Source organism: Sorex fumeus, unplaced genomic scaffold (genome assembly GCF_029834395.1).
Source record: "Sorex fumeus unplaced genomic scaffold, SorFum_2.1 ptg000014l, whole genome shotgun sequence".
Lineage (NCBI taxonomy): Eukaryota > Metazoa > Chordata > Mammalia > Eulipotyphla > Soricidae > Sorex > Sorex fumeus.
Window position 1 is genome coordinate 25,774,113 of NW_026606071.1, and position 71,522 is coordinate 25,845,634.

A 71,522-nucleotide genomic window follows, 5' to 3' on the forward strand; every position below is an offset into this window, starting at 1 on the left:
ATAAAATTGAAGCAGTTTTTATTTATTCTACTTTGGATGCCTCGTTTACCAAAAGCATAGCTCCTAAATGATATTCTCAGTGTGTAAATCAATTTCCCAAATTTCTTCTTTTTTTGTATGTTATTTTCAAAAACATAAGTTGGGCTATTAGAACATGAACTTAGAAATGAGTCAGAAAGAGAGGGATAGACATAGAAAGATTGCGTTCATCTGGGGAACTTAAAGTAATAAAATAGGAGACTAACACCCAAGAATAGCCGAGACAAGTACCAGGAGACTTACTCCATGTCTTGGAGGCAAGCCATACACTCTAGGGGAAATGGCAGTTCAGATAGAGAAGGGAGCACCAAATAAACGGTGTTGGGAGGATCCTCTCAGGATGGGAGATGCATGCTAAAAGTAGACTATAGACCGAACATGACTGCCACTCATTGCCTCTTTTGCAAACCACAGCACCCAAAAAGAGAGAGAGAACAAAAGGGAATGCCCTGCCACAGAGGCAGGGTGGGATGGGGGAATGGGGTGTGGGAGGAATACCTGGGATCAGTGGTGGTGGAGAATGGGCACTGGTGGAGGGATGGGTACTCGATCATTGTATAACTGAAACCCAAGCACAAAAATTTATAAGTCTACAACTGTACCTCATGGTGTTTCACTAATAAAAATTTAAAAAAGAAAGTGAACTTAACCTATTGAAGTTTATATTCAACTCATCCAGAAAACACTATTTATTTCAGTCTTTCACTTAACAGAGCCAAAAGTTGATCTGGAACTTCAAATTGATTCCTCTTGTTGGTTGGTGTAGGTGGTCACCACTTTCTACCCAGGACACCAAACCAGAAGCTCTACTACACTCTATCTCTCTCTCTCCCCCTCCCTCCTTTTCCCCTCCTCTTTCTCTTTCCCTCTCCTCCCTTTCTTCCCCTTCTCCCCCTTCCTCTCTTCTCCCCTCCTCTCTCTTTCTTCCCTCTCTCTCTCCCTCTTTCCCTTTCCTTCCCTCCCTCCTCATAGCGAGCATTTTTGTTCTTCCTGCCAAATGGTCTACAATCCTTTCCCAGCAGATAAAGTCTCCTAAGCAGTCTCGTGGCTTCCTTCAATCCTCCTTGTGTCTAAAGTGACCTCACTCAGAAAGCACCAGATCAAGTCTCCTTGTTCAACTGGTCTCTCACATACAAGTGCCCGGCACATACAAGAGACTCCACGTGCAGACAACCGAAAGCCTTAAACACACCCACCCACATCCAAACCAAAACAAAACAAAACAAAAACAAACAAAAAAACCCCCACCAAAACAACTCACCCCCACCCACCCAAATAAATAAGATCTCCTCCTCCCAGCTTGTATTTCTACCTTACGTTCTGGTAATCACCATAAGGGGCCTGTGGGGACCCAGACTTTTTGGCATCAAATCCCAGCTCCACCCCTGAGCAATCACGTGACTTTGGAAAAGTCACTTCTGCTTCACAGTTTCTTCGGTAAAATGGTGTGGGGAGATGGGAGTCAATGGACCACCTCCCTTGGAAGAATCGGGTGCATGGCCAGTGCTTGCCAGATGTTCTCATGATCAAGCCAGGACCGTGAAAAATCCCATGGCATGCTTCTTCACGTGTAAGAGAAAATCGTGTTTTCTTCGTTTGGAGTTGGCTGAAGACCAGAAACCTGGAAGTGTCTGCAGTGGTGGTTGGGGGAAAGTGACTTGATGAGCCCCGATGTATCGCGCCAGGGAGGGGACGAACTCAAGTCTCGGTTCCACTGCCCGGGAAGCGGAGGAGTGACGTGTCCTCCAGCCTCACTCTGGACGAACGGTCACAGCCCGTTACGGGATCCGGGCAGGTGGTGGGGGGCGTGGGAGGGAGGGTGAGTTTGCTGTGGTCAAACTGCAGATGGGAACGAACACTTTTTTTGGAGGGCAGGAGGGGGACACGAAGTTCCCCAAACGGTCACAACTCAGGTGTTCAAGTTGGGTGAGCCAAACAGCCAATGAGTCAGCTGTCAGACCTGGAGAAACCGAGGTAAGAAGGGAACCGGCATTTTTTAAAAGTTTTTAACTAACAGGGACTTTCTTTAGAGCCCACTGGCCGCGGCCGACTGGGACAAATGAATGCCCCCACCCCGCCGCCACTGGCCCTTCCCGCAGGACCGGAAAGCTCGCTCGGGACTGCGGCCGATGAATGGAAACCCGAGTCCCCAGCGCTCCGCGAGGTGGGCGGGGCGGGGCGGCCGGGGGCGGGCCTTTGTGAGTCACGTGCGTGGGCTGCGGGGCGGGAGCGTGGCGGGAACTCTGGGCGGGATTGGGCCCCGGCAAACCAGGTGATCTCAGGACGCCTTCCGGTTGGTGGGCGCGGGCCAGGTCGCGCTGCCTTCAGTTAGGAGGCGGCGGCGGAAGGAGGAGGAGCTCTGGCCGCGCTCTCTCCCGGCAGTGGCTGCGCTTTTCAGCGCTCGTCGGGTTCCCACCCCTTTTAAATAAGCTGGGCTGGTCACCGCCCTCGCAGAGTAGTTGACTCGGGGGAGGAGGCGGCTGCAGCGCGGCAGCGGGGGTGCGGCCGGGGCCGGGGCCGGGGCCCTGCCCGGGCCCGGCGAGCGGGGTCGGAGGGGGCGAGCCAGCGGGGCCAGAGGACTAGCGGGGGCTGCTGCCAGGACCCGGGCGCGCCATTGTTGGGGGAGGGGGCGCCTGCCCAGGGCGGCGGCGGCGGCGGCGTCGGGGCAACTGTGCAGCCCACGGCGGCGAGGAGCGGTGGTGGCGCCCCATGGGGAACACTCTGTCCTGTTGCGTGTCCCCCAATGCCAGCCCCAAGCTGGGCCGGCGCCGGGGGTCCGCGGCGCCCGACGACGCGGCAGACACCTACGGGGCGGCCCCCGGGAACGCGGCGGCGGTAGCGCGGGAGCCGGCGACCGGCGCCGGGAACGCGGTGGCGGCCGCGGCGGCAGCGCCCGAGCCGGCTGCGGCGGCCGCCGGGGACGCCGTGGTGGTGGCGCCGGAGGCGGCGGCCGTGGATCCCGGCGAGCTGGATTTGGGAGCGGGCGAGGGCCACCACCTGCAGCACATCAGCGACCGGGAGATGCCCGAAGGTAAGGGGGCGGCGGCCGGCGCGCCCTCCCTCGTCCACTCCGGAGCGCAGCCTCTGGTGGTGGCGGCCCCCCCACGCCCGGGGACTCGAGCGCCAAGATCCTGCCCGGAGTCAGATCTCCGGGATCCTGCCCGGAGTCCGATCCCCGGGGCTCGGGCGCCGGGGTCGCGCCCGGAGTCAGATCACCAGGATCCTGCCTGGAGTCAGATCACCAGGATCCTGCCCGGAGTCCAATCCCCGGGGCTCGGACGCCGGGATCCTGCCCGGAGTCAGATCACCAGGATCCTGCCCGGAGTCAAATCGCCGGGGTTCGGGCGCCAGGATCCTGCCCGGAGTCAGGTTCCCTGGGCTCGGGCCCCGGGATCCTGCCCAGAGTCGGATCCCGGTGCTTGGATCCCGGGGCTGGTGCGCCGGGATCCCGTCCGGAGTTGGATCCCACAGCTCTTGCTTCAAGACATGAGCGGAGTCGGATCCCGGGGCGCCTTCGCTGGGATCCTGCCTGGAGTCGGATTCCCGGGGCACCGGGACGGAGGTTGCTCCCCTCCCCTTCTTCCTCCCCGTGGCCGCTCAGTGTCTTGAACCTCTCGACACCCAAATCTCCCACCCTTTCCCATTCATCCCCAGCCTGACCCCGAGACCCTAAGGCGCTATTTGAACATCCCTTGGGACTTGACTTTTTTTTTTCTTTCCTTTGTTTCTTTTTTAAGATTCACTCCCTTTTCACAGTGAAACGTCAATACCCCTTTACGGAGTCTCCCTCTCCTGTGCGCTAACTTATGCATAGGTGTGTGGGCACCTGAGCGTAGGAACCAGGTATGGGCTCCGCTGTCCCACCCGTTATCTTGGTCCCTTTTCTTTAAGTAGTTGACACTCAGGACAATTGTGACGTAGATGTTTGGGGTTTCTTTAACTTCATAATAGAGACTGACATAGGAGAGTTTACGTGCTGTTTTTAACAGGCAGATGGTTTTCAGACGCCTTGAAGGAACACTGGTTTTTATTCTTTTCCAACCACAATCTGAACAGTGGAAGAAAATGGTGGGAGAGGAGGCTTTTAGAAATGGTGAAAGGATTGCTATATTACTGGCAGAGCAGCAGAGAAAGGGGGTTACTTTTTTAAATTTTATAACCTAAAGGACACCCTGTCGAAATTCCTTTAGGTAAAAATTTCTCACTTGCGGCCAAGTATTTCAGCTCCGCTGCGTGGACCATTCCACACGTTGCCCTTTCCTCAAGGAGGCTGGCGTGGATTGATACGACTATGGCCAAAAGTTTGTAGAGAAAAAAGCAGATGGAGACTTTGATTCCCTAGTGTTAAGGGTTGGGAATTAAGATGTCAGATCCTGCATAAGTATGCTTGTCTCCACTTCTTCCTCCCCCGCTTGCCAGTAGAATTCTGTTCAGTTGTAAGAACTAAGCACATTGAGGTGGAAGTTCTTCACTAAGCTCAGGTCTGTGGGTGTAACAGAGGTGGAATGTTTGATATATTTTTTTTTTTGTTCTTGAGTTTTGGAAAGGGATGAGACTAGGTAAGAATAATTTTGGATAACAAAGTGGTTCTTTAATGAAGACTGTTCTTTAAGTCAAAGACTTTGTATCATTAAAAAAAGTCAAACCCAGAATAGCTCATTTGTTTCATTTAAATGTCAAAGATTATTTCATTTATGTAGGGCAGATACCATATTGCTCTTTTATTTAAACTTACATTGGACTTGTAACTTTTCTAAGAGAATAATTAAGCTTGTGGATCCACCCATTTGATGGATATGCCTTTGTAGCTGGGAAATGCTCCTTTTCAGAATATTCAAATATTGTGAAAGAGTGAATAAACTATATGAATTGTGTCTTTAAACGCAAAGCATGTAAGTACTTGCAAAGATTTCTGCACTGCTTGGTGCTAGAAGATAAGCCTCTGGCAAATTTTTATAAATCAGATGAGTAGTGTTGGACAGGAGATCAAAATCGAACTTCTGTTTAATTTTTTTTAAAGATTTGAATTCTCTTTAAGATATACAGTTTTATATAATGAGTAGTGTTGGATGAGAGACCAAAATAGGACATCTATATAAATCTTTTAAGATATACGCTTTCATGCATGTCTTATTTGGGCACTTTCAGTTACCAATGAGAACATGTACATTCTCTTTGTATTGCTTGTAAAGAACTCGAGACTTAGAAATCTGAAATATGAGTCACATAAGTACTCAATATTAGAGACCCGCATGGAGAGAGTAGCTATGTCAGCTTCAGTTCTTGGGGTCCTTAAAAACTTATTAGAGTGCATCTTGTATTCCTAATTTTACCATATGGTAGGCCTATCTCAAGCTTAGTCTGATCTCGCAACCATTCCAAGTTTCTTGTACATAGCACACATCCTGTCTGTCCATTTATTATAGTGAATAAGGATAAAGGAGAGGAGAATACCAGCCAGGGAGATGACCAAGACTTGAGTAAATGCTTTGATGTGAGAGGTCTGGGTCTGATACTCTGCCCTGCCTGGTCTCCCAAGCACCGCCTGGGTTGACACAGAGCTCTAAGTGGGGAGTAGCCTTTGAACACCGCCAGGTGTGGTCCCAAAACAAAACCAGTAAAGGTAGAGGTAATGCAATAATAGCCCAAGTCTACTAATCAGTTAAGTGGGGTTGATATATTTTATGTTGTTTTGTTTGTTTTTTGGGCCCACATCCGACTGTGCTCAGAGCTCATTCCTGGTTCTGAACTCAGGGATCGCTCCTGACCAGTTGGGAAACCAACTGGGATGACGGGGATCAAACCTAGATCAGCCACATGCAAGGCAAGTGCCCTCCCTTCTGTGCTGTCATTCCAGCCCCAGGTTGATATGTATCAGTTTGTTCTGATGATCTCAAATTGAAGGTGAGCATGTAAGACTTTCAAAGCAGTCATGAGGGCTGATAAAGTACAAAACATTAAGCACAAAGCTATGATAAAGGAGTATTAAATCAGAAAAATTGAAAAAAATAGATGTTAGGAGAATGGAATTTGCTTTCTGTATTTTACAGTTAAATTTCAATTTGTTGTCATTTTCCCCCCCTTAAAAAGTGATCAGATAAACTTCAGTTTCATCATTTGTCTATTGTTTCCATAGAAACAAGGTCAGGATACCAAATCCAAAGTACAGTCACTTTGATAGTTTGCCCTTTATGTCTTTATTTCCATTTTATATTAGTTTCCCAGGAAACTGAGAAATACCTACTTAGATGTAAAACATTTTGACTGTTCTTCAGAGGGAAAAAAAATTGCTAAAGTGGTTGCTTAGATGTAGTCTGCTTTTTAGGGGCTGGAGGAGAATGGTTCTTAAGGTTTCAGCACATGATTTGGGAGCTCTGGGTTTGTGCACCTCTGCTGCAAGTACCCCTCAGTAACCCTCAGACCTGCTTTTTAAATGATGCACTGCTTTGATCGGGAATGTTTAAGAGTATGACGTCCTTTAACAAATTCCCAAGAACCTCTTGTTGGTTTCCAGTAGACGCAAACGCATTTTCTGGTCCCTTGTTTTTTTTTTTTTTATAATTTTTTTTTTAATGTATGTATAGTAGAACTGGAGCGATAGCACAGTAGGTAGGGCATTTATTTGCCCTGCACGTGGCTGATCCAGGTTCATTTCTCGGCAAGCTACCGAGAGTATCCCGCCCATATGGCAGAGCCTGGCAAGCTCCCCAGGGCATATTAGATATGCCAAACACAGTAACAACAGGTCTCACAATGGAGACGTTACTGGTGCCTGCTCAGGTATATTGATGAACAACAGGAGGACAGTGCTACATTGTAAAGCTGATGGTAGTATCCATAACACATAAGAAGATACTAAAGTCCTCTTACTTGGTTTACTGCTCATCAACTTCCCATACAGCCTTTTGTGTTCTGACCTTAGAAACTGTAATTTGCTGGCTAAAGTACTCTTTCAAGTGACTCTATCATTTGAAAGTACCCTTGTGCACAGGAGAGGCAGGGAAGGAAATTGCAATTCTGGATGGAAAAATCTGAGCATTCGATGTCCACACACACTCTTTCTTGATGACTGTATAAAGCATTTGTGCCAAAGATTTAAAATAATAAGGCGTTCTCTCACACTCACATCCAAAACTCTTATTTTGGGTAAATTTTTAAACTTATATACATATAAATAAACTATTTTATAAAATAGGATCACTATTTTGTAAATTTGGCAGTGATGGAGCCAGGGAAATCATGCAAAGGGCTGGAGTGTGTGTAGAAGTCCTGAATTTGATTTCCGGTATCGTATGGTTCCCCAAGCAATACTGCTATGACTCCAGAAGACAACAGCAAAAAGCAGTGAAGTGATGAAACAATGCTATTGGATCTGTGCTTGACAGCTTGAGAAGTGCTTCAGGATTTATTTCCTATCCCTTCACGCAGCACTTATTGCCTGACGTTTAATGACAGTGCAGTGTACCACCGAATGATTGGCGCATCATTCAATTACCTCCTCTATGAGTTAGGCATCTTGTATAGAAAGCCCTAACTATTTAATTATGGTGCTTTATGTTGAGGGGACAGATAAAAACTGATGTGTTTGTACTTCCATATAGAATTTAGATGGTATATTTTGTCTTATGACTTAAATCCATATTCTGTGTCATTGTTTAGAGTGCTTAACATTAAATGTCTTTATTCCAAATCAAAATTACCATTGATTTTCCACTAGAAATTAATCCTCTTTCTGGTATTTGTGGGTTTTGGTGGTAGGCTTCCTCACGTCTTTAATTATGAATACCTACCAAAGCATCACTGAAAGAGTTGAAAGCAGTGTGGATATAGATAATAAGTTAAAGACAGCATAAAAAAAATCTTAAACTTAGACTGTATGAATGAATTGGAGGTTTGGAAGAAGTAACTAGTTTAGGGTATCCTGAAATGATTTGGGGTATATTGAAGGTTATTTACATGACATTATGTGTCCTGATAAAGGACCAACAGTTGTGTATAGGAAAAAGCCCTTCTGTATTTCAGATCCAGTATTCTAGAGAGCCCCCAGGAATAACCATGTGAGAAATTAAGCATGAAATGCAGCGTATGCACAAGGTCCTGAGTTTAAGCTCTAGCCCTGTTCTCTGTAATTAAGCCCGGTGGCTCCTGTGCAACACTGGGTGTGGGCTTGTTGACCCCCCAACACTGCTGAAACCAGAGCTACATGTTATCACTGGGCTTGAGCACTAAACTGGTCTCAACTTGGATGAGTATCAGTGGGAGTGACACGGGGGCTCCCTGGACCCTGCTGGGGAGTTCCAAATGTCAGATATCGAGATGCTAGGGAGAAAGTAGAGGAGAGTGTGCTTGGGTCAGGAAGGAGGGCAGTTTTACAAGGACATGACCGACCCGAGTTCGAGTTCTCCGCCCCTCTTGGAGAGCCCGGCAAGCTACTGAGAGTATCTCGCCCGCACGGCAGAGCCTGGCAAGCTAACCGTGATGTATTCGATATGCCAAACACAGTAACAACAAAGTCTCCAATGGAGACGTTACTGGGCCCGCTCGAGCAAATCGATGAACAATGGGAGGACAGTGACAGTGATCTCCTGAGAGAGGCCTTCACGTTGTGTGAGGACAGGCATCCACTCAGATCCAACCTCCAGATGGGGATGTGCTTAGCTGTGGGCAGGGGACAAAAACTTGACAGGGCAGGTGAGTTTCAGGAAGAATATGGTAGATTCTTTTCCTTATATGCCCACTGTGCCTTTACATAAAGTAACAGATTTCAGTTTGATTGTATCAAAATCACTGGAGAAATTATATGTATGGGAATGGTATTGATTACTTTTTACTAGGGGGAGGTTTTTGGAGGGGTACAGGGAGATACCCTGTGTTACTTGGAAGCCTCTTATGGTATGATGTATGATGTTTGAAGGAACCTTGTGGTGCTAGGAACAGAACCTGGGGCTTCCATGTGCAAAACATGTGCTCTGGTCCTTTGACTTACCTCCCTAATCTAATGGGTGTGTGTGTGTGTGTGTGTGTGTGTGTGTGTGTGTGTGTGTGTGTGTGTGTGTTTGAGTTTAGGGCCTCACACATGCAAGGCAGGCACTTTGCTGCTGAGCTGCCTTCCCAGCCCTGATGTTACGATTCTTAAAAAAGAAAAATCAGATTACATTGTGAGAACAAACAAGGGTGGAAGCAAGGAGACCAGTTAAGAGGCTAATGCAGTAGTTCAGATGAGTCAGCAGTGACTTGAACAAAAAACAAGGTCCTAAAATAGAATGACTTGAAGAAATTAAGTAAATCTAAAAGCAGGTAGCAAAAATATGAATGGACAAGTCACAGAGAAAGAAAAGACGGGGGACTGGGAAGAGGGTTCAAATGGGAGAGCACGTGCATCTTGAGGCCTAGAGTTTGATCCCTGGCCCTACATGTCCTCCTCACATCCCTGCAGTGCAGTGTCTAAGCACGGTTTATAGGACCCTATTTTATTTTTGGGAAACAAAATGGTTTATTGAAAGAAATTTGTATGTGAGGGGAGAGAAAGAGAGATACGTCTTAATGAGCGAACACAAGCTTCTGGAGAATGACTTTTGGTCGAATGTCAGAGACAGTTTCGCCAAGTTGTCTTGGCCTGGAGTTCTTTGCATCCATGAAAGCTAATCTGGGTGTTGTCACAGGGAAAGCCTCACACTCTAGAGGGTCCTTTTATATTCTTAGCGGAATGCAGGTCCCTATTTTAATAAAACAAGAAGCAGATGCCCCTTAGTCATATCTTTTTGCACAATTGAAATGCAAAATAAAAGTTATGCTATACTTTCCTAAAAGGTAAAGGTAAAGGCCCTCCCGTTGATCGTCGATTTGCTCGAGCGGGCCCAGTAACGTCTCCATTGGAGACTTTGTTGTTACTGTGTCTGGCATATCGAATACTCTCGGTAGCTTGCCGGGCTCTCCGAGAGGGGCGGAGGAATTGAACTCGGGTTGGCCATGTTGGCCGCTTGTAAGGCGAACGCCCTACCCGCTGTGCTATCGCTATACTTTCCTAGTGGAAGAAAATCTAGAACATGGCATTTTTGGAGGAGGCTGTGATAAAACAGTGAAATTTAAAAATTTTTAAATAGTTCAACCTCAAGAAGATCAATTTGGCATAGCCTCACTACGCTGCATTTAATCCAGATATTCCACTTTGAGGAATCTGTCATAAAGATGCACCACAAATGTGAAGCCACATATTTGCAAAGTTTTTGCGGCATTATTTCCAATAGTAAAATACTGGAAATAGATGTCAAATAAGTGCTGGTCAGATAAACTGGCCTATTCACATAGTGGAGAATTAGGAGCTGTGAAAAGAATGCAATTTCTCTCTACTGTTATGACATCACCTCCAGTACATATCACTGACAAAAAGCAAGAGAACATGCACAACCACAACACCCAAAAGGAGAGAGAGAAAAAAAGGGAATGCCCTGCCATAGAGGCAGGGTGGGATGGAGGGATGGGGGGTGGGAGGGATACTGGGATCCGTGGTGGTGGAAAATGGGCACTGGTGGAGGGATGGGTATTTGATCATTGTATAATTGAAATCCAAGCACAAAAATTTGTAAGTCTACAACTATACCTCATGGTGTTTCACTAATAAAAATTGAAAAAAAAAAAAGACATGCAGTAGCAACCTACGTGCCGGAAGCAGGAGGAATAATACATCTTGCTTATTAAAAAGCAATTTGCAGGAATTTTTGCTTGATTGCATGACTTTATTTTTTTTTTTTCCTTTTTGGGTCACACCTGGTGCACAGAGGTTACTCCTGGCTCTGCACTCAGGAATTACCCCTGGCGGTGCTCAGGGGACTATATGGGATGCTGGGAATCAAACCCAGGTCGGCCACGTGCCAAGCAAACGCCCTACCCTCTGTGCTATTGCTCCAGCCCCTGACGTTATTTCTTTTTAGTGAATAGCCAAAGCCATATTAGCTAAAGATACTTGAATATGAGTGAACATTTCTTATGCTTTACAAGAAATGATAAGTGCTTTTTATTTTTTTAAATTTTGAGTTAATTTGTGCAAGCTTTGTTGCTTATTTTGACTTACATATGATACAGATTGGCCTTATATTTCATGTCTCACAAATAATGTCAATATTGGACGTACCTTTTTTTGGGGGGGGGCAGGTCACCCCAACAGTTCTCAGGGATCACTCCTGGAAGGGCTCACATATGGGACCATATGTGATGCTTGGGATTGAATCTCGGCCAGCTGCATGCAGGGCAAGCATCTTACCTGCTTGCTATACTGCCACCCAGCCCCATGAACATACCTCTTTTTCTCTTTTTTTTTTTTTCCACATATGAGAAAACAGGCCCTGAGTTATACATTGAGTTGTCTTAAGATTTTTAAAAAAGAGACTTGATACATCAAGAATGTGAATTCCAGATACATGGCATCCAGGAATAGAATCTGTAGAATGACTCACACATAGGCCTCTCCAAATGCTACTTTTCTGGGGTGCCAGTTCCAGTGTAGGTACTAAGGAGAAGCAGCCAGGGATGGAACCCAGGGCCACACACTTGCAGAGGATGTGATGTCACTGGAATCACTCCTTGGTTCTGGTTATGGTGTTGTAACAGGGAAAGCCTTGCACTCCACATGGTCAATTTTAACTTGGGGGCCTAACCTTAAGGTAAGGAAAGAATTCACTTTAACAAGGTTAAGTATGGCACCAGAGAGATAATACAGAGGGTAAGGTGCTTCCCTTGCGTGTAGCCAACCCCAAGCTTTATCCCTGGCACCCCATATAGTTCCCTGAGCTCTCCAGGAATGATACCTGAGCACTGCTGGGCATGGCTTCAAAATAAAAGTAGCTGTTTTGGGGAGGTTAAAACAGTACTTCAGGGCTGGAGCAATAGCACAGCGGGTAGGGCGTTTGCCTTGCATGCGGCAGACCCCGAGTTCAATTCCCAGCATCCCATATCATCCCCCGAGCACCGCCAGGAGTAATTCCTGAGTGCATGAGCCAGGAGTAACCCCTGTGTATCATTGGGTGTGACCTAAAAAGAAAAAAATAAATAAATAAACCCAGTAAATTTGAATGTCTAATGAAAAAGAAGTAACTTAAACCCAAACCCAGAAATATTCTTTTTTTATTTTTAAGTGGGCTTTCACCTCTGCTTTTTCAAGTTTTTAAAATTTATTTAAAAAAATATTTTTCTTAAGCCACCATAATTTCCAAAGTTATTCATGGTTGTAGTTTCAGGCATGCAGTGTTCCAACATCAATCCTGTTGCCAGTGCTCATTTCCTGTCACCAGTGTCCCCATGTTCCCACCCCCCTGTCTGCTTCCATGACAGGTACATTTTTAAGTTTGGTTGTTGTAGTTTGGATCTCATGCTAAGTTTTGTTGGTTTTGCGGCTCTGATACATAGATGTCTATGTATCTACACATCTTTACGCCTCCAGTGTGTAAGTTATGTGCCTCTTTTCCCAGTTGCCTCTGATTTGCCTCCTCCTATTTCTCCTCTTGATTTCTGTCCTTCACTATCCTTCTCAGTTCAGTAATCTAGGGATCAGGGTAATCTGCATATCCTCTCTTTGATATCTCGCTTTCCCTTGTCCTGTTATTCTATATCCCACAGATAACTGAGGTCATTTAGTATTTGTCATTCTTCCTTGACTTACTTTGCTTAACAAGATATCCTTCAGTATTTGTCATTCTTCCTTGACTTACTTTGCTTAACAAGATATCCTTCAATTCCATCCAAGTTGCCGCAAATTGCATGATTTCATCCTTCCTTACTGCTGCACAGTATTTCATTCCACTGATCCACTGATCTGTCCTTGGACACCTAGATCAATTCCAAGGAGTTTAGTTCACAAAACCAAGAAAACTGCTCTCTAGAAGTATTTCAGAAGTATACTTCATTATACAACCTATCATCTTAGTAACATGAGTTAAGGATTAAGACAAGAGAGACAACCACGGTAGATTAAGGCACAGAGATGGCTGGGAAGGCCAGGGTTGGGAGAATTGTCAGAGGTTAGACATGCAGAAGCTAGTCTAAAGAAAGCAGTAGATTGGGAGAGTGTGCTGTGTGTCCTTGGATGAGCAAGGCTAGCCCATCAGCTATGAACTGCCTGTCTGTAGTGAGAAATGGGCAAGGATATAAAATAGTTTGCCTGGTAGTTGTAAAACTTGAAATGTTTGTGTTCTGTGCCACCAAATGAACACAGTGGAAGAATGGAGGGTTGATAAAGCAGTTCTGAAAGTACAGTCAGCCTTTATGTAAACTAGTGAGCCAACCAGCACTTGGCTCAGAAACTGCTGACGTCTTTTCTTTAATTGGATGATATTGAAATCAATATGTCGAGATCAATTTTCTTCTGAAGTATGTGTCTTCTGTCAGATAATTTTTTGGTCATTACTTCTCCCTCTGAGACTTTGACAAGGAAAAGTCATGTATTGACAGTTACAATGACACAGTTTTAGCACTTTCAACCCTAAAGCACTTCACTTGTTCTAATGTATTTTTCACATTTTTAATGTGTGCAAATAAGAGCTTAAAATCCATAGATTAGAGGAAAGCAGTACTGATGGTCATTTGCAGATTTCCTTCTCTAAGAAATGTTTACATTGAGACTCAAGCTTAATTTGTTTCTGAAGTTGTACTTTCCTGGTGTCAACATATCATGCTGTCAAATGGCAATATAGTATTGTTAAAGTGTTGAGTCTTTAAAATGCAGTTTTCATCATAGTAAAGGAAAAAAAGCCAATGCAACAGACCCTGAGAGTCTCCCTATAAACTAAGCTGACTGAAGTGGGGTGAGGGGAGAAGGGGGTTTGGAATGGGGACAAGAAGGGACCTAGAGGTAGTAGTGGAGGAATGTTGACATTCCCATGCCAATGTGGTTCAATGACACTATAGCCCTAAAGCATTAATAAAAACACTTGTAAATTTTTAAAAAATGCTTTTAGTTATAACCCCTAATCATGCGCTTGAGTACTTCTATATAAAACATTCCCAGAGGTTTCCTGAAAAAAGTCATTTTTTGGGAACCAGACATATGTCAGCTGAAATGTAACTTGCTGACATTTCTTGTCAATGTGCAGGCATATAGGCTGAGAAGTGGCTAGAAGGCTTTGTTTGTAGTTGGCACTTTTTCAATTGTGAGGACGATAGCATCGGAGTCTGCGTCAGTGTTCCTCAAGCCTCTCCCTTTCTGACCTTGTTTCATTCCTGTGGCTTCCTTGTCCCCGCGAGTCGCGTGCTCCCCAAATACAGAATTTTCACCTGTCGTTCTCCCTTCCAGCATCTGGGCCCTGGTTGATGAATGCTGGTCCACACCATAACATAGTGGATCATAGTCTCAGACAATGGGGAAAACAGAGAAATACTGGGCCTGGAGCGATAGCACAGTGGGTAGGGCGCTTGCCTTGCACGCAGGTGACCCAGGTTCGATTCTGAGCATCTCATATGGTCCCCTGAGCACGGCCAGGGATAATTTCTGAGTGCAGAGCCAGGAGTAACTCCTGTGCATCACTGGGTGTGACCCAAAAAGAAAAAAAAAAACAACCCAGAAATACTGTGTTTGTATGTGAATGTGAGTTTACTATCTAATGGCTTCAGTAGTCTATAAAATAGTAAGATTGTCATTGTTTTTACCAAAAATTGTGTTATATAGAAAGTTCTGTGCTTTAGAATATTAATATTTTCTGAAAAACTCATACAAATTGATATTATATCCCTAGTAGATACAATACGTGCAAGTATGTATAAATTACAGGCAATTCCCCAAAGTGGAAATAACACCATTAACTGTGGAAAAATGGTCAAACTGTGGAAAAAATGAAAATTAGAATTATAGTAGGGTTTCTTCAGCTCCTATTTCGCCCAGTATCACTAGCTTGAGTAGACACTAAAGTGCTGTTACTGGCAGTATTTTACACTGATTGATTCCCCTATCAGTGTAAAAGAGAAAGCAACTTCAGCCTTCTTCATTGAGCCAGAAAAAGAGCCGATCTTTTGGTCATCATCACACTTTTTCATTTTGGTGGTGGTGGGGGCTCAATTTAGTGCCCACAGTCAGAGGTCACTCCTTCAATCATCAGCCAAGCAGGGCCAAACAGTTCCGTGCTGGGCCCAGCGGCTGTTGCTTTATCCAGGGACACAGTGGCTTAAGGGGCTGGGGAGTACACTCCGTCCCATAGGAATTGAGGTGGACTCACCAAGCCCTGAACTATCTCTGCCTTGCTCAGATCACCTCACTTTTGAAGAGATAATATATTCTTTAGGGGGCTGGGAAATATTGTAGTGCCCAATCCAAGTTCAAGTCCTGCCACTTGGATTGTCCCCCAAACATCACTGGGTGCAGCCGTGGAGGCCCCCGAGTACCAATGAGTGTGGTTTGGAGGCCCCCAGCACCTCTGGGGTGGCCTGGGATCCCCAACACGGCAGGGCCTAAGCTCCACTGTATCTTGGGTCACCTGCACTGAACTGACAGCCCGTTGGTTGAGAATCATTGGTGGGACTCTTGAAACTACTGAGCACTGCTTGGGAGGCCCCACCTCTATCTCTCTCTCTATATATACATGTGTATATATATTCCATACAAACAAACAAACACTGTCCTCCCGTTGTTCATCGATTTGCTCGAGCGGGCCCAGTAACGTCTCCATTTTGAGACTTATTGTTACTGTGTTTGGCATATTGAATACGTCACGGGGAGCTTGCCAGGCTTTGCCATGCAGGCGAGATACTCCCGGTAGCTTGCCGTGCTCTCCAAGAGGGGCGGAGGAATCGAACCCGGCTCAGCCGGACTGGCTGCACACAAGGCAAACGCCCTACCATTGTGCTATTGCTCCAGCCCATATATTCCATATATATGTATATATCCCATGCATATGTTTTTAAATCAATAGCTATACATAGGGAAAAAAATTACTGATTAAGATTAAATTTTTTTAAACCCCAGGAATAGGAGTTTGGGTATGTATCCATTATACAATATATGCTACAAAAATATTACTAATAATATAATAGCTTATAAGTTGTATATTGATTAGAGCTGTTTTTAAAAAAATACATATTTTTTTATGTAGAGTATTGCTATTCATTCAGCCATTGATTAGGCTGCTTGAATTGGGCATGAACTCCACAAAAAATATATATATATATATATATTTAAAACAATTAAATACAAGCAATGGTTGTGAGCTTATGGGTTGAAAATTTCTGTTCATGTCTAAGGAAAGCCAATATTCTATCTAACCCCGACTTTAGTGTGATTATCCTAATTACTAATTAACGAGGTCATTTCAGTTGATTTTCTTTAACAGATACTATCTCAGATTAGTTTAAAATTACATGTATTTTCTTGAAATGAGTTCCAGGAGTAAATTAAGTACTACTTAGCTGAGAAATTAAATGATCTTTTCCGAACCATCTTGGTTTGCTCTCATCTGTTGATCTGGCTTGCATCCTCGCTCCCCTCCTCATACATGTGAGGGCATCTGGCCTTGCCAGATGCGCTCAGGAGCCTCGGCAGCCGGTCTGGACCCTCAGAATATTCCAAAGGGGCATAGATGAAAAGCGGGTAAGTGGGGGCCAGGCCATGAGACTGGGGGCCACGCAGGGGAGGGGGGGGTGCAGGAAGGAAACTAGGTTGGAAGGGGACCTTTGAGTACTGCTCCCCTTTGCCCTCGCTTCACCGCTTGGGCAGCCCCGTGGTAGGAGAAAGACCTGTTGTTTACTTGGCACTTGGAGCTCATTTTGCTTTTTTCCTGTGTTGTTATTTGTTTTTATCTCAGCCTTCTTGATTTTTATATTTATATTCACAGTAGCTCACACTGGTTTGGGGGAGTTTGTGTGGCTGTGTTTTCAACCTCCTGTTTTGATTTTGGTATGAAATTTTCCTGGACTCTCACTGAAAGTTGCTGATTAAAATTTATCATGCCACAGACACTAATACATCATATGGCTACTTCTGCATATGTTTTAGGTTAAAAAATAAGGTAGGCAGTAAGTCATGCATCCTTATGGCAGCCTTTGGGGTAGAGGCAGCTGCGAAAGCCTCTGCAGAACTGAATTCATTTTTCCAGAAAGCTAACATTATCTCATTTTGCAAATATGTGAAAAAAACTTTAAAATGAGTCTTTTTACATAAAAATGTTGAATAGAAGATTCATTAATAAACTCAAATGCAGGGAATTTCCCTGAAGAACAAAGCAGTTGGTTTAGCTATGTAAATTTCTGGTGCTGGCTGTATTGTTAAAATGGATGGTTCGGATTCCTGTTGTACCAGGAAGTTCACATAAGGTTCTGTTTACTTGGGGAGAAAAAGATTCCAGGTACAGGAGTTTGCGAAATGTTAAGTTAGTCTTCACTACTAGAACAATTTTTTTTTTAAATCAGTGTACAATTTCAATTCTCCAAGAGCCAAGGATAGAGCATATTTTTATTTAACCACCCAAACATTCCCCCTACCCCCACTTTTGTATAAAATTGAACTATTATTAATTTCAGATTTGGTAAATCCTGCCTTTTCTCGACCTTGGTCAAGAATGCCTATTCTCAACCCTTATCTTTGTCCGCTTTCTTATAAGATTGGTTAAATGACTTCAAGATGGACTTTATCAAGGACTGTTGGATGATTTTCTTTTTCTTCATTATGTTTTGAGTTCATACCTGGCAGTGCTCAGGGATCACTCCTGGAGGCACCATGCCTGCTCCACCTTCTGTGCTCTCTCTCCTGCCCAACTTTCTTTTTCAAAAGTATTTTTTTGCTATTGGTTGTTTTTTTTTTTTACCACATCCAGCAGTATTCAAGGACTAGGCCTGACTCTGCATCAGGGACCTTATATACGCCAACGATTTGAACTGGGTTGGGAGGTGGGAGGGAGGGTGGGGGGGTGGGCAGTGTGTGCAAAGCAAGCACCTTAACCCCTGTATTCTCCTGTGCCCCTGAAAACATCTGTTTTCAATGAGTTGATACGTTTATTTTTTTAGTTTTCTTCCTCTTCCCCAAGTCCCTTCCCTTTATGGTTGTCCATACTGCTGTGATGATGGTGAGGGACTCACACGGCAGCTGTGCTATCTGAGAGGCCTTTGGTGCTAGAAAGACTGTCCTGAGCTCCTGCCCTTTGAGGCATCTCCCGTCTCCACCTCCCTCCACCGCCTCCCACCCCCATTCCTTTCTTTTATTTGTGATGCTTGGAGGCAGGATGGGAGGGGAGCGAGAGAGAGAGAGAGAGAGAGAGAGAGAGAGAGAGAGAGAGAGAGAGAGAGAGAGAGAGAGAGAGAGAGAGGGTCGTAGTACCTACACTTTTAGCATCAGTGTGCCTAGTGATTTGCACACGCTGGCTGAGAAGTGTGTACCCTTCAGTTGTGGCGCACAGCTAATGGGTGTGGTGCTCTCCAGATTTACCGCAGTGCTAACACATGTGCTTTGTGGAGGCTTGCAGTTCCTGGTCCTGATGTGCACACATCATTTCACTGTGCTGTTTGCTAGGGGTCTTATCCCTTGTAGTGCCTGCACACTTGGCTGAAGTGTGGCCAGAAATTGTTTGGGGGCACCAGGGATCACAAGGCAGCTGAGGTGCCAGGATGGTGCTTGGCCCATTTGGCCCACTGGCCAATAGGAAAATTGAATTTGTGGGCATATAACTTGCAAGGGAGGTGCTCTAAGCCACTGACAGGATTTTAGTCCCTCCCCCTCCCCCCAGTTCTCACCTCCCCCCACCTTCTCTCCATGGTGCCTTTTGATCCCATCTAGTGGCAGTTCAGGAAAATTCAAGTACGTATTTTGTATTGCCTGAATGGAATATTCACCTACCTTTATGCCAGGTGTGCTGGCAGCAGACTTATCTTGATCTGGGTTTTGATAAGCAGCCCTGCCCTTATTTAAGCTACAAATGAATCGTGTGATTTGGAAGAAAGAAATGAGAATTTAGCTTTGGAAGTTGAGAGCAAAATTGAAGAGATACTTTTTCCCCAAGGAAAGTTTTCCTAGAAAATTACAACATTGAGTTTTTATGCAGTTACCTTAAATCTGTTGTGATAGAGTCCTCAAGTAAACCACAATTAATTGAGTTCATTTGTTGAATGAGGCTAGAATTATGAGTCATTTGGTTGTTCAAAGTACATTTGTTAAAAATGAATTTTGGCATATTTGAATCTCAGTTGATACTTCAAAATAATTGACTATATAGCATAACTTATTTGTTGAGACCATTCCTGGTTGACTATTTCTAACTCTGATATACATAGGAGGGGGACAGCACATAATTCACCTGACAGTTGAAGAGATTACTTAAGAGACAAGTTTTTTTCTCTTTAAATCTAGGATGTTTTAAAAAACATAACTTCCTCTTCCTCTTAGAATTGTCTGTAGAATTTTTGTAACTCTGAAATCCCAGGAGAATTTTTTATTTTGTCCCCTTTATTAAAATTGGCTTTTTATTGTTAGTAGAAACTCTCCCCGTCTGTTAAAATTGATGTGTAACTATTTTTTAAATTATGTATTTTCCTGCCTAACCAAATGTTCACACCATTTCCTCTTCTTCCTTCACAGACTTAGCTTTGGAATCAAACCCTTCTGATCACCCTAGGGCAAGCACAATCTTCCTCAGCAAATCACAGACCGATGGTAAGACATATTTTTTCTCTTGAGAAAAAGCTTGACACAACTGTTTTTATTTTGTATATAATAGAAATTATTAAGAATATTAACACTCAAATTATTCTGCTTTTTCATGTATCCACTTATCTTAGTATGTGACGATACACTTTCATTTAGTTGTTACTGTTTATTAGTAACTCATGGACAGTTAAACATCTTGCCACCTTTTTTTAATTGACATTGTTGACCTCATGATTTGATGTGGTCTGTTTCTAAATATATTTCCCTTTCTGAAAAGAGCACACATCTTAAAGGTGAATGACAGGGTGTAGGTCAAAGTTAAGTTTTAAGATTTTACTAGACCTAAACTGAAAAATTATACAGGGACTGAATCCATGAAGTGGATTGCATTTTACACAATACCATATGAGAGGATCTTATATCCAAATTTATGCTACTCTGAACTTTTAAGTTATTTAAAATTTTCTCTCCTTAATATAATTCCACCCATGGGTATATCAGTGCAGACATGCCCAAGATGGGGTCCGAGGATGTCAGCCTCAGCATGTGCAGCATTGGAAGTTACCTGTGTCCTGCTTCTTCTAGGATGAGAATCAGCACTGGGGGAATTTAGCTAATTCTGCTTGCTTACTTGGCCCTCTTACATAGGGTTTAATGACCATATGTGGCAAAGCTGTTTTAGTTGATCACGACAGTATGAATATAGGTGAAGGGTCCATATTATTTGATGTCATGCAGCACAGTGAAAAGTAGAGTGCTGCTTATACTAACATTTTCAAAGTGTGTGTACTTGGTCTCGTGTCAATGATTTCTGGTTAGGTTTGCTCTATTTCTCAGTTTCTTCCAGAGCTATGGGATGCTCATAGACACTTTGGAGACAGTTAAGAAAGGCTGTCCCCTCCCTTTGCTCTCCAGTTGTAGGTAATGTGCGCCTCTGATTCCTGTCTTGAATTTTGGGTGGGGTGGGGGGATGGGGGATGGTTAGGGTGATGGGAGTGAAGATCACTGTTCACCCCAACCTTCTCTGAAACTTTGATTCTTCTGGCCTTTGTTAGAAAAAAATTATCTTGAAATATTGTAGAGACATTAATTTAGGTTAGCAAATCCAGTTTAATACTAATTTAAGGTAGGTTACTTTTTAGTTGTATAAAGACCCATTGATTTTTTTAAGTAAGTAATTTTAATAGATTGCTAATAAATGCTTCAGGATGCTTCCAGGAATACTCAGTGTCTAGCCAGTACCAGGTTCTTAAAGTTGTCAGCAGTTCAATCTTCACAACTTTAAGTAAGCTGTGTATGAATGTAGTCTCAGAAAAGTACCACTGAATAAGAGTTAGGATATGCAATGGCACCATTTGTCATCTTAATTGTTCACTTTCCTTAATTTTCACAGGACACCCCTCCCTTTTTGGTCATGTAGAGTTATTTGTACCTAATTTAAAATTTGTGTTAGGTACAAAACTTTGGAGAAGGACAGGGTTTTAACTTAGTGATAGAGTTCCTGTCTTGCATATGTGAGACCCTGAGTTTGATCCCCCAGCACAGCAAACAGTATATTTTTAATTGAGGTGAGATTGGTTTATACCTATAGAGTTTCAGAACTATAGCTTCACACCTTGACAAAATCAATATCCCACATCAGACCCTCCACCAAAGGTCTGGTCACATCCATCACTGTCCAGCTCACCTGTCCACATCTTCTACATCTCTCCTGCTATGTTGTCAGACTGTGAGAATTTTTTTTTTTTTAGATTTTACTTAATGAACCTCATTTTTATAAGGTGCTGTAATTTTGTTTGAAATTACTTTAAAAATACAGTGGAATTTTATTTCATATTGTATATTGATAATCAATACATCAGATAATTATCAAGTTTATTTTCCTATATTTGTATCATAATTGATCGGTTAATTTTTTTTTATTTTTAGTGCGAGAAAAGCGGAAGAGCAACCATTTAAACCATGTAAGTAAACAGTTGAAATATAAGAAGTCTGTAATTTGAATAATTAATGGTGCCATGATTCCTACACTAACATAATGGACCCTATACAATTATTGTGGACCTCTTTCTCCAATCTTTAAATTCTCTTCTTTTTTCCTCATTATCAAATGTAGCCAGAAAGTTTTGGACTTGCATTTTTACTTATTCTTTAAGGGGTTTGACATTTAAGTTACAGTCCAGTAATATACGTATGGTATAAGTTTCTGCCTTAATTTGCTATCTTATTTTTATTTATTTAAATATTCCCTATCAGGGTTAATCTAATTCACCCCTTTTAAAAAATATTTATTTATTTATTTGTGATAGTTAGGGGTTAATTACTGCTGGTGGTGCTCAGGAGACCATATGGGATGCTGGGGATCGAACTCCATTTGGCCGCATGCAAGGCAAACACTCTTCCCACTATACTATTGCTTCATCCCCAACTGTCCTATTTTTCAAACTAAAAGTAACAAAAAATGCAAACTAAGTAAATTTTGAATGCTATTGACTCTCTGTTGTAGTTTGGCTTCCTCGCTCAACCATCACCTTAATTTTCCCCCCCGCCCCCCGTTCCCTCAATATGTATCCTGGATTTTATTAAATGAGAATGTTTGTTATTATGACCTTGTAAACATTTACCGGTGACCCATATAATTCTGTGTCTCTTGGTGTACACCACTCCTCTTTTTTCTGGTGTACAGAAAATATTTATGAAATCTGAGCAAGTATGCACTTTTTAAGAATAATGCAGTCCCTATTTTCCTAGCCAGCATTATCTCATACAGACAAATGCAGCTCCCTGTTTGGTTTTCCTGCTTTCATAATTTTTTTTAATTTATTGATTGTATTCACCTGCCTTTCTCTAAATGCTTTCCCGTCTCACCCAAATGTTACATTTTTGTCACATGCCTATCAAAAGTATTTTATTGAAAATATTTGATTTGCAGTTGTATAGTCAAAGGTGCTTGAGTCATTGGCATGTGAGGTCAGTACACATGCATGTTAGTCTTAAGTTCTGATAGGAATGATGTGCAATTATGCTGCCATTCTTGACTATCAGGACATGACTGGTGTGCAGAAACTAATGATGAAAATTTCTGCTTGGCAGTGGCAGAAGTTAAGTCTCCTATATTCTATAGAGGGATTATGTAACGTAAAAGAAATAGAATTTAGAACCTCAAGAAATAAATGCTTATCTCTTTATTGGAAAAGAAAAAGAAAAAAAAAGAAAATATTTGCACATCTGTTACCTTATTTTCCTTGGGGATAAGCTTCCCAGGCTTTTGACATCCTACTCCAACATGGAGCTGGTTTTTCCCTAGGTCTGCTCTGTGCCTGTTTTCCTGAGCTATCTCAAGTCATCTGGAATCTCATATAGCTACCACCGAGTGTTGGATCCCCTCTGTCCTAGATTCTGTGTTTTCCTCTGCCTTGTTAGACTTCCTTTTACTGGAGCACATTTTCCTGAGAAAGGGAGCATGGCACAAGGTTTTCAAGATCAAGCTTTCTATTTGATGCATTCCTGTATAATAAAGTATAAAATTCTAAGCTGAAACTCATTTTTGCAAGTTCGTGCTCTTCAATCTGTTGACATTTGTGATAAATTATAACCAACTTTATATTTCCCCTTGCCCAGTCCTTTCTTTGGAAATCTTTTGATACCTTCCCTAACCCTGGGATTCTGAAATTTTGTGCTATGATTTTGTGTGGATGTTTCAGTCTTATTGGAGTAGAGGATCTCTCTTCCCTGTGAGATTTTTTTTTTCTTTTATGTTTTCTCTGTCCTCCTGCCCCCACACTCCCCACTATTCCTATTTTTAGCATGTTGGGCTTCTTAAGAGAGGAGGGTCCCAAACATATTTGACCTACTGACCCCTTTTCAGGAAAAAAGGTTTTCTGAAACTGCATTCCTTTACCACTGCTAAAAATCTCCATCCTTTGAGATTACCAAGTGCTCCCAGTTGCACCTGAGATCCCACCACCCCCTGGATTGTTCCAGCACCACCTGGGGGGGCAGGGTACCATCCACTTTGGGAAGCACTGCCCTGACTGAATCCTGCCTGGAATTCACAGTTTCCTCCCTTCTGTTCTTTTGTTCTGCTTCCTGGGATTTCATTGACTTTATCCTCTCTTTCGTCTTATTTTTAATTTAGAGAGGTATCATTCTTTTTTTTAATAGTATTTAATTATTTCGCTGATGTAGTTCCTCTTCTTTCTGAGGGAGTTTAAGAAATTTTTGGTTTTCATTTGCTTCAGATTTTTACCACCCGCGTCATTCCCTTTTTCCTGCTTTGATGCCACTCTCTTATTGGAGGCTTCCCTCTTGTGTGAAGGGCCCTGGCTGTCTCTTAAAAGCTGAGTGAAGCACTGTGAGTAAGCAGAATTGTTAAGTTGTTGTGCCTCATGGCAAGGATTTAGGACCACACTTCTGCTTTCTGCGTTCAGAACCTGCCTTTGGTTCTGAAGGATGCTCTGGCTTCCTTGGTCCTGTCCGAGTCACCAAGATCTGTAGATCAGCTTCTTCTGTTCTTCTGTGTCACTGTCAAAACCTTTAGAGTCTTTTCAAACATTAAAAACTACCTTCTTTTTTTTTTTATCTTCACCTTTTAAAATTATTTTTAGGGAAGTAGTTTTATTTAGGGACAATATAATCTGAGGAGGATGTGGCATTGGCTTTGAGCTCAGTCCACCCGGGTTCAATCCCTGGTAGGAGTAATTCCTAAATGAAGAACCAGGACTAATCCCTGAGCATTGCAGGGTGTGTCCTCCAAACAAACAACAAAATTCAGAAATTTGTCATGTAATGGCTCTGAGGTGTTTTTGGCCCATGTTGCATTTCTCCAGTAGAAAAGGGGTTACAAGTGAGAAAAGTATAAGAATCTCTGTTCCAGTGAGTTTTTCTTCGTAAAAATGTCTATTTTTAACATGATAATAGTCTTGGAAAGACAGAGAGGAAATACTTGCAGTCTACCATATTTACTCAAACTTAGAACCTATATTGAAAGTTTAAATATAAAAGTTTTAATTCAGTATATTAAGATTCAAATAGTATTTTTGGTTTTAATTGGTGTTTTTCCTTTTCCTACCAGACCTTGATTCAGAATTCCCTTAATGGCCAGCAAGATAGTATTGGGCTTAAGGCACTAGCCTTGCGTGCATGTGAAGCCATTTCTATCCCCAGCACTGCGGATGGTCCCTCAGACACTGCCAGGGGTCTTTCATAAGCACAGAGCCTGGAATAGCTCCAGGAAATCATTCCCTCACACCCAAAAGAATTTTGTTCAAACCATAATCTTAGCATATTGTTCCATTATTGTGCAACACAAGTAGTTTTTCATTAATGTGTAAAGTCTTTGAAACTTTTTAGTTAGTTACTATAAACTGCTAATTGTTGGGAAACAGGCAAAACTTGGCTTGTGTAAAAGAGCAGAGAAAAGCATTCTGTTAGTGAATTAAAATAAAAGTATAATAGGCAAAATAGGAAAAATCAGTGAATGGCACAGGATTTCTACCTTTGATGATGTTTGTGTTGTGACTTAAAAAGACTTTCAGGTACGATTATTTTCAAAGCTTTGTCATTGTAACTAAGTTGCTAAATAACTCCCTTTTCTCAAGATTATAAACATGCATTTAGTTTTTCATTAGTGCTGAATTAATAAAGTTAAATATTGTCTGATGTAATGACTAACTGAAATGATTTCTATTAGAACTATACAGTTGATATTGGTTTTTTAAAATTGTTTTTTGGATTAAGTATTTGCATTTCATACTTTGTTTGGTATAATTAACTGAGGCAGTGAGCCAGCAATTTCAGTTTTAATTATAGATTGCCGTCTTAAGTTTTCAAGCAAGATGAGGGAAAAGGAACCTGCTGGAAGGTGTCTGTTTGTTACCTTCTGATGAAATGAAGATTCTTGACACCAAAAAGTTTGAAATGTTGAGGGTAGGGTGGACTTAGGGAGTCCCTTTTTTTGGATCTGACCAGTAGGCTTTAAGTAGTTTATTCACTAAGGTAGTGCCCATAGTAAGACCATATCTAATTGACACTTTTTAATGCTTTAATATTTCCAAAGATTTATCCAATATACACTCAAACATTTTAAATTGAAAATGGAAGCAAATATTAATGTCCTGCCAGTTAGTCTATATTTTATAGTTTCCTTCCTAATTTTTTAGTTTTCCCATTTTATGGGCTTTTGATAGAATTGATTTTTTGGTTTAGTATATGTCATATTATACCCTAACATATTGTGTCATATTATACCCTAACATTGTAGTGACCTTAGGAGACAGCCTTTATCCATTTAGAATAAAGGTATTGAATAAAGTAATTTTTTTATGCTGAATTTTTTAAAAATTCTGGAGTAAATTAAGCATCACCTGAACTATGTAGGAGCATATCAGAGTTTTAGATAAAATTAAAATAATTTTCAACTTCAGGTATAATTTAGTTCTCTAAGTAGTATGAAACTTTTTTAAACAAGATGATGTTCTAGAATTAGTGACTTCACAGTAAAACATCTGAAACAATCAAATACCACATGGGATATTTGATAACTGGCGTCTGGATTTTACTGCTCTGGATTTCAGAAAGTATCAACTAGATTTTTCCCTACCCCATTTTATGTAGGAGACACTAATGGGAGAGTAATAGCTTGATGAAACTGTTTTATATTAATAGGAAGGAAGGCTTATCTGAATTTGTTTTTTAAAAAAACAAAAACACTAAATTTGGTATTCTTTAAAGTTGAATGTTATTATTTTGACTTTTTACAATGACTTGAATTTGTTTGTCAGACATTTACTGGGAGAGAATTATCCTACCAGAGTTAAGGCTATTTCAGCATTTGGCAATGGTTGCATTCTTGGACTTTCACAAATAAGTGGATACTTCTAAAGTGTTAAAGAGAGTGTATTCTCTAGAGGGACTCATAAAGTTCCTTGTCACCTCTCTAGTACCACGGCAAATAAAATCTCATGAATCTGTGTGTGGCAAGATTTACCTCTCCAGTGGAACTGATAAGTAATTTGTGAAACCCTTTTGTACTCATGATTTGTTCCAGCTTTTGTGCACAGCTACTGGAGTTAGGGGTCAGACCTCCCTTCCTCTCCCAGAAGCTCACTCTGTTAGGAGGGATACCCTGCGAGCAGCTTAGTATCATGTCACCAATTAGTCAGTCTGCAAGAGTGCAGAAAGGGAGGGGATTGTGCTACTGGCAAAAGCATTTTCGAGGTTGTTGAAAAGGAAGCTTGCTGAGGCAAGGAGGAAGAAAAAGGCTTTATAGGCAGAAAATGGCAGCTTGAGTGGGACAGGAAAATACCATCATGAAAGTCCAATAGCTTGTAGAATAGTATTAATAAAATGTACTATAAATGATTTGGAAGTATCCTATGTGGTCCTCACTTGATTAATAATCTTTAAACGTGAAGTGAAAGTTAAGTTTCCCAGTGTTTTAAGTCTTTTTGATATGAGAATCTTAAAATGACCCTCTGTTATCTTGAGACCTCTGCCTCCCCCGCTGGTTTCATTCTTGAGCACCCTGCCATACAGGCCTGTGGCGTGGCTAGGGTCATGTGTCTCACTCTCTTCTTAACTAGTAATGTGATTTACTGGCTTTCCTTCACTGCAACAAAATGCTCTTGTGTCAGTATCTTATGTAAAGCATCATGCTTTATTGTAATTGAATACCAAGAATAGAACATTTTATTGCTTACGTAAAAACCAGTCTTCTAAACTTAAAGTGTTATAAAGGGAGTTTATTATACCTAGGTTTGATTATAGCTGCTGTATCCAGGGCAGCATTTTATATCTCATTATACTTTGGATTTCCCGTAGAGCTGCACCTGATCTCACACAGCATTTCATGGAGCGTAAGAAAAATCTTAATGCTTTAACGTTTGACATTTTAACCAAGGAAAAAACACACTTTTATAGGTTTAACTTACTGTGACTTCTTCTATTTCCCTTCCCCTTCAGGTATCTCCAGGGCAGCTAACTAAAAAGTATAGCTCATGCTCAACAATATTTCTAGATGACAGCACAGTCAGCCAGCCTAATCTTAGAACCACAATAAAATGGTGAGTACAACTAGGTTGCCAAAGGCTGAGTGACAGACCCCTGATGCTAAAAATATCCTAGATGTACTTGGTCATTTTAGTTATTTTGATTGTCCTTTCCAGTGATCAGGGATTAGAAACTGGTGGCAACTCTATATTGATTTCAAGGACCTAAATATGAATTTTTAGTTTCCATTTTAATCTTAGAGTGCATGGTGGAAGGAAAAGCCAGTTAGCAAATAAGAAATCCCTGGAAGAGTATACCTCATTTTTGGTGCATTTCTGATATTAAGATATTATTGACCATGCTGAGGAAAGAGGTGCTTTTAGTTGAATGTATTGTATTTTGGGTGGGGGGGTGGGAATTAGAAAATTCTATGCTATAGGTCTTACACAATGACTGCTACTTGGGAAGCTACTCTTGAATGAAGGAACAGCATGTCCCCTACTGGCACCAGAATGCATCTGCACATTTTCTTTGAGATATATATATATCTTTATATATATATCTTTATAAAGATATATATATATATCTTTAATATCTTTCATTTTCATTGGATTTTGACAGATTTTCATTATGTACTCCCCCACCACCCTTCCTTACTGTTTCTGTATGAAAAGAAACTTTTCATACAGAAAAGTTCACTTCTTCCTATCCTTCAAAGATGGTGGCGAATTGATAAGATAGTTTTAAGGAACAAATTTTTGTACTTAATTTATTTCTTTATGTATGAAATGTGTTCAGCTGGGGTTTTAGTTGATAAATGTTTAAATTTTATGTAGGCATGTGTATACAGCTCCCAGAAAGGATGCCAGTTCATCGTATATAAGAAAGACATAGAGGAGAAAAGGGGAAAATGACGTTATGGAAACAGCCCTGGTAGGGCAAACATGTTCCTTAAATTCCTTAATCTACAGTTGCGAACGCACTTTCAGAATATGGTAGGGTTGGGGAGACAGCTCATGCTTTCTAGGTGGGAGCTTCAGGTTACATCCCCAAACACCACCAGGAGTGGCTCTCAGGCATTAAAAAAGGTGTGCTCTAAAAGAAACCCCAAACTAAACAGAACACCCTAAGAATGCCTTTCGGACTGATTTAAGGGAGAGAGCGGAGAAGAGAGAGAGCAAAATGCTGAGCTTCCTGATGTATTTGGACTGCCCACGGAGCATTACCAACGTCTCCTTGCAATACCGGTGTTTCCCAGTGCAGAATTTGGAAAGTGCCACTTGAACATATCAGTGTCCTTAACCCTTAATTTACTTTTTCAGTCTTAAACTTTAATCAGCTTAATTTTGTTTCTAATGTGTCACCTTTTTTTCTTTCTTAAAGAAAGACCTTTAATTAAAGACAATAACCTCTAAAAAGAGCAAACTCACCATCTTATAATGAATCATTTCTCTGTCACTTAGAACATTCATCATCCTGTTATTCGTCGATTGCCTCGAGCAGGCCCCAGTAACGTCTCTTTCATCGTAGCCCTGAGACTCTTTAGGAGAATGAGACCCATCATTGTTACTGGTATTTGGCATATTTGGTACGCCATGGGGAGTTTGCCAGACTCTGCCCTGTGGGCAGGCTACATTCGATAGCCTGCAAGTTTGTCCAAAGTAGGAATGAGATAATAAGATGTCATAAAAAGATGTCCTGATAAGATGTCGTGCGGCCACGAATGCGGCCCTGCGGTTCCAGGAGCTGGATTTTATAGTCTCTGAGTCTTGGCCGTTGATGGGATTACACGGCGCTAGGACAAAATGTGTTTTAGCCAAAACTGAGCCCCAACTCTCTGAAGTCCTTAGATTTGGCACCTTTCAAGTAATAGATACTTTTGTTTGTTTTATGAGCCAGACCCAGTGGTGCTCAGGGGCTATTCCTGGCTTTGTGCTCAAGAATCACTCTTGGTGGTGTTCGGGGGAGTATATGCAGTATCAGGGATCAAACCAGAGTTGGCTACATGTGAGACAAAAACTTTAATCCATGCACTGTCTATCCTGTCCCTGTACTTTTATTTTTAATTTGAATATTTTTATTCAGCTAAGACACTAAATCCATGGGTTAAAAAACACTATTCCACTTTGCCAGTATCCCCAATTTATTTTATATGTTTGGGGGCTGGAGAGATACTTGCCTTGTTTGTGGTTGACTTGGCACTGCATATGGTCCCCAAGCACTGCCAGAAGTGATTTGTCAGCACAGAGCCAGGAGTAAGCCCTGAGCACTGCCAGGTGTGATTCAAAAGCCAAAGGAAAAAGAGACAGATACTGTTGTTTCAGTATAAAATTCAAATGTAGTTACTTTCCAACTACATTAATCATGCTCAGACAAGTAGTTCATTCCCCCCCAACCCCCAAGTTAGCCTAATTTTTGGCAGTACAATAAATTTGACTTTGCTCGAATAGTTTTAAAAATGATTATTTGGTGCATTTACTTCTGGTGAAATAAAATGTTGCTGAAAAGATTAATAGGACAGATGGGCTTTCAGGAGTGATTGTGGAAAGTGTTTATTTTGGAGTAGTGGTCTGTTGTTCTCAGTAGGGTGGGTGGCTTATTAAAATCATCTCGGCAACTTTTTCCAAAACATCTTTGAGCACATGCATTCTGTTTGGTAAGTGGAGGAAGATGGTAGGGCATGATTTTATGTCCAGAGCATCTTGGGTATATCTGATCATAACCCTAGCTCACTCATCGCAAACTTTGCTGCACAGTGAAACCCCTTAGGGGGCTTTAAAAACAGTGCTGCGCCCCAAGTGGTCGGTCTGATACTGCTTCAGTTGTGAACATCTCAGGTGGAGATGCTACCTGTCTCTGGTAGAAACTAGCAGTTTTGACAGCCCCTTAGGTGAGGGCAGTGCACAGCCTTGCTGAGGCCGCTGAGAGAGAAAGAACTGCTCTGATTCTGGGTGGGATTTGAGCGAGTCACTCTGAAGTTCAGCATCCCTTACCTGTAAATTTGGTTGCTGAATTAAATGTTACTTAAGGGCCAGAAGTTATTTTCAGATTATAGCTTTAAATTTTATGACTTTAGATCAATTTGAAGATGAAACTGAAGCACTATAGAAGTATCCATCTTTATGCTAATAACATAAAGGCTTTATTACGTGTGCTAGTAGCCTGTAAACCTACTTATAAATTCAGATTTGCCTTCCCTCAATTATTTTGAGCTTTCTCTTAGAGTCTGAAGGTAAAGAACAGCTGCATAACTTAATCAACAGAACTCCTTTGTTGCAACATCTGTATAGTAATATCTCTGAATAATGTAGGAATTTGGTAATGTAGAGAATGAGGACTTATATCTGTTCATTAACATACCCTCTAATTTGAAAATTCCTGCCATTAGCATACTAGTGTTATTCTGATGCATTCTTTGCACTGCTTTTATTTCAGGGTAGAAATATTAGACATATTGTATATTATATTCATAGTATATCATAATAGTAGACACTTGATGTTGTGGATACTTATATTTACTATTAAATTTTCTCATACATAAAATTGATTGTGGATTACCTTTTTTGGGTATATGTAGAACACTTCTGCAATTTATTTTTGGGGAAATAATGGGAATTGGTAAGTATATGGATAGTGAAATTAAAGCTAATGAAAGAATTGAGTCTACACAGCTCTTATAAAAGCAAGCATGAAACTGTTTTCCTGTTTCAATTTGTGCATGTGTACAATTAGGTATGCTGTACAGGATGAACGGTACTGTAGGTAGAAATACAGATGACAAAGGAAATAAATAATTCATAGATTATGTTAACCAACCAAATCTTCAGATAGCATATCACCTAACATTTGGGGTCTTCTCTTTTGGCCAGAAACCAAAAAATCAAACCCAAAGCAGCACCCATGTGGACTTTGAATTATAGATTTTCAGGGCTGCTGGGAGGTCTTCCATCCCTTTCCTCTAACCCTTTTAAAAAATATCTTCAGGACGAACATGATAAAATGAATTGTTACAAACTTTTCTTTTTTCCTCCACAGTGTGACCTTAGCAATATATTACCACATAAAGAACAGGTGAGCACTTTTTAAACCTGTCTTGTTATTCTAGCTCATTAATTTGCGAGATAACCAGTTTAGTGTTAGGTATTAATGGTGCTTTTATTACAATACTGAATTGTAAATCTCTTTTTGGTTTGTTTTACAACTCGAGTTATTGAATATCCCCAACAGTATGTTTACAGAAATTATGTTGACAACTACTGTATTAGAAATTTAAATTGAGAATTTAAAAATTACCCATTATTTGCAGGAAAAGGGTTTCTTTAAGATCTGACTTAATGGAAGAAAGCTGATAATTGTATCTACTCTGTTGTCATTTGCAATCTCCTCAGTGATTACTCTGGAAATAACATGATGTCATGTCTTATGCAAGTATCTTTGGGGAAAAGGGTAATTTTAAAACCTTCAAAGATAATCCTTGATATTCTGATACTGTACCAAAAGTTTCTCCGTGAATGTCAATGGTATTTTAAGTCCTATTAATGAATTTGTAGTAAATTAATTAATAACCACTGATAGATCTTAAATACTGCATGGGTCTTGTACCAATATTTGATTTTATAATATGCATTGGTCATTTGGTTCACATTTCTTCATACATTATTAAGAACATTATTGCTATCAACACCAATCTTATTAGAAAACTTTTTTTTAAGTATCATGACGCTATAAAGCCCAGAGTAGAAGGTTGGAAAAGTGGCTGAATCACAGCGTTTTTCTCTTAACACAGTGATGCTGCAGTATGCAGAAATGCTTAGTGTCTACTTCCTATTTACCCTTTCCAAAAATCTAAAAGGAGGCTCAGGGTTTAACGACACTATTCTTTTTATTGCTTTATCCAGGACTTCTTAAGTAGAGCAGAAAGGCTTCTTACATACACACGGTGACAGTGCAGAGTAGGGAGACTAACAGTGCAGTTGAGTCCCGCTGCCTAGCTTCATGCTCCAGCCGGCAGCGAGCCCTGCATTTGCTCCTAAGAATGACCGCACATCTCAAAACAGTGCCAAAGGCAGAGCCTGTCTTTGCATTCCCGTAAGAGTAGTTTTGACCTCAGAGTTCTCCTGAGGAAGGTTCAGGAGAATTCCAGAGACCCACAGACCATCCTACTGGAAAAGTAGTGTGCTTATGTAAGTGAACAGAATGTGTTCGTGCGGGGGAGCTTTAAAACAAAGGCCCGATGGCTTTGAAAATAAAGACAATTCTGTTTTTAATACAAACTATTTAAAATTAGCATGCATGATAAGTGGTTGACAGAGAGCCAAAGGAAAAATGATTCTCCTCTTCATATTCATTAAAGCTTCTAAGGCTTTCCTGCCCACCATTACTGCTTCATAAAATATTCTTGTGTTCCACTGTGATTTTAGACAAGCGAAAATGTACTTGATTTACTGGTGGTGCCTGAGAGGGGGAGGATCATGGTTGACAAGGCAACTCTGATGACTCGTTCTAGAAACCATTTCACAAAAGTTAATGTGCTGAGTGGAAGGAGGTCAGGGAGGATAAGGCTCAAAGGACTGAAGCACGCGCCTCACATGATGGAGACCGTGTCTGCCCCCAGCAGGGTCCCCTCCAGCATCGCCGTGGTGACTGCTGAGGGTTACAGTGGGAGTAATCGTCATTAGACCAGAATGCAAAAGAAATGTTAAACTGCTTTGTTGAAAATCGGGCTTGACCCCTTCATAACCTACTCTACTTCCAGGAGATAGTACACTAAGAGAACTTTTCCTGAATTGAGAACTTTTACTGATTTTTTTAATGCATTCTTATTTTATAGAGATGCAAATAGATCCTTGGATATTTTTGATGAGAGATCACATCCACTCACAGTAAGTGTCAGTTGTATTAAAGTTGTAGTTGGTTTACTGCATGTTGATTGACTTTGAGATTAATTACTAGGAGAAAATTACTCTCTCCAGCTTGAAGTCTGAATCATCTTCCTTTAAATGATCCAATCATTTTATAAAAAGTGTTATATAAGGGATATAACAGTAAGAACGGTATTGGGTCTTGAGCTAAGCTAAAATGTAACCAAGTAGAAATTTTTTTTTTAAATTCAGATGTTAAAACCTCTATGAAAAAGAATTCAGAAAACCATATTTTCACTCAATCCTGACAGTGTTTGCACATTTTCAGGTTCTCTGTATCTACATGTGGCTGCTGATTCCTGAGGGGGACAAGCAGTGTTTTGTGGTCCAGGAAACTGAAATGGTTTTCAGAGTCAATTATAGAAAAGTGTGACACATGGTAATCAACACGATTTTGAGCCTAAAAATAATTTACATTTGGATAGAATTCTAGAAGGCAGAGAGATGGAAAGGAACATGCATAAATTTTCTGAGGTTTTTGCCTCTATTTTTCTGCCATGAGTGGTGGTTGGTATTGAATCTCTGGGGGGTTGTTCTTTGATTTCATTTTTGTGGTGCCAAGGATCAGTTAGCCATGTGTCTTCCATGAGGGATATGCACTCTGTCGCTGGGCTCCATCCCTGGCGTGAATCATTATGGTATTTTAAGATTCCCATTTATATTTAAAAGACTAAAAGATGTATCACCCAAGAAAAATTAGTTTTTAAGGGGAATGTGGGTACATGTGTGAAAACTGCTATCTTTAGAGTTCTTGTGTTTCTATTCAATGCGTATTTATAATGTTTATTCTTCTTTCAGCAAGAAAAGGTTCCAGAGGAATACTTTAAGCATGACCCTGAGCACAAATTTATTTACAGATTTGTTCGTACTCTTTTTAGTGCTGCACAGCTAACCGCTGAATGTGCAATAGTGACTTTGGTAAGATTTTCTTTTCTTAAACAACATCTTTAGAAATTCCTGCCCTTACGCAGGATATGGTTCTATTGTTCAAATAAAAGTAAGTTCCTGAGGGGCTGGAGCGATAGCACAGCGGGTAGGGCGTTTGCCTTGCACATGGCCGACCCGGGTTCGATCCCCAGCATCCCATATGGTCCCCTGAGCACCGCCAGGAGTAATTCCTGAGTGCAGAGCCAGGAGTAACCCCTGTGCATCGCTGGGTGTGACCCCCCCCCCAAAAAAAAAGTAATTTCCTGAAAGGATAACTGGAATTGCATTAAGAAAAAATTATCAAAGTGGAATTTGCATTAAGACTTCATCATTGTGGGGCAGAAGATAGTGAAGGGGTTAAGATAAGGTGCTTGCCTTGCATACATGGTCCACCCCAGGTCAGTTCCTGAGCACTGCCATGAGTGATTCTCAAGCATGGAATTGGGAGTAGGTCCTGAGTCACCACCAGGAGTAGTACAAAATCTCCAGGAAAATTTTTTTTAAAAAATCATTATGAGTTTACGTGTTGCCATTACTTTTTTTTTTTTTCATGAAAAAACAATTGCTGTTAAAGGTAGTAAGTGAGACTTTGGGTTTCTCTCTTCACATCTCAGGATATGCATGCACACACGGTGCACACACATACATGCATCCAGGTTCTGCTGTTTGGTTAGGAGGGGATGGTCACAAGCCATCTGGCCCAGGGGAGCAGAGGGCATGAGCCGAGACTGGGCCGTGCTCCCAGAGAATTTTTTTTAGCTTATAAATTTGTTGCATTTATTTCATTAGATATTACTGTATCTTTCAACTATTTTTTTCCCCTTTATTGTATTTTATTTTTTTTTAAAGTTGTAGATTTACAATTTTTTGTGCTTTGGTTTCAATTATACAATGATCAGATACCCATCCCTCCACCAGTGCCCATTTTCCACCACCATGGATAATATCCCTCCCACCCCCATCCCCCCATCCCCCCTGTCTCTGTGGCAGGGCAATCCCCTGTGTTCTCTCTCTCCTTTTGGGTGTTGTGGTCTGCAAAAGAGGCATTGAGTGGCAAACATGTTCAGTCCATAGTCTACTTTCGACATGCATCTCCCCTCCTGGGAGGATCCTCCAAACATCCTTTATTTGGTGCTCCCTTCTCTATCTGAACTGCCCTTTCCTCTAGGATACCCGGCTGGCCTCTAAGTTATGGAGTAATCCTCCTGGTGCTGATCTCAGCTATTCTTGGGTATTAATCTCATACTTTGTTACTTTATATCCCCCAGATGAATGCAATCTTTCTATGTCTATCCCTCTCTTTCTGACTCATTTCGCTTAGCATGATACTTTCCATATTGTACCACTTGTATGTAAATTTCATGACTTCATCTTTTCTAAGAGCTACATAGTACTCCATTGTGTAGATGTACCAAAGTTTCTTTAACCAGTCATCTGTTCTTGGGCACTCAGGTTTCTTCCAGTTTCTGGCTATTGTAAAGAGTGCTGCAATGAACAAACAAGTGCAGATGTCACTTCGACTATACATTTTTGCCTCTCTGGGATATATTCCCAGGAGTGGTATTGCTGGGTCAAATGGGAGCTCAATTTCTAATTTTTTGAGAATCGACCATACTGTTTTCCAGAAGGGCTGAACCAGTGGACATTCCCACCAACAGTGAAGGAGTGTCCCTTTCTCGCCACATCCACGCCAGCATCGGTTGCTTTTGTTCTTTTGAATGTGGGCTAGTCTCTGAGGTGTGAGATGGTATCTCATTGTGGTTTTGATCTGCATCTCCCTGATGATTAATGATGTAGAGCATTTTCTCATGTGCTTTTTTGCCATTCGGATTTCTTCTTTGAGAAAGTTTCTGTTCATTTCATTGCCCCATTTTTGGATGGGGTTGGATGTTTTCTTCTTGTGGAGTTTAACCAGTATTTTGTATATCCTGGATATCAACCCCTTGTCAGATGTGTATTCGGTGAATATCCTTTCCCATTCTGTAGACTGTCTTTGTATTTTGGTCACTGTTTCTTTGGAGGTGCAGAAGCTTCTTAGTTTAAGATAGTCCCATTTATCTATATCTGTTTTCACTTGCTCGGCCAGTGGTGTGGCATCTTTGAAGATACCATTAGCTTCAATGTCATGGAGGGTTTTGCCAACTTTATCTTCAATGTACCTTATGGTTTCTGGTCTGATGTTGAGGTCTTTAATCCATTTTGATCTTACTTTTGTACATGGTGTTAGGCAGAGTTCTGAGCCTATTTTTTTGCATGTAGCCATCCAGTGATGCCAACACAATTTATTAAAGAGGCTTTCCTTACTCCACTTCACATTACTTGCACCTTTATCAAAGATTAGATGAGCATATGATTGAGGAGAGATGTCAGTGTATTCAACCCTGTTCCATTGGTCTGCAGTTCTGCCTTTGTTCCAGTACCATGCTGTTTTAATTATTACTGCTTTGTAGTACAGTTTGAAGTTAGGGAGGTTGATTCCTCCCATTTTCCTTTTCCCAAGAATTGCTTTAGCTATTCGTGGGGGCTTATTGTTCCATATAAATTTCAGGAGTGTTTGCTCCATTTCTTTGAAGAATGTCATGGGTATCCTTATAGGGATTGCATTGAATTTATACAATGCTTTTGGTAGTATTGCCATTTTGACAATGTTAAGTCTCCCGACCCATGAGCAGGGGATATCTTTCCATTTCCTCATGTCCTCTTTTATTTCCTGAAGTAGCGTTTTGTAGTTTTCTTTGTACAGGTCCTTTACTTCCTTAGTTAAGCTGATTCCTAGGTACTTGATTTTCTGGGGCACAATTGTGAACGGGATTGTTTTTTTCATGTTGCTTTCTTCTCTCTCACTGTTTGCGTATAGGAAAGCCATGGACTTTTGGGTATTGATTTTATAACCTGCAACTTTACTATACGAGTCTATTGTTTCTAGGAGTTTTTTGGTGGAAGTTATTGGGTTCTCTAAGTAGAGTATCATATCATCTGCGAATAGTGAGAGCTTGATTTCTTCCTTTCCTACCTGAATGCCCTTAATATCTTTTTCCTGCCTAATCGCTATTGCAAGTACTTCCAGTACTATATTGAACAGCAGTGGAGAGAGTGGGCATCCTTGTCTCGTCCCTGATCTTAGAGGGAAGGCTCTCAGTTTTTCCCCATTGAGGATGATGCTTGCTGTAGGCTTGTGGTAGATGGCTTTAATTATGTTGAGGAAGGTCCCCTCTATACCCATTTTGGCTAGGGTTTTCATCATAAAGGGGTGCTGGATCTTATCAAATGCTTTCTCTGCATCTATTGATATGATCATATGCTTTTTATCTTTTCTTTTGTTGATATGGTGGATTATGTTGATCGATTTCCGAATGTTAAACCATCCTTGCATCCCTGGGATGAATCCTACTTGGTCATGGTGTATGATCTTTTTGATGAGTAGTTGGATTCTATTTGCTAGTAGTTTGTTGAGGATCTTTGCATCTGTCTTCATCAGGGATATCGGCCTGTAATTCTCTTTCTTTGTGGTATCTCTGTCTGCTTTTGGTATCAGTGTGATATTTGCTTCGTAGAAACTGTTCGGAAGTGTTTTTGATATTTCAATTTCGTGGAAAAGCTTAAAGAGCATCGGGAGTAAGTCCTCTTTAAAGATTTGGAAGAATTCACTAGTGAATCCATCCGGGCCAGGACTTTTGTGCTTGGGGAGACTTTTTATTACCATTTCAATTTCCTTGATGGTGATAGGTCTGTTCAGGTATTCCAGGTCTTCTTGGTTCAGCCTTGCTCCCAGAGAATTCTTACATATGTCCTAAACTCTCTGTTCCTTGATTGGCAGAGGTTACTCTATCTTTGCCGTACTCTTGTGCCCGTGCGGGGAGTGGCCCAGGATTATTTCTAGTGCCAGTAGTGCTTGAAAGATTTTCCAGCTAGCCTGCTAAGCTGCCTCTTTAAGACCCTCTGTGTTATTCATACAGAATTCCTATGGTAAAATTTTTATCAGTTTCAGTAATAAATTCTGGTCAAATGAGGTGATTTGTTTTTTGCATATATATTTTTTAAATTTCCCCTTAAATAAACCTAGAGGGGGAAAGCCAAATGCATGGTCTGGAGGGAAAGAATACTGAGGCCAGTGTCTATCCTTGTAGTAACCTCTTAGGATTCCAGAGACAAGGACCCTTTCTGAGCACTTCAGACCCCAGGCCTTCACAGGGACTGCCAACCATATGGGTGCTCAGAGCCTGGGGAGAGAGGCAGAAGCGGCCTTCCATGCAGAGCATTAAAGAATGCAGGAAAGAGAGCATCAGGCTGGCAAGATCAAATTCTATGTAGACAGAGTAATAAGTTTGGATGGTACAGGTTTCCCGTATATTTCAAAAGTAATTTTTGGAGTCTGAAACATTATTACTATTCATTTTTATGGGAAAAAATGTTTGCATGTTTCCAGACACCCCCTCTTCCACCACCACCCACCCCCCCCCCACAAAGACCAGCATACTAAATCATACCAAATAGGAATGTTCTACTTTTGGATTTCAGGAGAAACCTGTACCTGTGAGACTGTAAACTGGCAGTGTCTAGTACTCACTTGACTGTATGGAATTTGGAGCTCACGAATCTGAGTTAGATATAGAGAATGAATCGGGAAAAGGTGTGTAGAATAAATAATGGATAGGAGATTGAGCTGGGCTACCAGCATATAAGGGAGACGTAGCTGGAAAGTGGTAGGAAAAGCATCAGACAGAAGAGTGAGAAGCCAAGGTAAGCGGTTTAGGGTAGAGAATATGGTCACAGTACGAGCTGCTGCAAGAAATTGTTCATGCCATAAGTCCCCACTGAATCCACTGCGTCACTATTCTGACTCTGGGGCTAGAGGAGAGAACATGTTGAATAAAGTTCTTGTCCAATAAAATTTATGTTCTAGTAAGAGAGATGTGATTTTTTTTAATGCGTTTTTAAGTAGTGGTAAATGCCTCGAAGATGAGGCAGAGTGTAGGGGTCGAAACACAGTAACAACAAGTCTCATGATAGAGACGTTACTGGGCCCGCTCGAGCAAATCGATGAACAACGGGTGGACCATGATCCGTGACCGTGATCCGTTGCTTTTTTGAGAGAATGATCAGGAAAAAGCTATTTTAAGAGGTAACCTGTAGAGGGAACCTATAGAGGCAGTTGGGACAGTTACAGACCCTGGCTCCGTAATCTAGGACCGGGACAGGCTGTGTGGTCAGAGAGTGTGGAATGAGGACAGGAGCAAAGGGCGCAGGCTGCAGGAGGAGATAGCTTGCAGGCTATGGAAGAAGGAAAAAAGTCAGCTTCAACATTTGTTTTAAAGGGAACCTTTGGTCAGTCTTGAGCAGAAGAGTGGGAAGTGCTTTCCCTTCAATACCGCCCTCCCCTGGCTGCTTCCAGGAGACTGGAGCAGAGCAGCTGGTGACAGTGATCCTGCACCCAGTGACAAAGGCCAGTCTAGGCGAGAAAGCACGTTCCCAGTGAAGATTGAGGGAGAGCCCAATTGCCAGTGGATGGAAGTGGGGTCCAGCCGCTCGGGCAAGGCAGTACCCTGTATGTGATTTGGCGAGGCCTGGGGATGGAGAGCTGGGGTGAAGAGCTCTGCCGGCTATGTGCAGAGGTGACGAAGACCTTGGGAGGGTTTCAGTGGCACAGAGCAGCCAGGGACATGGGGGCCTCCGTGTAAGATGAAAAAGCAGCATCACTGTGAGCAGAGTGAGAGGAAGCGCTCCGGGGCGGAGAGGGGGTGCCGGAGGAACCATGGGAACACTTCCGTGGTGGGGGGAGTCTCTGTCAGGGAGGGGGGAAGTGTCCAGAAAGATCGTTGCTGGAGCAGTATTCTGCAGTGGTGGGACGAGTTGGCTTCACTGAGAGAAGAGTCAGCTTCAGTGAGAAGATGGCCAGTTGAGCCGACAGCAGAGGAAGGTGGTGTGATTGCCTGAGCCTCAGTCCATATTGATACGCACCCCCAGTTTGTGGTAGGAATCCCTCTAATGAGTCCCATACAATAACAGTTAGACTGCATAGAAAGGTTTGCTTTCAGGATGCCTGGGAGCACAGAGACTGGAGACTGAGAGCAGAATTTCACTAGGAATGTATCATGTGCAGTAATTATTATTTTTTTTTTTTGGAAACAGTTAAATTTCAGAGACCATGTAAGCCTTATGCTATTCTGATAAATGAAGATTTGTTCAAATTCTTTTTCTTTGTCAGAACGTAGTTTTCAAAGAATACTTGACGTTTAATTGAACGTAAGAGAAATCAAGAAACTACCTCAGAAGCTGCCTGGCCAGTTTAGAGGAGTCCCACACTTGCATGCAGCTCAGTGTTTGCAGATTATCTATTTCACAAAGGAATTCTTATGAAATGACCATAGAGAAGTGAAAACCAGGGAATATGGGGAGAACTTTGTATGTGTGTGTGTTCCTTAAAAAGGCACTAGAAATGGGGGCATTTGACTGAGTCCTTTGGAACCACAGGCCTCCAGCGCCCCCATCTGTACTGTGTGTCCTGCTGTACTCCACATCAACCACTGGGAGGCGCTCTTGTCCACCAGTTATTTAGTTCAAGCTCCTACCTCTAGTTTCTGAGAAAAGGAAAGAAAAATGTGCTCGGTATAATTAAGAACTTAACTGTTTCAGATATTCTATGAAGTCATTTCTATAACTACCAACCATGTCCAGCGCATACACAGGCGTTCAGGTATTGAAAACACTGGGCCTGGAGATGCTGCTCTTTCTGAGTAGGGCTGAAATAACACAGTACCTCTCTTTGGGGTGCCCTTTGCTGAGATTCATTCCTGTAACCAAACAAAATTGAGCTGGGAATTCACCCGGGCAGCACAATAGTCAAAAGAAGCACACTAATTTAAAACTCCGGCTTTGGCTGCCCAGGTAGTCTCAGTGGAATCTAAAGTATAAACAGCATGCCCAAAACAGATGAAATTTGTCTTTCCTAAGAGTTCTTTTCATAGCCCTTAAACTGGGCTGGAGCGATAGCACAGCGGTAGGGCGTTTGCTTTACAAGCGGCCAACATGGCCGACCCGAGTTCGATTCCTCCGCCCCTCTCGGAGAGCCCGGCAAGCTACCGAGAGTATTCGATATGCCAGACACAGTAACAACAAAGTCTCCAATGGAGACGTTACTGGGCCCGCTCGAGCAAATCCATGATCAACGGGAGGGCCTTTACCTTTAAACTGAACTAAAATCAAAGAGAGGTGTTCTACTTTTTGCAGGTTTACTTAGAAAGGCTTTTAACGTATGCGGAGATTGACATTTGTCCCACTAACTGGAAAAGAATAGTTTTGGGAGCCATTCTTCTTGCCTCCAAAGTTTGGGATGATCAGGCTGTCTGGAACGTGGACTACTGCCAAATCCTCAAGGACATTACAGTTGAAGACATGTGAGTTTGTAAGGTTTGGGTGAACTTTCTAATCATTTTCTCAACCTCATGTGCTTCCATAAGGTTTACATCTTAAAAAAAAATTTAAGAGTTAACATCGTATGGAGAACTGTAATAGGCATTAAAGCACCTTTTTTTTTTCTAATTAGCAGCGATCTAACAATTCATACTCTTCATTAATTCGGATGTTGTTATAATCTGTTTGATAAATTTAAACATTATTTTTATGGTGATTTTATAAGCTCATTATCAGAACCACATATTATCTGAACTATTTTCATGATTTCTTTAAGCTGCCATTCCATTCTGCTTCTAAATGGCACACATCTGGCCTTGAAATAAGTGTTTGGTCACTGTTTAAATGTTCTTAAGGCCTCGAGGCTATCGAGAGAGAAGTTATAGCTTCTGCAGGAGTCAGACATTGTATGTTGGGTTTTGCCAGGTTTTCTTCCTTTCTATTTGATATTCTATTGTTCTAGAAGCTATAAAACAAAAGTAACACACCTACAGATTTCAGCTCCCCATACTCTCCTGTGCACTCCCCTATTAATTTGTAGGTATCTAGAAGTAGGTAATCTGCAACCACATCAGCACTTTGTGGGGCCTCCAGTTAAGTTAGAGGATGCTTGTACAGAGGGCAGGCAGCATGCTGATGGTGGCAAAGCACCAAACTTCTCAAGGGTTTTTCTCCAGCCATCCCGGCTGCTCTGAAGGCCCTGGAGGCTCAGGGCCTGAATGAGCCCAAGAGGCTATTTTCGGCAGACTCACAACTCTTTGATTTACAGTGAGATTGTCCTTGTGAGTCTCATCTTAGGAAAATACTGAAGAACATTTGATTATATTGAGCAGCATCGGAGAATCCAAATAATGGGAAAGGAAAAAAAAATTATGGAAGGAGACAGAGGCAAAAGTTTGTGTTGGTTGCCGTTGCCCATTATGTAGACCTTCATTTAGAATGAGTAAAGCGCATGGTTGCAGCTACTAAAAGGATACCCGTAAGCGAAGATGCCAAAGCTGTCAGCGTGGCTTTTGGTGAGAATGGTTGGTGAGAATGGTGTGAACTCAGTGGCCGTGGTGGTGTTGCTGGCATCCATTTTAGCAAACAGTGTGATGGCAAATAATAAATTTGAACTGAATAGAAACACTGTTGGAAGTTGAAGGGACCAGAGCAATAGCACAGCGGGGAGGGCGCCTGCCTTGCACGCGGCCAGCCTGGCTTCAATCCCCAGCACCTCATAGGTTCCCACAAGCACTGCCAGAAATGATTTCCTGAGTACAGAGCCAGGAGTAACCCCTGAGCATCACCGCGTATGGCCCACCAAACCAAGAAATGAAATAAAAAATTAGATTTGTTATCGCTTCTTGGCCTTTTGGCTGAGAACAAGTGTGAAAGTTGAAGATGCTCAAGTGATTTTGATCATCACTGTCATAAATTCCCAAGCTGATTCCTTGAAGGAAAGAAAATTTGTGATTGAACACTGGCCCCCACGATGATCGCAGCTGACGTTTTCTCCAAACCCGCAACTAACGTGGCTGGGACTTAGTTATCACATCCGAGAGCATGCAGGGAAAGCTGTGGCTTTCACAGATGCGCACCCCAAAAAGATTGGTGGCAGTGTCGATCTACAAGACTAGTCCTAAAGAGTGCTTTTGTGGCCAAACAGAAAACACTGGGAACTATGTTTATAATAGGCTGCTTTTGTTTGTAATCTTTGGAAACTGGAAAGCATTACAACTAAGTGGTAAATACACACTTGTCTCACCCCCTGCTGCTGGGCTATAATTTGTAATGGCCTCATTTTGACTCTAAGTTGAAAAATGGGTGTCTGTCACCTTTTTCTTGAAAGTTTCTAAAATCTTTGTATCTTTATTATTTCATATACAGACATATATATTACTCTTCAAAAAAAAATGTCAAACTGAGTAGCTGCTATTTAGAAAACTTGCTTTGCTGGTACATGGTATGCTATTCAGCCATCTAGTCATTTATAAAACAACAAAAAGCCCAGAAGATGCATATTCTGTAGGCATAATGCTTTTCTTCAGTGATTAAATCTCTATTAATGGACATGTTAATCCTATGAAGCACTGTATTTCTACACAATTAAAATGTATTACAGGAGAAAATACAAAAGGGATGGTGGAGTGCATTTATTCCTTTAGCAAATTAGGTCCTGATTAGCTGATTATCAAAACATTATCTGATTTACATTTCTATAGACTTATAGCCATATGAGCAGGAAATTAATTTCACTGATAGGTTCTATTGGGTTTAAAGTTCAGCAAAATGAGAAAGCCTCATCTCCTCATACTCTGGCTGCTCTCCATATGGGAGAACATTATGCATTTGTTTCGATCTCGTCAATGGAAAAGAAACATAAAAACTTTAAAAACAAGAAGCCAAATATGTTCTCAGAGTTTTTTAAAGGAGTTAACTGAAAGTAGTAAGATTTAATTTTATATCTATTAAAAAACTGCAAGTGTGTGTGTGTGTGAGAGAGAGAGAGAGAGAGAGAGGGAGAGAGAGGGAGAGAGAGAGAGAGAGAGAGAGAGAGAGAAGGGCTTGGCAAGGGGTGGTAGGCTGATGTTGCTTTCCCAGCTTGGCACAGTCGGGTTTGAATCCAGAGCTCTACCGCGGTCCCAACCATAAAGTAGGTATAGTCTAGCCCAGTCGACTCTCCTTGATCTCCCTGCCTTATAGAGTATAAGAAGCGCATCCTGTCCTATCTGTCAATGGCAGTTTCTCCCCCTAGGAAATTAAGAAAAGAAACTTGCATTATGCCCTTTGACATAGCCCCGTGCACTGCGGTGGGGGCAGGGTTTTCGTTCCCCATCAAATGTCGCGTCTTTATTTATTTACTGGAGATGAATCCTTGTTGCTCAAGAGTTTTTCCTCCCTCAGAGGTAATAGCGCTGGCTCTGGATGGATCCATTTGTTGCCGTGGTGATGTGCCCACTCCTTTTGTTGGCCCTTCTCTACTTCAATAAGCCCCTTCCTGTTATCCGCCGGTAAAAATGTCTGCAAGTTCTTCAGAGCTAATAAACAGCATACATCATTCCTTTCATCTGATCACTATAGTGGGGCCTTGTGAGCGAGCGTGGAGCATGAATCGTCCAGCTGCACTAATGGAACTCTGAAGAATGAGCCCCGAGTCAGCAGCACGAGTGCATCTGAGGGCTGTCACCCTCCCCTTCCCCACACACACACCCCGGTCCTAAACTCCGAGTGCAGGGATGCAGAAAGGTCTGCCGAGAGCTGGACCTTGTTGGACCATTAGTGCGTTAATCCAGCTGGGGAGTCTTTCTTTGGTCCAGAACAGATTTTACAGCCATCCTTGTTGCTCAGAATGATGTTTTTGAAGATAGCCCAGTTAACTAAAATTGTCCTGTGGTGGTTTTCTTGTCTCCTCCTCCCTCAGGAATGAGATGGAAAGGCATTTTTTGGAGCTACTTCAATTTAATATCAATGTTCCTGCCAGTGTTTATGCCAAATACTACTTTGACCTTCGTTCTTTGGGAGATGACAACAACCTGAACTTTCTCTTTGCTCCTCTTAGCAAAGAAAGAGCACAGAATCTCGAGGTAAGGCTGTGAATCACTGTCAGCACCACAGCCAACACTGGTTAAATCATGTTAAGCAGTGATTAGCGAAATGGAATGCCTTTATTTGAACACATTGAAGAGATTATTAACCCTCTGGCATCATATTTCCTGTCTTTTACAGATTCCACATTATAAAAAAATTATACTCTCAAGTGACCATCATCCAAAATATTCTAAATCAAACAAATTTAATTTGTTCTTAATGGTTTTCTATTTAATTTTCTGCCCTTCTGTATAACCGTATATGAGTAATTTCTTGTTATTGAATTCTTAATTATATACATAATCCATTCACTTCTTAACTGTTTTACTCAGTTTTTAAATCCACATTGGTGGGTTTTTTGATTTAATAGTTTTTGGGTCATACCTCATTGTGTTCAGGGCTCACACCTGGCTCTGTGCTTACGGGGTATTCCTGCTAGGCATAGGGGAACCAAATGTGATGCTGGAGATTGAACCTGGGTCAGCCATGTGCAAAGCATCCTACTTGTTGTACGATATATTTAATAATTCATACCCCTGAGTTTGTGAGACAGCATAAATAGCTAATCTGAGACAATATTCACTGTATCAGTGTCACCCCAGTTTTCATCGATTTACTCCAGCAAGCGCCAGTAAGGTCTCCATTCATCCCAGCCCTGAGATTTTAGTAGCCTCTCCTTACTCTCCTTACTTGTCTTTCCCAACATATTGGAGGCTCTTTCAGGGTCAGGGGAATGAGACCCATTGTTACTGTTTTTGGCATATCGAATAACGCCACGGCTAGCTTGCCAGGCTCTGCCAACAACACTGTTATTTATTTATTTTGCTTTTTGGGTCACCCAGTGATGCTCAGGGGTTATTCTTGGCAGTGCTTGGAGGACCATATGAGATGCCAGGGATAGAACTGAGGTGGGCAACATGTAAGGCAGACGCCTTACCCACTGTACTATTCTCTGGCCTGACTATTATTTTAAAATAATATATGTTTCAGATAGAAAAGTACTGGGTTTTTAATATAAATAATAACATTTATATAAAATAAGCTAATCCTTATGACTTTTGACTATAGTTTTTGGTGAGTATACCACAAAATTATTCACAACCAAAATGATCATATTTAAGATGGACACTTTCTGTGGTGCCTTGGTGTTGTACTTTATTTATTTTGGGTTTTTGGACCACACCCAGTAGTGCCCAGGGGTCACTCCTAGAGGTGCAGAGTACAATATGTAGTGCTGTGGATTAAATCAAGTCAGCTACATGCAGGGCAAATGCCTTAATCCTTGTACTGCCTCTGGCCCTTGTGTTGTACTTTAGAATAAGACATTTTTCTACTTTTGTTAATGTGTAAATGAAGTAGCATCTTTTGGTGCTGTGGTAGCCATTGGCGCTCTCCTGCCTTTTGAAGGTGCAGTTTGGCACATGCATGTCTTGTTTGAATTTGCATGGAGGAGTTTATAATAATAACTGAAGACTGGATAGACTCTGATAGCTGAGAAACACTGATTTTTCCCAAACTCATTATGTTTTAAGGAAGAATTGTGTAAGAAACGGATAATATTATGATTAAGAACCTATAGAAAACCATTGACATGGTTGGGGTTCCAATTTTTAAATAATTCTAAATATTTTCCTCTGTTTTAGCAATGTAGTCATAGACCTTAAAGAATATTGCTCTAGTGAACCAGCAGGAAATAATATTCCTACAACAGAGTAAACCTCATTCCTTTGCAATAGATTTCCATCTATCCACTATGCAAAATAAAGTAGTACAGACATGAGACTAATTGCAATGCTCTTTTTTTTTACGATTGGAAGACTTTTTTTTTTTTAACGTACCTTTATTCTCTTTGACTTTCCTAGGCCATTTCCAGATTATGTGAAAACAAAGACTTATGTAGAGCTGCTATGAGAAGATCTTTCAGTGCTGATAATTTCATTGGGATTCAGCGCTCTAATGCCATCCTCTCTTAAGGGAGAAATACGATGGGTCATAACATCAAGAACCCCTCATCTCCAAGGACTGGAGAATATCACTTCTCCTGCTCAAAAACCAGCAATGTTAGTTTTTTCACGTAAAAGAAAGACTTCGAACTCAAGAGACCTAATGTTGTCCTCTCTTAAAGGAGAAATATAAGGGTTTGTAACATGGTCCTTCATCTGCAAGGACTGGAGAATATCACTTCTCCTCTAAAACCAGCAATGTTATTTTCTTCTAAAGGAAAGACCAAGAGACGGACAGCATGGATTATGCTCGTAGGAAAGACTGGAACCTTATCAATGCAACACACACTCTTCTGTCCTTTTAATGTAAGCGGTTACAAAAGCCACTCCAAAGCAAAAGCTCCTAATCCGCAGTTATTTGCTTACTATGTAGGCTGATAACTGTAAAACTATGTGAGGTTTTTTTAATAAATAGCTTAAATTTTTAGATTTTAAAGACAATATATAACTTTTTTTTCCCTAGTGTCTTGCTCCTTCCTCAATATTGCTGCATATGTTCTTAAAATCAATGCAGTATTATCAAGACATGAAACTCTAATGACTAAAGCCACTGGGGAACAGACTGTAGCACTGACAGGTATTGAAGGGGTCATCCTGCCAAGATTATCATTGAGCCTCATAGTTTGGTCCTTACTGGCAATCAGCCTACCACAAAGCTGCTGAATCTCACTTGGCCATCACACTTTTTTGCAGCACACTCACTAGCTTAGTAATGTATTTGGAATTATAAACGGAAAGTTTCAATTTGTTGTCTACTTCTGTTGGGGCCATGCTGAATTTCTTTTTTATTTTTGCAGTGCCAGAATTGAACCCAGGTCTTACATAAGAGGGTGCGCATGCACTTCACCTTTGAGCCACATCCTCAACCCGTGCTGAAATTTCTTAAGATTTTGTAGTTTAAATTCATAGAATTTAAAGACACTAATAACGATGATTGTTTTTCCTAGTTTTCTCTCCCCTCCTCGCCTTATTGCTGCCTATGCCTTTAGAATCACTGCACTATTACCCTCAAATCCTGGGATTCTTTACAGCTCTTAATACTAGTATGTAGGAACTGACAGTCTAGCATTATTGTTGAAGGATTTTTCAGCATACCCTGTCACTGAAGCTGCTAGTCACTACTGGCAATATTTATTTTTTAAATCAAATATATCTTTACTTCCTTTTTGACTATTTGCTTTATTGAATCAAGGGTTTCTAAAAGGGTGAATCCTATAATCTTTCATTGATATGCACATAGTTTGGTGGAGGTGACTGGTTCCATATTTAAACACAGCAAAGTTTTTCCAGCAGTTATAACAGGGACTAACGAACCTTTCCTCTAAAGGGCTGAATAGTAAATATTGCAGCTTTATGGATGATACGCCCTCGGCTGCAACTTCTTCACTCCACCACTGCAGCCAGAGATTAGTCACCGGTAGTGTGTCAACTGATGGGTGTGTTGTGTTTCCATGAATATTTACTTAAAAATTAGGAAGCAGTCTGGATTGGTCCATGGGCTATAGTTTCTGACCTCTGCGTTAAAGATTCTTTTTACAGCTATGACCTTAACTCACTTCCCAGAATTTTATGGGAAGGTGTGTATATAATTTTTATTATGAAATAGTTGTATATATTGTAGTCAAGACATCTATCCAGATAGCCATGTTTGGCTTAATTTTCTTGGCGATCATTTTAAGCCAAAAAGCTGCTGAGTAACACATTTCAGATTCTTTGTAAGTAGTATTTAATTAGCATATCAGCATGTTTGGGATCACAAAGTGTTAGTTTCTGATGATCTACTTCTATTGGGTCTATGCTGCCAGTTTTCTTGAAAACTATAACGGTGCTTCTCGTTTTCTGGTGATTTTTCTGGCGTTTTCTGGTGTTTATATTTAAAAAGAAAGAAATTAATAGGCATACTGTTCAAATCGGAATGTAAGTTCACGATTTCCAGCAGTTGGAAAGAAAATGAAAGAACAGGAATTAGAATTGTGATTGCAGTAAAGAGGTAGATTTTTTAAATGATATGTGAATTTAATAGGTTATTCTAATATTAATGTGTTATTTGACTTTACAAGAAATTAAATACTTAGATCTTTAATTTCTTGACCCTTACCATACACAATGCATATCCACAAGGGGACCATTTTAAAACGTATTTTCCAGCTTAATATTTTGGTTAGAACTAAATCAAATTTCTGGAAGGTTCCTTTAAGACTAAGATCTGAATCAGGGCTGGAGCTATAGTACAGCAGATAGGGTGTTTGCCTTGCACATGGCTGGCCCAGGTTCAATTCCCAGCACCCCATAAGGTCCCCTGAGCACTGCCAGAAGTAATTCCTGAGTGCAGAGCCCGAAGTAACACCTAAGCATTGCTGGGTGTGGCCGAAAATAACAAAACAGCTAAGGTTCTAGTCACTGACCTTGAGCAATATTCAGTAAATTCCCACAGTATTGATATATTTTAATGCACTTTGTTTCACACTCTTTGTAAAGTGTAGTAAGAGAATGCTAACCAATGTTGTGGTGATCCAGTGGTGACAAGCAGGTGGTGAAATATAGGGATCCCCAAAAGTGTGCTGCAGTTTTTAAACTTTAATATAGTATATTCATGATGGCCCTTCAGAACGCTGCTGCAGAGTATAAATGCCACAAATTTAGAACATGTTTCAAAATTTAAATTTCTTTTAAACTTAATATTGGACTGGAGAGAGAGTTCAGTGGGAAGAACACATGCTTTATCTGTGAGAGGCTGAGGTTTGATCCTTGGGACTGCATTGGTCTCCTGAACAAGTGCAAAAAGTAATCCCTGAAAACCTCCAAGTATGGCCCCCCCCAAAAAAAATCAGTATTTTATGTTTGGAATACCAAGGCTTTAATTTTTGTTTCAGCCCCTCTTTGAACATGGCAAATATTGACTAAAATAAAAATTTAAATCAGTATTTTAAGCTTATGAAAAGTAACTTTAAAAGAAATATTCAAAGAATGATTTTCATGTTTTTAGGCACTAAGACTAGGGATTTATTATAGATTCACAGTTTCAATAGCTTCTTTAAAAAAAAATAGTTCTTTGTTTACCTACGTGAATCACCATGTATTTTTCTAAACTTGGTAAAGGAAGATTCTGAGTCAGCGAAATTTGTTCAATTATAATAAAGTGAAAGGAAACAGGACCATAATGGTGATCGGAAAGTAGGTGACATGAAATGCTTTTCTGTTCTACCTGGTGCCCCATCTCTAATTCTGCCTTTTGTGATGAATCATATGAACCAGAGTAACCCTTACCTCCAGCTTTAAAGTGCAAGGAGATTGGTGACAATATCCAGTTCAACTTGAAATTTTACAAAAAGATCAGTGACAAAAAAATTATTTAAAAATTTTTAAATGAAAGATCAGTGTTCTCCACTATGGGAAATTCAAAGCCTAGATATTCTGCCTGGAAAGAGAGTATCACTGGGCCAGGAATACTTTTTCTCTCCGTGTAGGAAGGCTTCAGATTAAGTGCTACAGGTTCTGTCGTTCTGAAAAGACATGATAAATAATGGTTATAAAATATTACAATCTACCACCTCAAAAACATTGTTTATGGAGTTCAGAGCTTGGAGATGATTCCAGTATTGATTACAGTTTTACTTTGAAATGAATGCTATGACTTAAGTGGGTTTTTTTTTCCTTATGTTTATATTAAAAGAAAAACTAATAAACTCTATTTTAATTACAATATGGTCAGTATGTTTGTAATACTTCTCCATAAGTTACATAGCATTACAGCTCTGCCTAACTAATGTTTTCAGTGTTTTCTGATAGTGGGATCTTAAAGCATTTTCACATAGATAAGTTGGTTTCAACCTTGCTTCTTGTTTGAGATGTCAGTTTTCTGTTTATTGGTTTTCACTCCTTTCAACCTGAAGGTAATTCGTTACGTTTAGATCACTGGCAACAATACTTAGTGTTATATTATACTAGGTGGCATCTTTGAATAGCCTGTCATTGTACCAGGAGGGAATTGTATATTCAAGCTAAAATATCTTGTATCCCCCCCCCCAATTAAATTGTGTTTCATTTAATTTTAAATTGTAGTCGAATATTCCAGAGAGAATTATAGGTGTAATGCAGAATCTGTGTGAGTTGAAGATTTGAAGGAGTTAAACAGGAAAGCTGGGAGTTAAGGCACTAATACTGTGTTGCAGTAGAGGTAACTTTAAAATTCTATTTTTATGGCCAAAGACCAAGTACAGGGGTTAAGGTATGCATGGGCTTTGCATGTGGCCAGCCCTGGCTCAATCTCTGACACTGAATATGGTTCCCTGAACACTGCAGGAGTGACCTCTCAGTGCCACCAGGTGTGATACCTACTACTCTTCCCCCCCAAAAAAATATTTTCCAAAACTTCCGTTAGAAATATACCAAATATCATTCAAGGTTATTTGAAATTAAGACTTTGTTTTTAAGTGAAACTCATATCCTCAGTACTGGTTGTTCTTTCATCTACCTTATCTTACTACCTATAGCATAATGTTTAATCACTTGGTTCTTGATAACTTGCTGATTAGGATTAAGTGATTTGACTTAGTTTAGAAGTTAAAAAAAAAATCATTGTTTTATAAGATAGTTTGTATCTTGTACTGTTAGATACCTAAGTTGGAAATGAAATGTCGATATATATGAATGTTGGAAGATCTAAATTTGGAAGATGCACACTGTGCCTTCAAGAACAACTGGTAGAATAATTAAAATCACCAAGAATGCCCTTTGGCTTTAATTCTGAGAGGCAATACACCTTTTCTGATAAACAGGAAATTGAGTCAGCTTAGGGTAAGAATGTAATACTAAATCCAAGTAAGTAAATGTTGTGGGGTGGGGTATGAAAACTGCTTACTAGTTGGAAGAGAACTATTGCAACTGTCTGAATTTCAAACCTAAAGGGAATTTGTTTTTTTTAAATAATTATAAAAAAGAATATTTAGCCAGCTCAAAAAATTTATTTTTTTTTCCTATTGGAGTACTGGCCTCAATGAAATTTAAATTTTGGTAGAATATTGTGAACAGAACTTTTGAGGAGTCTGGGGGAATGAAAACTCTGGGTTCACAGATGCAAAGCATGAAATCCAACCCATTGAGCCAGCTCCCCCGTTCTTGAAAGATTTTAGAAGGAAAAGACAAAGGTCTGAAATGAGTTTGAATCAAATAAAACTGACATTTTTGTATGTGGAAAAAAAGGCAGCCTTTACGCAACTTCATATGTTCAACCTAAGAAGACATCTAGAGTCCCATGTTTATGGTGAAACATTTCATACTTAAATACTCCATGCAGATTATTGAAATCCAACCACTGAATCTTAGTTTAGCTTTCCTTTATCTATAAAGAAACACTATCGTTTGTTCTCAGGCCACACTCACTTTTGTTCTTGGGCCATGCTCAGCAGTGCTCAGGGCTAACTTCTGGCTCGGTGCTCAGGGATCACTCTTGGCAAGACTCGGGGACCATATGTGGTGCTGGGGATTGAATCTGGGAAGGCAAGCACCTACCCTGGATAGGGGCACTCTGGCCCCACTTTCTTAATTTTTAAAACTATTGAGGTCAATATTTATAGGGAAGCAATTCACTTGGTACTCAGGTTATATATGCAGTATTTTGGGAAATGTTTAGCTTCAATGCACAGACCAACTAAAATCTTCATCTCCCAAGCCTTCTTAATCATATCTAAAATGATTTCATCTAGAAGTTACATTCTTGAATATAGAGCTACTTAGAAGACATTTTTGACAGCTGGCAGAGAAATCTCCCAGGTAAGTGCTACCTAATATCTATATAGATAGAATATTTAGTGTACATCCAACATCTATCAAGTTAAGGATATGATTACTTAAAGACTAAATCAGTCACCTACTAGCCTGTCACTGCCAAAGAGAAACAACGAAAGGATCTGGGTGCCCTTCAGCAAGGCCTGTCCCCTAATACACAGGCACAATATGTTTTCTTTTTTTTTTTTTCTTTTTGCTTTTTTGAGTCACACCTGGGCATTGCACAGGGGTTACTCCTGGCTCTGCACTCAGGAATCACTCCTGGAGGTGCTTGGGGGACCATATGGGATGCTGGGAATCGAACCCGGTTTGGCCGCGTGCAAGGCAAATGCCCTACCCACTGTGCTATCGCTCCAGCCCCACAATCAGGTTTCTGAGGTGACTTCCGCTGAGTATTTCAAGTGGGTTTGGCAAATGAGAGAACACTTCATGTGGAAATTTAAGAATATTAGTTTTTAGTTTAGGAGCTGTAGGATGCAAAACTAGGAAAGTTTACTATTAAAAGGACTCATTTTTTTTTTAAAGAGTGGTGGGGGCACTCCCGGCAGTTCTCGATAGACCATGCCATACTGGGGATTGAGGGCTCCCATATACAAAGCCTGAGCTCCAGCATTATAAACCACCTCTCCAGCTCCCAAAAATAATCTAGTTGAATGGAAAACAAGTTAATGATTTTTTTTTCTAAAGGAGCAAATTATATTACTAGAAGTGTTGCCAAGGGAGTTGGGAGGTGTGGCCCAGCTGTGGAGCCCTTGCATGTGTGAAAGTCCCTGGGTTTGACTCTATCAATGTGAACAAAATGAAGATCTGTTAAAGGTCTGCAAGAAAACAAGGATAGTATCTCATTACCTCAGAGTAGCTTTTTTAGAAAACACCTATCCCTTCATTTTCTTACTCCTTTCAATTCTAACTTTTGCTTCTATTTCTCCAAATGATGGCCCCTTTATCTCACTATTGGAACTGGATCTTTCTAAGGTCGAGGTCAGTGTTTTGTCCACTTTCTGGTACTGCTTTAGGGCCTTCCCTTCAAAAGGTCATCTTATTCATCATTCTTTGACCTTCTGCCAGTGCCCTTCATCAGCAGTGATGTTGATTTTGCTGGTTTACTGTGACCCCTGGTTAAAGCATCACCAGGTTCACATTGAAATTGCTCATGTGCTAACTAGTCCCTGTCATTGCATTTGAGTTTCTTGGGATCTGTTGTCAATTCCTGGACCAAGAACCTAGGAATCTATGTTAAATTGGAACCCCAAATAATCCTTAGGCAAATTCAAATATTAAAACCTACTTTTCCAATTTCCTTTTTACCCATGCCTCAACAGCTTCCTCCTTGCTTTACTTACCTTAACCTGTTCCAGTCCTTGAAGGAGATTCCACTTACAGAGAGGAAAATAGTAGAAGTACCAAGAGGTAGGTGAGCAGTGCAGCCTAGAGATGGTGGACCTGAGATTTGAATCTCCAGTCAGTTGGGCTCCCTACAAGATATGTTTGTAGTCACCAAATCACTAAAAGTATTATTACAAATAATACTCTAGGCCACCTATTTCCCCAAGCTGCTTCTACATGCCATAGTCCGTCAGTTCCAGTTTGTGACTTTGCCCCTTCCCAACTTTTCTGTGGGGAAAATGCTCCCAGACAAAGCATCAGGATTTGTGCCACCTGGAGTCTTCAGCACACAGTCCAGGTACTCGTCCAGGTGCCTCCAGCTCAGCTACTGCATTTTCTATTCTGTAGCTCGCACCTACCCTGACAGCACTGGTGCTGAATTAGATACTCATACTGGTAATTCGCCTCCTACTGCATTGGCCTTATCTCTCAAACACATTCAGCTCCTAATTACTCATCATCTCCACATACCTATGCCTCTGAGCACTGTCAGAGAAAGTTCATACTCTCCATATCAGGGCATTAGCTGGAGGTGATCGTGGCTGGTGGACAGGCAACTAACCTGCATTTGCCAAAGCAGCAGCCACTAAGCAAGCACTGACAGTACTACCTGAGCATGTCCAGTTTAGCAGGAAGCACCAAGTCCAAAACAATTTATGTTCTCTTATCTGGGCTCCATGACTTATAGTTAGACCACAAGAAACTTATTTGGCCTATTGTCCCTTTTTTCCAAAATAATAAGCACTGATTGCAGCCATGGCTACCACTGTGTCCTGCCCCCTCACCTGCCATCCCCAGACAGTTCTAGGACCCTATAGGAAGCATTATCACCAACTCTGAGAAACAGCTGATTTAGACCTTAATATCTTAATATGAACCTTATTAGGGATCTAATTACTGAATGATAGGCAGTTTGGGAAGTTCCTGCCCCCAACTGGAGACAGACCAGCAGCACCACCTCTGTTCAAGTAGGTTCAGAAGAACAATGTACCCTGTTTTTTCTTCATTTCTTCAAGTGAATCATGAAACAGGATCAGCTGCAGAAACCTATGAAGTATTCTCAAGCAAAATTCTTCTGGTGACTGGAATTTGCCTGATTTTATTAATAAAAATGTTGCGACTTAAATCTTAAATACATCTGAGAAATCTGATTTTGAAATTACGACCTATACCTCTCATACTCATACAAAGAAAGCAGTGGTCTCTAAATAAACGCATGAGAAACAGACGCAGTATCTTTTAAAATTTTCTTTATCATTGCTTTAATGCACTTTAAAATTTTATCTACATGAATTGGGAACAAAGAAACAAAAATAGACATTTCTTTGTTGTTCATAAATAACTACTCTTCATATTTGATAAAAATCTCAAACCATTATTTTTACCTCCCCACAAATAAAATACATACAAAAGTCTTTGAAATAAGGTCAGCAAATTGGTATTAACTTGAGACTAGCAGAACCACATACAACTGCTGTACTACTGACTCTTAGGAACAAAACCAAACCAAAAGCTGTATCAAGATGCTCTGGGTTTTCTTTTGTTAGTGTTTATGGACTCAGAATTAATGATTATTTGCCAGTAATAATTTATAAATTCAAGTTGATTGTCTACAAATAAAATATCTCTGGCTCTGATTTGTGAGTTCTGGATTTGACATGACAGTGAGGATACTGCATGAGATAGGCACTATACATATATGCAAATCAGTCTCCAATGCCCTGGACTTGAACTACTGACTCAGTATGTGCCTCATTTGGCTCAGTAATAAATTCACCTGCACCAAACCCGTAACAAAAGTCACTAAATCTCTCATATATATAAAATATATATTAGGTATATACATTACCCACAACACACATACTATACACATAGTTTGTAACATGAAATAATGTCTTAAAATGATACACCACATAGTCCTGGCTGCAATACATCCTGTAATTGTCCCTGTGCTGCCTGCCGACAGTTCTGAGTGGGTTACTGAGTGATTCCATCCTGCCTAACCTTGCCTTTGCTTCAATGTCTTGAGAGCTTTTTCTGTCAGAACCAGCCCCTCTCAGCCCAGGCACATTGCTCCCCCAGGATCACTTGATTGGACTCTGGCGCCAAGAAAGGGCATGAGGGAAAGCACGCAATTCTCAGTCACTGGACCCCCGCACCTGCCAAGACTGTGATGTTCTGGCCCGCTGGCCACACTTGGTGTTCGAAAGCAGGTACTCAAAGCTGTCCCTTCCACCACCACCCCCCACTTGGCCTTTCTGTGCAAGCACGGGAGTGCCAGCAGCCTCTTGAGCAAGGGAGCAGTTCATTAAAATATACAACTACATGTCCTAGCTCTGGGGTTCCCATTCTGTACTTGAGAGTGCAGGTCGGGGATGCTATTATTAAGGGTCAGCGTGGGGTCCGGGAGGTTTCCTCCTGGTGGCCTGTGTCAGGATTAGTGCGGCCCTGGCCCAGGAGGAACCAGCCTAATGAATGCGGACTCTGACATCGTGCTGTTGGCACATTGTTGAAGCTTGTACATGCTCACGATCACAACACATGCAGATGGCCGGACAGCGGAAATGACTGCGTGAATATGACAAAGGTTTGCGGGGATCAACCAATAAGGCACCAAGAAAAATTATGTTCAGCTAATTTAGACAACTTGAAAATGAAAGGAGGGAGTCATATGGATTAAAAATTTCCCCAAGTCTGGCCGAATCATTCAGTAGTCTGATTATTGAATGGTTTAGCTGTGGAAGGTGTTGCTTGTTTAAAAACTGAACTGTCAGAAGGAAGGCCTGGAAGGTGAATTACTGAACTCTGAACTCTTTCCAACTTCACGGAGCCGGCTAGGAAGCAGTTAAACTGCCCCACAATGTTCCATTTTACTATTGTTTCCAAGAGAGTTGTTTGCACAATACCACTGCAAATCAGTTCAAAATAGTGGGGGCTGTGGGACAAGGGGGTGACAGTAAACAGGTCCCAACGTTTAGCCTGGGTAGGGCGGGGAGTTGACACCGGAGACTGGGAAGTAGGTGGCCTTTATCTTTGAGGGAAAAGGGACGGGAAGCAAGTGTGAGGACAGAGACTGAGAACTAAGAAGCAGTGTGGAACTAGGCCACTTTCCCTAGTTTTGCCCCTCTGGTTTAGAACACTTTGTCCTGTCTGTGGCTGAGAGCACCACTGACATCTGATTTTTGATTCAGAGGATATTTGCAGAGCAGTGCAGTTTTAGACCTGTGAGAGTTCTGAAAACTCCCAAGAATCAGGCATCGTCTCGCCAGCAAACTGTTCAAATGCACTGTGCCTTGTTTACTTAATATCCCATGAAATAGAAACTGGTCTGGGCTGAAATCTAATTTTTCCAACTTTGGTATCAATGAGGTGCATATGCCTAGACTGGTTTCCCTCGGGAGGCATTCTCCAATTTTAACTGCTCTTGCCATTTGGTTTCCTAAATTTAGTCCTCACTCAACCCTGGTCATTGGTATTTTGCTAGCCTCCACATTGTCACCTCCCTCTCCAGTAATGGCCTCACACTCTTCATGAATGAATGGTTAAACAGATTAGGAAAAGCAAACAGAATGGGCTAAGTAGTAAAGAAGCGTGTGTGTGTGTGTGTGTGTGTGTGTGTGTGTGTGTGTGCGCGCATTCATCAATATATAGGTTTTCATGGAAGAATGAAGGAATGGCAGATTAGGAAAACAAATTAAACACATTAGGAAAACAAACAGAACTCTAACAGTGTACTCATCAATATTAGGCTCTCTCAGAAGGGGGAGGAATAAGGGCAAGATGTTGGGGGAGGGGGCGGGGGGACACTTTGCTCTGGCTGGAGCATGTGACCCAGCATAGGAAGGTGTGTGACGGGGCTCATTTGTTTTCAGAGGCTGCCAAGAGCAGTGTCGCTGCCTATGGGATATCTGGCTATAAACTAGTCCAAAGTCCATGGACACTTATTTCCCTCACTGCTGCCAGTGTTTGCTCGCTCCCAGGTAGCCAGCCTCCCTCCCCCAGTTCAAGCACCTCATTCGAGGGTGGGTGTGGTTTCTAATCGCAGCTCTCCGGGAGAGGAGGAATAAGAAAAGCCAAAAAGACTGTTTAACATGATAAAGGAAGTAGGCTGGGGGCGGAGCAGATAAGAGAAGTGTGGAAATTTTACTTAATTACTTGGAGGTATATCCCTTTGGGTCCTGAAATCTAAAAAGGTGGGGAGGGGGCTGGCTTTTAGCAATTAGCAGAAGGAAAATGTGGGTTTACTTTAGTAATCGTGGTGACAAATTCCTTAAAAAAAAAAAAAGTAATTAGATCCCACTCTCTCCTTTGGCACAAAGCTGCCATCTTACCAGTCTGGACTTCAACCAATCACCATCCCTTGGTTTCTCACTCTTCCACATCCTTATCCTAGACGCTCCATACAACTACGTCTAACTTGGGCAAGACACAGCGCCCGACGCTGTTAGAATGAGCTGGTCGGCAAGTACCACAGGGAAGGAACCAAAGCGTGGGGCAGCACAGCATCGCTCAGCAGTCCCCAACCCTGTCACCTGGGGGACGCCCTACCCACATCAACTGCGCCCTCCTGGGCTAGCACAGGGGGGCTAAGAGTTGATAGTCGCCCTCACTCTCCGCAAGGACTAGCTACTCTCCTCCAGGCGCACACAAAGAGCAGGAGAGCTCCCCGCCCCCCAGTCTAGCTTCCAGCCAGCCCCACTTTCACTGTTCACATTTTTCTTTAAAGACACAGAAACGGGGCGGGTGGGGGGGGGGGGTCGAGGGGGGGTGGGGTGGAGGGAGACCCTCCCCACCAATCAGCGCGCGACCGTCGGGGAAACCCGAACCCCGTGGAACCTCATTCTCCATGCCAACCTGCGGAGGGTAAAACCCTCGAGCAAGCGCAGGTACAGTTTTGTTGCCAAAATGCAACCCAGTTCAACATTTTGAAAGTACATATAAATTAAAACCAGGGTGTCCCCTCCCCCCCGCTTCTCGAGAAGGCAGTGGGAAACGCAATCCAAAAACACACCTGAGCCCCCGGGGAGAAGTGCCGGCGCGCGGCCACCTCCCCCCTCACCCCCACTTTCCTCTCTCCAAGGTGCCCCAGGAGGGGGCATGAGCACCAAGAAGCTGTAAACGGAAGTGACCTTGGCGAGGCCGGGCGCCCGGCCGCCCCTCCCGCGCTCCCGCCGGGCTCCCCGCTGCTACACGTGCGACAGGGACACCTGCTTGTGGTAGGCGGCGGCCGCGGCGGCGGCGGCAGCGGCGGCGGCGGGGCCCGGCGGCCCGGTCCTGCCGGTGAGCGCCGCGCTCACCTCGGCGTAGTCCCCCGCGGCCGTGGCGCCGCCGCTCTTGTGGCCGCGGCGTGGGCGGCGGCAGCAGCAGCGGCTGGTGAAGCGCCGCCACGACTCCACCGTCTTGCCCGACCAAATCCACACGCCCGACGTGATGCCCACCACGAGGCACATGAAGTACTTGAGCATGAGCACCCAGTACTCGGGCTTGGCGCGCGGCTGGCCCGCGTCGGGGCCCGGGCAGGCGCAGGTGAGCGCCGCCTCCCAGCTCTCCCGGTAGTGCTGCTCGTACAGGTAGCAGGCCACCACGATGCTGGCGGGCACCGTGTAGAGCAGCGTGAAGATGCCGATGCGGATCATCAGCTTCTCCAGCTTGTCCGTCTTGGTACCGCCCTGCTTGATGACGCTCCGGATGCGGAACAGCGACACGAAGCCAGCAAGGAGGAAGAGCGTGCCCACCAGGAGGTAGAGCACCAGGGGGCCCAGGACGAAGCCCCGCAGCGAGTTCAGGTTCTGGTTGCCCACGTAGCAGATGCCCGCCACGGGGTCCCCGTCCACGGAGCTCAGGGCCAGCGCCGTGATGGACTTGACGCTCGGGATGAGCCACGCGGCCAGGTGGAAGTACTGCGCGTAGCCCGCGATGGCCTCGTTGCCCCACTTCATGCCAGCTGCCAAGAACCAGGTGAGCGACAGGATGACCCACCAGATGGAGCTGGCCATGCCGAAGAAGTAGACCAGCAAGAAGACCACGGTGCACAGCGCGGGGCCTGTCGTCTCGTAGTGAATGTGGCTGTGCTCGCGGCTGCAGGCCACGCTAGCATGGCCCACGACCAGGCGCACCAGGAAGCCCAGCGACACGCACAAGTAGCAGGCCGACAGGAAAATGATGGGGCGCTCGGGGTAGCGAAAGCGCTCCATGTCTATCAGGAAGGTGGCCACGGTGGTGGAGGTGGAGATGAAACACAGCACCGACCACACGCCAATCCAGACGGTGGCGAACGTGCGCTCGGTGAGGCTGAAGGACGGCTGGTAGCAGGGCACGGCGCAGTTGGGCACCTGGCCGGTGCGCACCTTGTTGTAGAGCGGGTGCGACTCCTTGAGGATGGGAACGAAGGGCTCGCGGCACTCGCACACGGACGGCCCCCCGGAGGCGCACTGGCTCCCCGAGGCCGGCCCCCGAGGCAGGCTGGGGAGGGTGGGCTTGGCCGGGAAGGCCCGGGGCGGGGCCGTGGTGGCCTCGCTGTGGTTGTAATCCATGCACAGGACTTCGGAGTCGCGGCCCAGCACGGGGAGGCGGTCGCAGCTCATGCGCTCGGGCCAGGCGAAGCCGTACTGGCGCATGAGCGGCGAGCAGCCGGCCTTGGCGCGCTCGCACACCGAGCGGCAGGGCGGCAGCGGCTTGTGATAGTCCGGCAGGCAGATGGGCGTGTACATGGAGCACAGGAAGAAGCGCAGGTCCGGCGAGCAGTGGATCTCCACCAGCGGCCAGAACTGGTGCACCTCCAGGCCCGCCTCGTCCTGGGTGTCGTGGTTGAACTGGTTGGGCATGTGCGTCAGGTTGTAGCCGATGCCTCGGCACATGGGCACCGTGATTTCCTGGCACACGGGGGTCTTGGAGGCGGCCGCCGCCCGGCCGGCCAGCTGCGCCACGAGCAGCAGCAGGAGCGAGGGCGACGCGGACCGGTCAGGCCGAGCCATCGCCCCCTCCCTCCCCTCGCCGCCCGCAGCCTGAGCGGGGCCAGCGCAGGCAGGAGAAAACCCGGGGCTCGGGCGCTTTCCCTTCCGCGGACCGACTCCGGGTGGCGCCGGGGCCGGCAACCTGTTGGTTTCTTTTTCTCTCCGAAGAATCCCGTCCCGAGACGCACTGTTTTTCCAAAGCTGTTCCGGCCGCGCTCGGCTCCGGGCAAAGCAGGGCAGGGGAGGGGAGGGCCGGCCGGAGCTCGGATTCCGGGGGAAGTACTCTAGACGAAGGTGGGAGAGAAGGGAACATTGCAACCACTCCCACCGAGAGGGGCGTCAACGGTTCAGGTTCCCCCTCACCCCACCAGCGGTCCCCAAATGTGTAAGTTGCGCTCTCTTCCCCGCGTCCCCCACCTCCCCGGTCTCCGGGAACCAACTCCCGACTCCCGCCCTAGCCCGCTCCGCCCCCCCTCCTTTCGCTGGGCCCTCCAGGCTGTGCACCCCGCGACCCGAGCGCCCAATCCTCGGGAAAAGGGGAGAACCGAGAAACCCGGAGAAGACCCGGAAAACGCGCAGCCTCTCTCACCTCCGCGGGTCCCGAAGACGGCGGAGTCCGCGGCCAGCCCGAGAGTCCTTTCCGTGCCTGGGACACCCGGTTCAGAAATGCGACTCAGCGCCGCGCTCGGCACCGGCAAAGTTTGGCGACAGGCTGAGATCCGGAGAGGCGGCGGCACATGGCAGCGGGAAAGGGGGCAGCAACTCACACACGGGGTCGCTCCCCCCGCCCCCAGCACCAGTCCCTTAAACGCGGTGGCCGCAGGCCGGTCCTTCGTCCGCTCCACCTCCGGGCCCTCCCCGCATGATCCGGGCGGGGCAGGGCAAGGGCAAGGCGGTGCGTTCCAGCGGGGGTCCGGGAAGCCGACGGCGGTCGCAGCGCTCCGGCGAGCAGCACCTGAGTAGGAGGAGGGTGGTGAGCGGCGGCCCGAGGACCCCCGACACCTCCCAGCTCGGGAAGCGGCCGGCGCGTGGTGCGCGGCGGTGGCGGCGGCCGCGTCCTACCCCGCCGCTCGTCTCCTCCCCTGCAGGGGGCTCCGCGCTCCAGCCGACTCCTGGGGGCGGTGGCGGTGCTCGCCCCATACGCGCCCGGCTCGGCTCCTCCTCCCCGCCCTCCCCCTCGTGCTCTCACACCCTTTCGCCCACCTCCGGCGGGCACTGAACGGCGCGCGGCGGCGGCAGCGGCACTAGCGACAGCAGCGGCAACAGCGGCAGCCGCGGCAGCCGCGGCAGCAGAGTCACGGCCCCGGGCGGACTGGCCTCTCCCGCCCCGCCCGGGTCACCTGCCTCTAAAGCCCGCCGGGAGGCCCCGCCCCGGCCCCGCCCCCTCGCACTGCGCTCGGTTGGTGGCCGCCGGGCCACGCTCGCCACGAGTCCCCGCCCACTGCCCCGCGGCGGCGATCTCTACCCCCCGCCCCCAGGCCCCGCGCCCTCCGGCCCCGCCCGGAGCGGGCAGCCGAGGCGCGCGGGCCAATCGGCCGGCGGGAAGCGGCGTGGGCGGGGCGAATGCTAATGAGTTGACTTGAGAACTGGAGCGGGAAAGCCGTAGCTAGACGTCCCTGCTGAGGGCTCTCCGCGGGCGCCTGCGGGGCTGCACTCACTTTCCCGTACGGTTCTTCCAGCCCATGGATCTCTGGTCCAGAGTTCCTATCCGGGATCCTTTTTCTTTTCTTTTCTTTTCTTTTTTTCTTTTCTTTTCCTTTCCCATCTAAGCGGCATAATAAAAGCATTGCTCCAAGAATCCTTCTTAGCCGTGACACCTGTCACCCCTTCGGCGCTATCCAGCCAGCAGGGTAGGTTCTCGTGGAGCACCAAGCGGGTGCGTCCAGAGTCTCCACTTGGTGCTCCGGACAGCGCGTCCACCGGGCCCCCATCTCAACACAAAATCTCCAAGTCTTAACAGCAGTGGGGGGTTGGGGGGAGTGGAGGGAGAGAGAGGAGGAAGAGTGGGAGAGAGAGAGAGAGAGAGAGAGAGAGAGAGAGAGAGAGAGAGAGAGAGAGAGAGAGAGAGAGAGAGAGAGCAGCTAATCCCAGATCCCCGCAAGAAAGCTCAGACAACCTGGCCGAGTCGGGGTGTTCCGAGCGCCCGGTACTTAGTAGTCACTGTCAAGACAAACCAGGATTCGAACCCTGGAGGCTGGGCCGCAGCATTCATTCACACACAGTTCTGTTCTCCTCTCCTGCCTTCCAGACAATGCCTGCCCAACTTTAGCCCCTTACCTTTGCATTTCTTAACTGAAAGATTATTATTGTGCCCAGTCGTTATTTACCTCTGACAATCCGCGGACGTTGTTCGACCTCGGCCAGTTGAGACTGAAATATTCTGGGAGTTCCGAGATGACTCTCAGAGAGAAGCAAAGCAGACTCGGTGCTCCTTGATGGGTAGAGTCTCCCTCCTCCCCCCCTCAACCCCTCCACCGCCCGCTGTCCTCCAGCCGAGTCCCGCGCGCTGCCGGGGATGTCCGGGGGCAGCGAGCAACCCGGGAGTGCGGCGGGATGCCCCGAGTCTTGCACGCGGCGACACTCTCCGGATGGGTGGGTAAGCGGCAAGGTTTAAAATGTCCTGAAAAATGGCTCTTTTCTACATGCCCTAATTAGGTTGGAAAGCTGAGGTGTTTCGCATACTTGAGATTCATTCACACGCTTTCAAAGAGGGTTTGAATTGTTCTCCCACTCTCCCACCCTTTCCCTACACTGGGAAGAAGAGAAGTGGAAGGCGGGCGGGGTGGGGTGGGAGAGGGGGAGGGCAGAAGGGTCGGAAGAGCTTGAAGAACTCAGGACTGGACTCACGAGTTGGCATGGACCGCGGTCCATTTGCGAAGCCGAGAGACTTCAGTAAATTACAAAGCAGCCTGCTTTCTCTCTCCTCGCCACCAATAACAGCTTTGTGGGAAATAGTGAAGGATCTTCGTATCAACCTCAGCATTAAAAGGAGTAAATGTTCATCGCTTCACAAACATCAAAGCTCTTTTTTTAAAAAAAAAAAAAAGTTGAAATGTGCATTTCGTCTTTTTCCCCCTGGGATTCTACAGGTGTCCCAATGCTATCTGTTTTGGGGGAAATACTTGGCACTGCCCGAGGCAGAAGTTCCCGGGGGTTGAAAGTAATGGGAGTTGAAAAGAGGTGGAATAGCAGTCAAATAGAAAGGGAAGCCCTCAGTGGAAAGTATGTGCACGCTACACGCTTGCCAAGGGAGGGCTGCTTCATTCTATGCCCTTTATGCAACGTGTGCTATTGGGCATGGACAAGTGTTGGCTAATAATAAAAATTATTTGAAGTTGGAGAATGTTAATCACTCCCATTGGAATTTCGCCAGAATACTTTTGGTTCTGACTCAATTGATGTTATCTACTGGTTTGTAAACCTCTGTCTTCATAACCAACAGCAAAGTGCTATTTTTGCTTGGGGATTGCTACGAACAGTTGTAATACCAGCAGAAAACTTTGCCAAAAGAGGCATATTTTTACACTGGATAGCTTTGGAAAGGCTTTTTATTTATGTTTAACAGTCATATCAATTCAATTTTTTTAAAGGGCAAGTTAAAATATGATAACTTCTGGGGATCAGCTCAAAACGAGGTGGTTTATTGGTCTGATACCACCTGGTCCTCTGAGTACTGCTGGATGTCACCCTAGTGTTCTCTGAGTACTGACCCATGTGCCAGTGGTCCCCAGCATTGAAGGGCAATACTCCATTGCCTAGGGACACTGAACCGTTACGTCCACAGAACTGGAAGAAGCATCAAAGTGCTCCCACTCTGGACCTTCTGAAAACTGCTTAGGACCCTCCTCCCAAAAAGAGCTGAATATTCAACCTGTACTAAATAATTCATTTACTTGTAGCTCATTTCATCCTCCCAATAATCAGCTAAAACTGGCGCCATAATGATTTGCTTTAAACTTGAAAAGAATGGACATACACATACCCATTTTCTCCTGATTCATCCGTTATTCAATAAACTTATAAAATAGGAACTTGACAGGGCTAGAGAGAGAGAGGGAGAAAGAGCAAAAGGGTAAGGTGCAAACTTTGCATGACATGATCCCCACCACTACTATGGTCTCCTGAGCTCCGGCAGGAGTGATCTGTGAGCGCAGAGCCAGGAGTAAGCCCTGGCTTACAGGAACCCAAACTCCCCCACCCTGAAATATGGAAGAAAAGGAAAATGCTAACTTTGGGGGCATGGGGTGGGACAGAAACAGTAGTGCTTAGGGCTTACTGCTGACTCTTTGCTCCTGCTATTCTCTCAGGGAACCATATGCAGTTCTAGGGTCTGAACCAGGATCAGCCATGTGCAAGATAAGCACCTTAACCCCCCCATACCATCTCCCCCATCCAGAAAAATACTATTTTTAAGATGCAAATTTTAAGTACTTATCTAACAATGCCAAACTTCTTGACTCCTCTAATTTGCTCAACTGTCATTTAGTCACTCATCAAACATCACATTTCCAAGCTGAAGACATGTTGCCATTTTAATCATATTTTTATAAAACTAAATGAATAAAATTCACTGTCTTAGATGTGTTTATTGATGAAAGTGCAGAGGCAGATGCTAAACATTCTATCTGGTACATATGTGCCGTTCAAAAAGTTAAATACTATTGGTTTAGGAGTTTTGCACTAGGGAATACTTAGAGAATTTCCTGTCTTTCTAGATTTGTGTTGATTTTATACATGTAATAGTCTGCAGAGATACTTGAGAGAATAACATCATAGGAACCTAGGGTTACAGAATTTTTGCTTGGTCCTCAATATCTTGAAAAATCAAGCCTGGAACAACATGCAGCATATGGACCGGATGAGTGAATGAGAGCTAATATTAACTTCTTAAGCCTTAGCAACTGGCATCAAATCCTTGAATTCAGCTCATAAGGTGTATATGGGACTCTGACTATTCTGTTAGTGTGACACATTGGATCTGCTTCTACTAATTAGCTTCAGCTCCTCTTAACCCGTGAAGTGGAGTTACTAATGTTAGTCTGTGAAGTGGAGTTACTAGTGGAGTAATGAGGAGCGAATGTTACATGGCAAAGTGCCTAGAACCGTGTCTTGTACTTGCTAAATCTACATAAATCTTAGTTATTTTTCTACTTGTTCCAACTATTTTATTGTTTTATTAGACAGTAGTGCGGGGGAGGGGGTGTAATATAATCTGTGTCTGTTCAGGATTCCAGCCCCACCAGCCATCTCAGCACTGAGATATTAGCTAAATATGATTATATGCCTGGAGTGATTGCACAGCAGGTAAGGCATTTTTGCCTTGCAGGTGGCCGACTCAAGTTCGATTCCTCCGTCCTCTCGGAGAAACCGGCAAGCTACTGAGAGTATCTTGCCTGCACTGCAAAGCCTGGCAAGCTCCCTGTGGTATATTCGATATGCCAAACACAGTAACAACAAGTCTCACAATGGAGACGTTACTGAGCCTGCTCGAGCAAATCGATGAACAATGGGAGGACAGTGCTACAGTGCTATGATTATATGCCACCACAAAAATAATTTTATTTGAGGAGGCTCGGATAGCTTAGATGTGACATCAATATCCAGCTCACAAGTGCACCAGCATAAACAGTGGGGCACTGGCGAGCCCCCAATGAACGCATGTACATCCCTGACAGCTTTCCAGACAAGCTCCTTAAAGGTCCTGAGTGTTTCCATTCACTTCTATTATCAGATCAGATACCTCTAGATGAGAAACCAAGATACTAACCAGAGGATTAATGCATGATGAGCCATTATTCATCTAGGTTCATAATGAGAATGTCTTGTTCACATTATAAGTGGAATAATTCAACTATAACCTTTGTTCCTCTCCCCTCCCCCGCTATAGTGGAGATTATAGAAAGGTAAAAGCTTCTTTCTTTTCCCTCCAGAGGTAATGGAAGTACTAATCTTTCCTGCATTGAGCATGGCTCTCAGCAACACATTACAATCACCGGAGGGAGCTTTGAAAAAAACACTCATGCTTAGCCCTGTTACATCAGAGTCTCTAATTGAGGGCCCCAGACATTGATATTCTGGTTCGTTTGATTATTTTTTGTTGCTGTTTTGATTTTGACTTTCCAGATAATTCTGCTGTTCAGCTGGGACTGGGAACTTCTGATATAAATGGTTTTATTATTTCCTTAGTATAGTCCCAAGTCTGGTTTTAGTATTTCCTTAGTATATTTCCAAAGACACTAAATCTTTTACAAAAAGGGTTAACTGCATCAGTGCATAAAATGGCACACCTTGGAGAAGGTATAGAGAAGTTCTTTCTAGGACCAGGGAGTTGCTTGCTTTGCATGCAGTTGACACCAGTTCCAGTCCCAATGTTGTATACATTTCTCTATGGATTTCCAGAAGTAATTCCTGAGCACAGAACTAGGAGTAAGCCCTGAGTACCACTGAGTGTAGCCCAAACACTGCTTCATCCCTGCAATAAAAATAAAGTATATTCTCGTTTATGTGCATAAATTATGTGATAGGTCTTAGTTTTGTGGTTCTATCAATTGAGTGACATCTATGGGTCCCGAAGGAAAAATTATGTTAAGCAAAGAATTGTGGTATCCTGCATTAAGAATAACAGTGACCGTAATTAATAGCAACTAATGGGTTTGGAGCTCTTTCAATATATGCATACTGTATTAGGCACTGTATTAAGCGCTGTATTAGGCATTTACATAGATAATCTCCCTTCTGCTCCCAACCATGTAAGAATATTTTGTCTTTTGCTTTTTTGTTGATTAAATTTGGTTGAAACTGGTGGAGGGATGGGTATCTGATCATTGTATAATCGAAACCCAAGCACAAAAAATAGTAAATCTACAACTGTACCTCATGGTGTTTCACTAATAAAAAAAAAAAAGAAAAAGAAAAAAAAAATTGGTTGGAGGCTGCAGTTGGCAATGCTGAGGGTTACTCCCAGAGCAGAGTCTGTGGGAGGACCCCTGTGGGTGCTCAGGGGGCATCAAATTGGGATTCTCATAAGCAAAAGCAGGTCTGGCAGCCCATTGCACCCTGGGGCAAGATTGATAATATTTTCCCTGTTTTGTAAATGAAAAACACTGAGGTTCAGATAAGTGAAGCCATTGATTACACGCCTTCCAGCTTGGGTTTTCCTGGTTCTAAAGCCTCTACTGCCTATAGTTACAGGCCAATCACCAGATGGTAAATCTTGAGATAAAGCAGTTTCTCTTTTTCCTTAGGCCCCTCTGTTGTGGGGATATATGCAATCTTCAACTTTAGTGTGGCCTCTTATGAATAGAGGTTAAACTATAGAAAAGCGGAGGAACCTGGGTTCATCTAGAATCCAGTCAAAGTTATAAGCAAACTAGGTCCTCAGTAAAACCTGGGCTTTGCAGACAAGATATGATATAGTGACCTCTTAGATTTTACAATTCTCCTGGCACCTTTGCCCAGGAAGCTTTCCTTCAGTAAATAAAGCTGCTGCGTGTTCGTGTTCTGTGAGCTCAGTCAGGACCTGTGCCAGGAATACGAAGCTCATGAGGTACATTCTTCTTAGGGAATGCTGAGTCTGAGAAAAAGCAACTAACCCAACATGGTGATTCAGGGTGTGTCTAGAAGGCTGAATCTGGGGTGATCTGTCCGTCAGAGCTTAGTATTGGAAACAGAAACCACTGTTCACAGCAGTGAAATGAGAGTCAAATAGCGCCTTGCATAATTATCAGAAGAATTGAAGGGGTAGAAGCCAGTGGGTGACCTCTGGACTTCTAAGTTCCAGAGCCCTCTGGGATGGCTATCTTCCAGAAGCCAGAATTACTTTGCTGCTGCTGCTGCTCTTCTCGTCCATGAAGCTAACAACTAGATACCTGGGATAAAGCATGAGACTCATACTGATTAAGTGCCTCCTCTCTTCACCTTTGCCTGCCATCAGCAACTGCAGCAGAATGATGTCTGCTCCCTGCAAGATTTCACAGAAGGACTCTGGCTGGCAGAACATAATTAAGACCCATGTCTTAACACAGTTAAGACCCTAACTACAGGGATGTCTGGGAGACACAAGGCTGAGGTTTCCAATGTTTCTGGCAAGATTTCTCCAAGAAAAGAAACCCAGAAATTCAATTCTAGTGTCTTCTGCAGGTGAAAAACTGAGATCTTTCTCCCCAGAGGAATCAACTCATGAGTAAAAGGCCCTTAGGCTCATAGGAGCATGGTTTAGGTAACCAGAACTGGGAATGACTAAGCAACTAGGAATGACAGAGTATCTGGACTCAGATTTTTTTTTTTTAACCTGAAAACCTTCTTCAGTCTAGTCTACATATTTTTAACTAACTAGATTTCAGATGTACATGACAGAGGTATCATTCATATGTTACTCAATTATTCAACTGGCTACTGACTTAGAAGGAGAAAGAAAGGAAATACATAAAAAAAAGTGTAGACAAAAGTACTAAAGTGGCATTCATCCACAGGAAGACAGAACCTTCTCCAAGCTTAATGTTGCCAACATTGTTTATTGAAAAAAGTCACCTTGCCTTCCTTCTTCACAGAACCCCAGTTTTATTTATTGTTTTTTTTCTTTGGGGGGGGGATGTAAATCTTTCTTCTGCATGACTATGTACTTAAAGAGAGACAGATACTCTAGTCTACACCCTGAGAAATAATTTGATCAGTCCCACTGATTATGTTTCACTCTTTCTCATCAGAATTAGGAACTGCATGTTATGGACATGATTCGACCTATGAGGGAGTGGGCCAGTGTGAGGAGAATCTGTATGGGAAGGATTTCACTCAAAAGGATAAATGCTTCTCTCCTATGAAGTGTTATTTTGTTAGGAGATGATGCCCTATGGCATCACCTACATGGGCATCACCTGAGTTATCATGCAGCTACAAAAGGGTCAACTGATACCAAGGGAGGATGGCTTTGGTGCTGCACAATCCTCCTGCTTCAACTTTCTTATTATGCCATACAGGACTCTGCTCATTTAGGGCCAAAGACCCTTTTAACCAGTCTTTGGCCACTTGAAACCAAAAACGTCCTAACTAATTCATGCATTTTGGATGAGGATCTTCCCACCTCAGCTTGGTTCCTGGGAGTCTCTAGAGGATATTTAAAGATAGAAATACACCCCCCCCCCTTTTCTTTCACTGGAAAATTCATAGTTATTCGTCTGTCAATAGTATTCAAGACCCAGTCAAATGTTGCTTCATGGTTATAGCATTTTACTGATTCACTCTATCAATAAGTAGTCATTGAGCACCTATTATGGGGTGCTATCTTTCAGCTTCAGTGAATTCAGCAAGGATGCAAGGATATTGTAGTAGCTGAATGGGAAGATAGAAAATGAACAAAGGGCTGGGGCAATAGACAGTACAGCGATACAGTGCTTGCCTTATATGATTGAAGCTGTCCCGAATTCAGTCCCTGGTACTACATATGGGTACTACAAACAAATAAATTGTCACATAGCTGAATCGTTTAAAAAGAAAGAAAGAAAAATGTACTGTGATGACTTTCATCAAAGGGGGAAGCAGCATTCCATAACATTTGAAAGAGGGGAAGATAAAAAACATTTTAACAAGTAGCTTTTATTGTACTGTGATTATCTGTTCATATGACAACTCTCCTCCACCAGTTTGTGATTTCTTTTTCTCTCACAACCCTCATGCCTTTTCTGGGAGGTTGAATGTCCAAAAGAAGACCTCCCAAGCAGCTCTCTGCCACGTGTGACCTTGCTCTTCTCCCTGGGGGGGGGGGGGGGTGAGGGGAGGTGAGGGGGGAGGAGGAGGTCCCAAGTGCCTTGACCCTTGGAGGGTTTGTGATGGTTTTGACCAAAAGTACACGTTGGAAGGGCCGCCAAGGGGCCTTCCAGAATAGGTCATCAAAGGCCATGTGGCTCCCACCTGATACTCTTGGATTTTT

General features: G+C 43.2%; 2 protein-coding genes and 1 pseudogene across 3 annotated transcripts; 2 read left to right on the forward strand and 1 right to left on the reverse strand.

Annotated features, from left to right (window-relative positions):
• Nucleotides 1–2,490: 2,490 nt before the first annotated feature.
• Nucleotides 2,491–51,172, forward strand: CCNYL1 (cyclin Y like 1). Of its 2 annotated transcripts, XM_056111599.1 has the most exons (10): nucleotides 2,493–3,070; nucleotides 19,583–19,657; nucleotides 21,581–21,615; nucleotides 27,614–27,714; nucleotides 31,676–31,711; nucleotides 33,471–33,522; nucleotides 34,360–34,479; nucleotides 41,716–41,882; nucleotides 45,302–45,464; nucleotides 47,331–51,172. In XM_056111599.1, exons 1-10 carry the CDS (start codon nucleotides 2,749–2,751, stop codon nucleotides 47,439–47,441), a joined length of 1,182 nt encoding a protein of 393 aa, XP_055967574.1. In that variant the 5' UTR covers nucleotides 2,493–2,748; the 3' UTR covers nucleotides 47,442–51,172. The 2 variants fall into 2 exon arrangements, with proteins under 2 accessions (XP_055967575.1, XP_055967574.1); XM_056111600.1 differs by lacking the exons at nucleotides 27,614–27,714; nucleotides 33,471–33,522 and having other exon boundaries at nucleotides 2,491–3,070.
• On the forward strand, nucleotides 22,539–22,719 carry LOC130021209 (uncharacterized; annotated as a pseudogene).
• An 8,538-nt stretch (nucleotides 51,173–59,710) lies between the features above and the next one.
• Nucleotides 59,711–62,893, reverse strand: FZD5 (frizzled class receptor 5). Its single transcript, XM_056111598.1, has 3 exons — nucleotides 62,801–62,893; nucleotides 62,187–62,552; nucleotides 59,711–61,881 (listed from the first exon to the last, which is right to left on the reverse strand). Exon 3 carries the CDS (start codon nucleotides 61,616–61,618, stop codon nucleotides 59,831–59,833), a length of 1,788 nt encoding a protein of 595 aa, XP_055967573.1. The 5' UTR covers nucleotides 61,619–61,881; nucleotides 62,187–62,552; nucleotides 62,801–62,893; the 3' UTR covers nucleotides 59,711–59,830.
• Between the last annotated feature and the right edge of the window lie 8,629 nt (nucleotides 62,894–71,522).

What these genes read in the sequence shown, in the direction of transcription:
- FZD5 (XM_056111598.1), bottom strand. Translation starts at nt 61,618, where the DNA reads ATGGCTCGGCCTGACCGGTCCGCGTCGCCCTCGCTCCTGCTGCTGCTC.
- CCNYL1 (XM_056111599.1), top strand. Translation starts at nt 2,749, where the DNA reads ATGGGGAACACTCTGTCCTGTTGCGTGTCCCCCAATGCCAGCCCCAAG. An exon ending in CAGCAAATCACAGACCGATG is followed by an intron (nt 19,658 to 21,580) that starts GTAAGACATATT and finishes TTTTATTTTTAG; the next exon opens with TGCGAGAAAAGCGGAAGAGC. An exon ending in GACATTACAGTTGAAGACAT is followed by an intron (nt 41,883 to 45,301) that starts GTGAGTTTGTAA and finishes CTCCTCCCTCAG; the next exon opens with GAATGAGATGGAAAGGCATT.